This window comes from Papio anubis, chromosome 5 (genome assembly GCF_008728515.1).
Source record: "Papio anubis isolate 15944 chromosome 5, Panubis1.0, whole genome shotgun sequence".
NCBI lineage: Eukaryota > Metazoa > Chordata > Mammalia > Primates > Cercopithecidae > Papio > Papio anubis.
Window position 1 is genome coordinate 7,731,203 of NC_044980.1, and position 72,089 is coordinate 7,803,291.

A 72,089-nucleotide genomic window follows, 5' to 3' on the forward strand; every position below is an offset into this window, starting at 1 on the left:
ATTTCATTGATTCTCTTGGAAGAGCAAGGTGTAAGGATGGAAAGATGAATTCTACTCAGACTGGCTGCCCCCAAAGGGACAAAGAAACAGACTTTAGGCCAGGGTCTTTTTCTATCTTTTCTACTCTCAAGCAGAGGAAGTTCTGTGCTGAAAGAAAGCCACAGCCACTTAGAACACAAGACCCACTAGCCAAGGATTTCCTATAATATAAATGAATAAATGCTCCTTGTTTTCACTCAGTGCAGGTGTGTTAGCAATCCATGCATATGAAATACACTTACAAATGTATTAGGTCCTTTATACTAAAGAAATTTATGACTCTGCCTAAATTATGTGACCTTGCAAATGTTCCCACGCATTCTGGCTCTTGGCTTTTCTAAAATCCTTTGCCTTTGCTGTCATCCACACAATGTAACAGTGGGTTATCGTCTATTATTTTATAATTGGTTTTCATTGCCCTATAATTGATTTCTGTCTGAATCTTACCACTAAAATTATGTTGGAAATCACCCCAGCAACTTAAAGGAAAAAAAGAAAATCACCATCTTCAATTAGGTAACGCTTATAAACAAACATTACCGACCTTGCCAACATCCTACTGTGGTTGCCCTGGAAAGGGGAAGAAGAGGTGGCTGGAAAAGGAATAAGACCAGGATGAATGGCCTTGGTTTTCCTTATTCTAATTCTTGTCCAGGGAATTCTTGGATTGAGACAGACAGAGAGAGACAGACAGAGAGAGACAGACAGAGAGAGAGAGAGAGAGAGATTGTATGTTGATATTTTATATATTATATATGTGTATATGTGCATATATATATTTATTTGCTGTCTTTGTTGTCATTAGAAATGGTGCTTGCATTGTTATAAATGAGAAAGACAAACTAAAGTCTTCCCTTTAATTGATTAAGGTTAAATAACTTTAATAATAACTTCAGACAGAGAGATAAACTACCAATAATTTAGAGAATTAAAAGGTAGCTGATGATCAAGACAGTATTAAAATCTCCTTCCATTTGACTAAAATTTAGATAGGTCTTCCTAACACTAGGTCCCTGACTTCCCTCTCTTTTTAGAGCATTTATTAAAAAAAAAAAACCACACACTTCTAATTATAAACTCTTACTTTGTTCCTTAGAAATTTAATTTAATTTTTTATATGAAAGTTGCCAGAATCAAAATGGAATCACTAATGTTAAATAAAACTCTGACAAATAGAGCCAGGGAAACCATGAAGAGAAAGTTTTGTTTGCATGCCTGATAATGAAAAAGACTATAAAAAAGAAAGCCTTGCACAAAGGCCATCGCAACCTTGCACAAAAAAATACTTCTGCAAGGACATCTGCCCAGCAACTGCCTGTCCAACCTTGCACTGTAGTCACCCTTTTATGCATCATTGTAGCCAAGGATAATTATGTAGTTCTTCTCATTTTTTCTTTAAAAACCTTTGCCTTTCTTTACCTCCCGGAATAGGATACATACAAATATATTTATACAGCCCAGGTATTCTCATTGTAATGCTCTATTTCCAAACAAACATCTTTTTCTTTCAGGGAGGCTCTGTGTTTGTAATTTAGATTGATGCTTAAAAAGCCCCTTGAGAGTTTCAAAATCTAGAAATGTCTTTCTCAAGGACCTGGGAGCCCTCCCTCTCACATGCAATCATCCAGGGAGATAAGGCCCCCCTCTCTCAGTCTTTGTGAAGGGTGGGAGCCTAAATTCAATGGGGCCCCTTACTCCAAGTTGTAAAGTTATCTCAGGTCATGAAGATGTAAGAAAGTTTACCTTTCATTTAGGTTTGGCCAACTGGCAAACACAGATGGCCTATGATCTTCCCTGATTCCAGCTGTTAACAATGCTAATGCCTCTTGCTTCAGCAGAGTTGAGTTCAGGCTATGATCTACTCCCCTATCGCAACAGCCTTGGATAAAGTGTTACTTACCTGTTTTTGTCTGGTGTAATTTTTGTACTAATAGTAGTAAAAAAATATTTCAAACTTTTAGAAAATATTTAAAATATAGGCCTGTAATCCCAGCACTTTGGGAGGCAGGCAGATCACAAAGTCAGTAGATCGAGACCATCCTGGCTAACATGGTGAAACCCCATCTCCACTAAAAAAAAAAAAAAAAAAAAAAAAAAATTTGCCGGGTGTGGTGGCGGGCGCCTGTAGTCCCAGCTACTAGGAGGCTGAGGTAGGAGAATGGTGTGAACCCAGGAGGCGGAGCTTGCAGTGAGCCAAGATCACGCCACTGCACTCCAGCCTGGGTGACAGAGCGAGACTCTGTCTCTAAAAATAAAAAAATAAAAAAAAAATGAAAAAATAATAAATAAATGAATAAATAATAAAATAAAATAAAATACAGGAAAGTAAAAGAATATTAGAGCCAACACTATGAAACCACCACAAATATTGAACAGATGTTGACATGTTGGTAAGGATCTTTGGAACCCTTTCCCACTCTCCTCCCCAGAAGCAGCAACCATCATGGACCTGGTGTGCGGTTGCTGATGCCACTGGGAAAGGGGAGAGACAGAGACTCAACCAACAGACCATGGCAATGGTGACCGGCTGAGAGCAATGTCTATGTCCCACTGGGTCAGAAGAGCAGGACTTACTGCCCTGGCAGAGGAGTGAGCTCTGGATGGTGATTCTGCACACTGGAACCCCCGCTTTTATCCGTCATTCCCCCAAGGACTTTTTGGAGAGAAGGAGTGGGGAGCTGACCTTTCTGGGGCAGCTCCACTTAGAAACCAACTCCTAGGTTTGGGGACCTCAGAATTATTCTGGGGTTTAAGCAAGACCTAGCATTAGTTCGCAGCACAGGCCAGGTGTCTTGAGAACGTAGTTCCTGTGGAGGTGGAGTTGGCTTTCTGTCGATTTGCATTTGGTCAACTCAGTTAATTAGAGATCAAAGCCAGAAAGAATGTTCCTGGGCTGAGGTCAAGTGTGGGATATTCTGTTTCTTCTAAACAGCCCTAAATATGTGCCCACATCCACGAATTTCAGTTTAGTATGCATCTTTTTCTCTGCCTGAAGGCAATTCAAAACTACAGAGTCTGCACTTTGCCCAGAGGTAGAATCCTAGGGAAGGGCATGTGCAATTCTGTATTTATCAGACAGGGATGGGAGCCTGGGAGAACCAGACATAGCGCAGGTCCCCTGCTCTTCTTCAGCTGTATTTCCTGCCCCTAGGACTCAACTGACACCAATTTTAGTTGAGGAGTGGGGGAGTCGGGTTTTCCCAACATTGAATACTGTGCTCACGATGACTATCTTAGATTTTTGGTTCTAGGGAGAAAGCTCCTCTCTCAGTAAAGCTGCGTTTTTCTCCTTTGCTAATTTATTTTCAATGCATTAACATTTTCCTATCAAGTCCTGTAAAGTTCAGCCACCATAAGCACTTGATGTGAATCCCAAGACACAACAGAAAACAATTTAATAAAATCCTTCCACGTCATCATTCCTCTGTTTCTGGAATAAGAGTGAAACGTAAAGAACTTGAACAACCTCTACTTATCCTGCCTCAGCTGATCCCATAGTTAGCACCTCTCACTTGTCTTGCTGAAATCCAGGTGCCATTTTCTGGACCAGTTAGAGATTTTGGGGTACAAGTGACATAGGCTCGCTGGTTAATTCCAGTGAAGAGGAGACTTGTTGAACTGAGTAAGGGTAGCTGAACAATCAGTCCTCAAAAGTATGAGGCCCACAGACACTAGAGGCCCTGGGAAGTGAGACCCAATGGACAAGCCCTTCCGGGTGCAAAGTTTCAAATATTTCTGCTTTCCTGAAGAAGTGTGCACACTGTACACCATTGGGATATTTGACAGAGCTGGACTTGGTAGCAGATGGAGATCCTAAAGACAGCCTCTTTCCCTGCAATTGTAGCACAACTTAAAATAACGTTTGAATTGTGAACCTCTTCCCCGGGTTCCAAGATATTTTAAGAAGATGTAGATTTAGAGTGATCAAACCTAACAAGAGACAGTTATCCACACTGTAGCTTTCAGGTCTTCTATTTATTAAGGAACCATTTCTGTAGGCTAGAGGATTAAGAGTGAGAACAGTCAATCATTGCTTCTGTATTTGCTACTTTGAAATCTTCTATAAGATTTCTGAAAAAAAGAAATCTGTGTAGTCATCAGTCTGTATTTTGTTGGTAATTATTTATAAACATTGCACAACAGCTTCGTGAAATTGCAATGTTTTCTTTCATATGTGTGATGTGTTTGATCTTAGCAAAACACTAGTGGCAACTGGAAAATCCAGGATGTTTGCCTTTAAGATTATATTAAGGGCAAAAATCACTTCTTATCCTCTACGGCTTCTATTTAATTTCAACCATTACCATGTTTAATTGCAAAGAGAATTTGAAGATAAATCACATCATGTAAATCATGTAAAGCTTTAGAGAGTCTAGCTATATTGGCTTTAAATTATTGCATAGATTTTTTTTAACCTCACAATAGTGTTGACAGGTAGATCACAATGAATCAGTCTTCCTACTGTATGTTCTCATTATTTAATATTAACACCTGCCCCAGGGGCTCGTAAAGTAATCATAAAGTTTTCCTAATGGATATTACATATAAAAGAGACTTTAACACACATTTCTCTCTTCATTTTATCCAAGTGCATTACATCTTTCCTGATATGGTTTGGGTCTATATCCCTACCAAATCTCTTACTGAATTGTAATCCCCACATGTTGAAGGAAGGGCCCAGTGGGAGGTGTTTGAGTCATGGGAGCAGACTTCCCCCTTGCTGTTTTCCTGATGAAGTTCTCATGAGATCTAGTTGATTAAAAGTGTGTAGCACTTCCCACTTTACCCTCTTTTCTGCTCTGCCATGGTAAGACGTGCTTGCTTCCCCTTTGTCTTCTGCTATGACTGTAAGTTTCCCAAAGCCTTCCAGCCATGCTTTCTCTACAGCCTGCAGAACTGTGAGTGAATTAAATGTCTTTTCTTCATTACCCAGTCACAGGTAGTTCTTCATAGCAGTGTGAAAACAGACTAATACACTTCATTTCTTCCTTCCTTTGTTCCTTACACCAAATCTGGAAAACTTCAAATAAAAACTTAGATACTATCTTCTTCTACTCCTTCCATAGAAAAGAGAATTATCAGGACCAAAAAAAATTAAAGTGACTTTCTTATAGTATAATGAAATTTAAGAATGTGACATTTAGTCTCTTATGGACCAATAATAGAAGAAAATTCATCCTGAGAACTCTGTGAGAAAAATGTGGATCGAGGAATAGTTTCGTATCTATAATTAAAGGTATACTGTTTTAAGAAAACAAACAGTGTTTAATATTGACCAGAGAATATCAAATTGGTGGTATCATTAGTCTCCTAAGCAAGAAGTCAACTTCTTGCTTAGGAGACAGGAAATCCTAGCAATTTTATAGACAGCTATTTAATACAGAGTCCCTGCACCAGAGTTGGGGAAGCTGTCAAGCCACCACACTTACCAAATGGGGTGATACGACTGCCCTCGTAATTCCATTACAAAGCACAGTCTGCCATAAGCACATGAATTTGTGTGGTTAAGTTTTAGCTGGTTTGCTGTGATACTGGATGACTGTGGCCCACTGTGGCGATGATGTTGGCTGGGTCATTTAAATTCTCCCTTTTTTGATTCCTGATAAGGGAATTACAGCAATCTGTCACTTGTTGCCAACAGAGAAGATGCAGATAGTGGTCTGACTCCCTGCCAAGTCTGACTTCTAGAGAGCAGGCTGCCTCTCTGAGTTGGTTGCTGTCAATAATGAGTTGGTGTCCTTTGCAGGTTGCTCCAGAATTTTGGTCTGATTTCTGTTTTTATATGGTCTGACTGTTGCCTGTATATTCAGACTCTCAGCGTGAAGACTATAGAGGCTCCACAAGGCACAGAAATGGGATCTGACATGAGTTACAACCACAGTTTTCATCACTGCCCCTGGTGGGCATCGTGGTTGCTCCAAGCAAAGCCATGGAACTTTCCACACTAAGAATTTAAGATCTCAAAACTTCTCTTGACAGGTTGGAAAACATTTTTCTATACAAGTATTTCTCATAAAAGGTACCACTGTTAATCTTGGTTCTGTCTATGGAAATGGAAAAATAAAAACGCTGCATTTACTGAGAGATTAAAAAGATAATAGACAAAAGTTTTCCTTTCCCTTTGAAACTTTGATGAATTTTGCTATAATCTTCAAAGTCAAAGCAACAATAAAATCTACACTTGGCAATGAAGATCAGACTTACTTCATTTCTAGCATAAGAAATAAAGCTGATGTATAGGTTCAGATGTACATAACCCTCACCTCCTGAATGTCTTAATCTCATTACACATAGAATTAAGTGATTTTTTTCCCTGACTACAAAAATAACAAGACATTGATTAGTTGTCCAGTTGTCATATCAGTGTGCTTTGTCGTTATAAATATAGTGAGGCTCACAAGTGTGGTGCTTTGACAAGATGTTTGACTCTGAATCCTTGTTCGCGCTCATTACTGGCTTGCTTCTGCCCGAGTTTCAGTGATTTGGATCTTAAGAGAACGCATCGTGGGCAGTGGTTGAAGCTTTGCTAGGCTGTGCATGAGATCAGACGGGCCCCAGAGTTGACCTTCCTGAGCTGATATCCTGCCTTTAGGAATGTGAGCACAGAGAACGTCTCTGAGACATATGTTCCAGATTCCTATTAAACACGGGATATAAGTTTGTGCATAATGCTCACAATCCTGACTCACCTCCTTGGTAATTTGGAAACTGTGCCACTGCCTTTTCTGGGACAGAGTGTTTATAACTGTAATATCCATATAGGTTGATATGGACACTTTGTGTTTTCTGATCCAAAGGAATGATCACGGTGCTTTGTGAGGTGGCTAAATGAGATTTATTGGTATTTTCCTTTGGGCGACTGCCCAAAGTCACATTTTGCTCTGAGATATAATGTTGGAAATTCATTTATCTGTGATTTGCACACTCAACTGGCAGTCTCTTTACAAGGACTTTCTCTTGGTCAGAGGATCGATCTATGGAATAACTCTAGCAATAAAGCTGGTCTGAGAAAGGAGGTGGAGAGACACAAAGCAACAGGATGAGAAACATCGTGGAGGAGAAACGCGGTTCTTCTATGTAGAGTGAGAACTAGTGTATAGACGTAGGGGACAAGATAAACAAATGCAGTGAGGGCGGAGCTATTCAGCATGAGGAAATACGCTGATAAAAACGCTTTATGAACAAAAAATCTTCAAGGCAAATTTGCAAGCCTCCGTATTCCATTTCTTTGACTCATTCAGAAAATATCTCAAGTAGCAACCACCGTGTATGAGGACCAGGTAGGCGTACACCGAATGTGCAAGCCTTCACAGTGAGAGAGGAGAAACTTGGGTCCAAATACCTTCTCTAAAGGCAAAGTAATAAATTCTGGAGAATGGGTGCGATGCTCGTTTTAGAATTCACAAGGACAAAAATTCAAGAGAATGCCCAGGAGAGATATTTGAAACAGGTCTTGAAGATAAAACAGATTTTAGTAGACAGAAGGGAGGGAACAGTCGGTATTCCAAAGAAAAGGAATGGAATGAGCGAACGCAAAGGCAGGTGCAAATGTGTTGAGTTTGTTAAACTTCAGGTAATATGTAGGATGAGCATGAAGGTAATTCCCACTTATCAAATATTTGAAGTGGCTTCAATATTAGAACATTTCACACATGGTATTACAGGTTCTGGTGAGCTTTCAGACCTACACTAAAGCAGTGCTACTTTTTTTTCTCTCAACCCTCACAACTTGACTCTGATTTTTTATACTTCTTTTGTTGAGATAAAAATTTAATACATTGAAATGCACACATCTTTAAATCGAGTGGTTGTTTATCTTACTGAGTGGTCAAAATTCTTTCAATATTCTGGATACAAGTTGTTCATCTGGTATGTGCTTTGCAAATGTTTTTCGTCTAAACTCTGGCTTGTTTTTTTAGTGTTAAAATAATTTTTCAAAGATCAGAAGTGCTAAATTTTGATGAGCTTCAATTTATCTGAAATATATATATATATCTGGTGCTTTTTATAGCTTTTATAAGAAAACTTTGCCTACTGCCATGTTGCAAAGACATTCTTCTATGCTTTCTTTAAAAAGGTTTCAATTTTTAGTTCTTATACTTAGCCATCTGATCTACCTTGAATTGATTTGTATGTATGGTGTGAGTTAGAAGTTGAGGCAACTATTATCCATATAGATAGCCATGTTTCTTGCACTATTTGTTAAAAAATCTTTTCTTCATTACATATCTTGGAAATCTCTGTTAAAAGCTAATTGTCATAGTAATGTGAGTCTATTTTTGGACATTCTATTCTGTTTCTTTGACTTTTCTATACTTTTCTTGACTCTTGCTTTAAATGTTTTATTCATCACAGTTACTCAAGACTATATTCCCCTCAACAATTAATGCCTAAAATGTCTTTTGGGTCACTCTATTTATTTCTGATTGCCCCTCAGGTTCTCAACTTCTCAAAATGGACATAGATGATAAACATGCTGATAAAAATGATTTATGAACAAGATCCAAATCATCCCAATGTGAAGCTGAAGTTTAACTTCTGCATATTATGAAATTTACTATTTTTTGTTACCTATTATTTTGAATGGTATGTGACCATGTATTTCTTTTTCATTTCCTTTCTCTAAGATTAAGGAGTTCTTTGACCACATATTTCTTACAGATTTCTCACAAAATTAATTGAGTTAAGTACATACACCTCAAGAAAATATGCCTGGTGGCCGCAGTTGGTATGTGGGAGTCAGAGACAAAATTGTCTTCGGGATGAATGAGAGAAGGAGAGCATCCTTACAGACAATAGAAGGTGCCTGCCTGAGATTTGCGCTGACCTGTGGTGAAAACAACTCCAGATGTTAGGAATGACTTTTGGTCTTAAAAACCTGAAATGATTTTGCCTTATTATAATATTTCAAACGTGAAATCCTGTAGTCTCCCAATATCCTAACACTCATGTGACACTCCAAAGTGACTCTAAAAAATTACCACCTCCATGGTCCATCTGGACTTCAGGACTGGCCAAAGATGCAATGCGATCCCTGCCCTTCTGCTGGCTGAAGCAGGTGCCCTGAAACTGCAGGGTCTGCCCAGCATGTCCAGGTCACCCTGCCACTGCTGATTCCTTGTAACAGCTTTTGACTGAGAGGTTTGGCTGGGGCTTATATTCAGAAGTGAAGTTACTTATTTGTTTTGCTTACTTTTTACACAAATTACACATAATTGTAAGACAATGGAAAGTATGAAATTTATCAGAGATCTCAGAATAATGACATAGCATTTGGAAACAATGCGTCAATAAGCCTCCTGGGGTGTTGGGGTGAGACTAGAAAGAGAATGTTCAGTGTGGCCTGTGTATTGCCTTAGGCAGGTGTGTCCTGTCAGTTGCCACCTAGTTGGAATTTGAGGAAAAGTGACTTTCTGTGTATTAAAGATGTTGAGGCAAAACATCTGAACACTCCATGAGGTGAGAGGGTGACGACATAAGATGTGGGTGCCTAGGAAGAGGGTTTTGGAAGAATGTGATCAATACAGATATCAACACCAACCTCTGTGCTGGTTGATTTTCCATGTCAACTTGGAGGGTGCTTTTAGATGACAGTGACATTTAAATTGGTAAACTTTGGGTAAAGCAAATTGCCTTTCGTAATGTGGGTGGACGTCATTCAATCAGCTGATGTCCTGAATATAACAAAAAAAAAGACTGTCCTTCCTGGATTTTATCTGCACCATTGGTTCTGCTGGGTCTTCAGCCTGCAGACCACCCTGCAGGTTTTGGACTTCCCAGACTCCATAATCACATAAGCCAATACCTTATAATACATCTTTTTATCTTTCCCTCTATCTCTATCTCTCTGTGTATACACGTATCTATTGTCTATCTTTATTTCTGTCATGTTGGTTTTACTTCTTGGAGAATGCTGACTAATACAACCTCCTAGATCCTTCTTTAAGCAAGCACTTGCTGCTCAGCTACAAGGAGTGTGGATGGCAGAGTGTGGGAGCCAGTTCCTTCAGGCTATGCCTCAGCTGTGGAGATAAGCCTCGCCCCATGTCTACTTTTCTGGGGCAATCCCAGTGATTGAAGAAGGTAGTTACATGGAGGTCCACCATTTAGGCCTGAAGGTACTACTGGTTTCAGAGTTCCTGGCTGGGTTGGCTAAGGCTTTGTCAATCTTCTACAGATCAACTTCTCCCCCTGCCCCATCCTGCTACTGCCCCATTCTTTCACAAGTGGGACTCCTAATTCCCATTTGTGCCCCAAACTCCAACTCAGCATCTGATTCTGAGAAACCGAATTGCAATGGGAAGATAAATTTGCTAGGTAAGATTTTAAAATGGAATTTTTGATGAAAACTTTTTACTCCATCTGTCCTAGAACAACTTTGCTATCAGTTACCTCTCAATAATGCTTTGATCAAATGACCCATTCTTTTGGAGGGTTGTTCTCGCTCTCTCTGAAGCAGACAGGTGAACAGTATGTGCAGACATCAGAGCTAGTGGATGAGGGACCGGGTGGCATCTGTGTTATCAGCTTTGACTCATTGTTCAGCACCGTGCCAGACAGTCTCCCTCTGTGGTTCTTCCGTGAACTATTTTAGAGATGTGCACTACACTTGGAGTCTTTGCAATTCTTTCCCAATTTTATCTTAAAATGTATGTTTGCTAAGATTGTAGAAATTTTCTGAAGACGAATGACAAACAAGACTCCTGTTTTTCTGTCAATGATTCACTCTAGTATGCCAAAATGTCTCTTAGATGGTGACTGCCAGATAGTTACCTTCTCTATAATATTGCCTTTGTGTCAGTCTAGAAGTATTCCAAAGAGAAGGGAGAGAAAAGGCCATGAGTAATGTCAGCTTCGTCTTTCTTATGAGGGTTGACCCAAAGTTCCACTCTCCGTGTGAGACAAGTATTCTCTATGTTCTGATAACTCTGCCATTATCTGTCCATCAGACCCACAGCACTTCCAGTACTTGAGTTCAATAGACACTTGATGAGCCCCTCTCTGTGGGAAACGTCTCTTTCCCCACAGGGGTGCAGTCCAGTGATAAGATAAGCCTTGGTGGAAAATGGAATCAGAAACTTAACAAAGGGCTCTCATTAGAGCACAATGAGAATCAGAAATACATGCTGTGAAGACCTGAAAGAGGGAAATTTCAGGCCAACCAACCGGAGAATTAGATCTAAACAAGAGGATTTGTTTTTCCTCTTGGATTTGTTTTTATTTTGAGTTGTTTTATTTTTAATTCTCAAACCATTGACTAGAGAACACTGGAAGACTGCAGTTTTGGCATTTTGGTGATGGGTTCTAAACTTAAATTTAGATTAATTTTGGAAGACACCTTTTGAGGGGTGATGTGGAAGGAAGATAAAAAATGAATCCTTTGCCTTTGGCCATTCGAAGGGCATGGGACTCATTAGAGATATCTCTGGAGGATGACAGTGTAAACTCAAACGTGTGACTTTGCGGGTCTCAATAATGAATGTTCAGTGGTTGTGGAAAGGACAAGTGTCAGTGTCAATCCAGGCAGAAATGAAATATAGATAGATAAAGTGAGGGGCTGGTTTTCCTGGTCTGAATTCACTGCTCAAGTAATCTATCTTCTGAAAAAAAAAAAAACAACAGAGATTAAATCTTTAAAGACTTTTAGGTAGCAAGGAAAATAAAAAATTAATCCCATTCTGATGGTCTAGAAAGTTGGAGAGGAGAAAGTATTTCTCAGTCTATAAACTTATTTTCCCAATTCTCATATTTCCTTTAATACTGAGTACTAGAAATCATGATTTATGTGTATTTGCACTTACTTTTTAGCATTGTATGGCATAACAGTTGATATCTTTTACATTTTCACATGTAACTGATTATCTGCAAAATATTTTATGTTTTAGAAAAGTATACTTAATTATGCTGCAATGCACAGTTAGTCCAAGCTGTTCTTGTTTGTAAATATTAATTACTCATATTGTGTTTTAGGTTTGCTACTACAGTCCAGAATATGGAAGGTGGGTTTTTTGTAATTCAGGAATAGTGAATGCTGCTAGTAGGTGAGTGTGGGAGATGTCGCTTCCCTTCACAAGAATCTTGCTCATCTAAAGTGAGGCTGCATTAAGAATTGTGTCTGGGCCAGGAGGGGTGGCTCACGTCTGTAATCCCAGCACTTTGGGAGGCTGAGGTGGGCGGATCACGAGGTCAGGAGATGGAGACCATCCTGGCTAACACGGTGAAACCCCGCCTCTACTAAAAATACAAAAAAAAAAAAAAAAAAAAAAAAGCTAGGCACGGTGGTGGGTGCCTGTAGTCCCAGCTACTCGGCAGGCTGAGGCAGAAGAATGGCGTGAAGACAGGAGGCAGAGCTTGCAATGAGCCGAGATCGTGCCACTGCACTCTAGCTTGGGTGACAGAGCACGACTCCGTCTCAAAAAACAAAAAAATGAAGTGTGTCTGAAGTTTCACACAGGAGGCTGGCTGAAGACAAGGTGGAAAGCCATAGTGTAGTCTATATTCATAGAAATTTAGCATTTCTCATATTGGGTTACAATCATTAGTTTCTAATTCCTCCATGTACATTCCATGTTCTGGAAACACTAACTTGTATTTCTGGTATGCTTTCGTGAGTGTGACTAGAACTGCAGGCTGTGGCTTCCAGCCTGTGTCCTTCATTGAACTAAGAAGGTATAAATAAGTGATATGATGCTGTGCTGATAAATAAGGATGAAAAGACAACATTGTCGGTGTCACCAATGCTACGAACATTCCAGAATCAAGTTCCATCTTTAAATACTTGCTATTATCCTTATGAAAGTTAGTGAGAACCATGCAGAGCCATATCAGAGCAGATTATGGTTCTGTTTGGATTTTTAAAAAATAACTTATCAAAAGATTGAATTCTATTTTCATCATATTCAAATTAGTGACTTTTTCATATTTCTATATAACCAATGACATATATAAAGGAAATAAAAGTAATAAGAAGAGTATAACAGTGGTTATCAAGAACAGAGATATGGGGGTGCGGCAGGGGGATGGAGCTCAATGGGTACCAAGTTGCTGTAATGCAGGCTAAGTCTTGATTTCTAATGTACACCATGGGGACTATGGTTAATAATCCGTATTGTGTACTGGGAATTTGCTAAGGTAGTAAGACCTTAGATGTTTATTCCTTACTAACAGAAATAAGGTAGCTATGGAGGCAATGGATGTGCTCATTTGACTATTGATCATTTTACTATGCATTATGTTGGTGCAAAAGTAATTGCGGTTTTTGCCATTAAAAGTAATGCAAAACAACAATTACTTCTGCACCAACCTAACGTATCAAAGCATCATATTTTACATCTTAATTATATACAAACTATAAAAGCAATTATAGAAATTATTATGTTACCATATATTATGGACTGAATTATGCCTCCCATTCATATATTGAAGACCTAACCCCCAATACTATAGAATGTGACTGTAGTTAGAGATAGAGTCTTTAAGAGGCAAATAGGTAAATGACATTATTAGGATGGGCCCTAATCCAATATGACTGGTGTCCTTATAAGGAAAAGAGATTAGGAGGACACAGACACACAGAGAAAACCATACGAACACGCAGGAAACAGTAGGCACCTACAAGTCAAGCAGAGAGGCTTCAGGAGAACCAAACCCTTGATCTCCGACCTAGTCGCCAGAGCTATGAGAAAGTACACGTCTGCTGTTTATAGCCCTTAGTCTGTAATACTTTGTGATGACAGCTCTTACAAACTAATGCAATAGATCTGTCTCTTGGAAACCAGTAACACAGCTCCCAAGGTGAAGCAAAGAACAGAATATGTAGTCTCAACAACCACCATTCCTTCTTGACAGTTTGCTAGGAAAATGAACAGGATTGGCAATGATTTCACAACCTGCCTATTGAATTGTGTCACACAAGATATTTTAGTGTGTTTAATTTATTTGTTCATATTTTAATGAATATATCTTTCAAACACATTTAGAACTAACTAAAATTTAAAAGCATCACTACTATTTTTCTTTAATTCTTGTATTACGTCTTCCTAATCTGATCTCCTCTTTATTATCTAGGTTGCAAGTTTACATTTTTGTCAAACCCTTGGATTTCAGAAACGCTTTAAGCAGGAATACACTGTAGAAACCACAGTCTCAACTAGTTGTACGTTTGCAAACATATAGCTTATAAAGTAAGCTGACATTCAAAGTAACAGAGATCATGAGGGTTAGCAAGTTTATTTTGTCTTCAATTCTTTTCTAATATTGAGCATTAAAATTGGCCACAGGAAGGAAACTTTTGAATAAGAAAGGAATAAGTTGGAAAGAGGCAAAAGTAAAATAAGGAAAAGGCACTTTGGTACATGTATTTTAAAACAAAGGCAATTTTGGGCAATAATTTTCAGAATGACTTTCTTTATTCCTTCATTCTTTTTAGAATTCCTATAATTTTGTCATTGAGATATTTTTACATATTTGAAATATTCTGTAAACATTTTTTCATTGTCTCCATAAAAACTGGTTTTTAACTGTGTAAAAGCTTTTGCATAAAAAAAATAGAGGCAAGATGGATTTTTAAAAAACATAAGCTACAAACATTAAATATATGGCTCACTGATTGTTAATTTGTAATTTGTGGATCCTATGTTGATTTTTACCTATGAGATTAGGAAAGTAGTAGGCAGCTCATACGCTATTGATTACTTTCCTCAAGTAGTTTTTATTTTTCAATTACTTCTGAGTTGTACACTTTTTTCTGACCTTCAGAGTAATTTATAATCAATACCTAGTTAGCAGTAAAAAAAAAAAAATCCCTGGATATTTAGTGTATAATAACTTCAGTGTTTAAAGTCAATTAACCATTATAACATGACCCAGGGCTAAATGAAGTGTTAGAAAAAAGGATGTTAGTCCAGTTTGTTAGGCCTGTTAACATGAGTAGTTTTCCCATTAAAATGGTTCTGTGAGCTTCTAAATTATGAAGCCTGCCACAGGCTGTTTCTTTTTCTGATAGCTGCCTTTTTTGACAAATAACAATTCTCTAGTTTTATCTTGGTATTATAAAGGGCTACTATTACCACAGATAAACTGTATTGGACAAACCAGTTAAAACTTAAAAATTTATGGGTCATTTCTAAAATGAAATCGATCGTATTTATATTTTTCTAGATTTCCATTGAGTAAAATAATATTCTATGTACATTTAATTGTAAAACATGATTTAGGGTATTATTAAAATTCTACATTTTTATTTAAAAAATGTCTTCTTGAATTTTGAGTAGAAATTTTATATTTATTTATATTCATTCATTCAGTAATTTGTTTTGAATGCCTACTACATAACAGGTTGTCTTTCGGCTTCTAACATTATCATTTAATTATATAAAATTCCATTAAAAACTATTTAAATTGAACCAAAATAAGTATTTGATCATCCATCTAAACATTAGACTTCCCGGATTATTACAATGAGTCCCTAATGAATCAGCTGATGTACCTCAGTTTTACCTCTGTCGCAGACATGTAATAGCTCCAATATTGATCACAGATTAATAAGGTGGATTACAGGACAAGGACCTGATTTAGTAAGGATATGGCAAAGTGGCTTAATCCATGCAAGCATGTGAAACGATTTTTTTTCCCAGAAAACCATCAGCACTGAGGGAACAAAAGAGACTTACTAGTTCCAAATTTACGTCGAGTATTTTAGGATCAGAAAATAGACCTGAAAAAAATAAATTTTAAAATATGTATTTTCTATTTTAAAAATGCATTTCTTTGATGATTAGTGACCTCAAACATTTTTTTCATATACCTGTTGGCTATTTGCATATTTTATTTGAAGAAATGTCTATTCAAGTCTTTACCCTATTTTTTAATTACTTGTTTCTTTTTTGTTGTTGAATTGCAGGAGTTTCTTATATATTTTGAATATTAATCTTTTATCAATTGCATGGTTTGCAATTCTCCCTTCCATGGATTGCCTGTGCACTCAGCTGATTTTTTTCCTTTGCTATGGCAGAAACTTTTTGGTTTGATGTAGTCCCACTTGTCCATTTTTGCTTTTGCTACCTGTGCTTTTTGTGTAACATCCATGAAATCATTGCCAATACCAATTTCAGAAAGCTGTTCACCCATGTTTCCTTCTAGACTGTTAGTTTCAGATCTTATAATTAAAACCACAAAGATATTACCTCGCACTTGTCAAAATGGCTATCACAGTAAAAGAGAGAGACACTAAAAGTTCACAAGTACGTGAAGAAATTGGAAGTCTTGTACACTGTTGGTGAAAATGCAAAATGATGCAGCCAGTATATAAAAAAGTACAGGGAGGGAATCTTTAAAAAATTAAAAATAGAATTATCACATAATGCAGTAATCCCACTTCTGAGTATTTATCCAAAAGAATAAAAGTCAGGATCTTGAAGAGATATCAGCACTCCTATGTTTATTGGAACATTATTCACAATAGTTGACCAGTGAGAACAATGTAAATGTCTATCAATAGACGAATGAATAAAGAAAATGTGGTGTGTATATATATATATAGCTACAAATATATAGTTACATATACATAAATACACTGTATATATACAGTATAAAATATACTACATATGTGTGTGATACACACACACAATGAAATATTATTCAGCCTTAAAAAAGAGAAATTCTGTAATGTGTCCTAATATGGATGCACCTTGTGTACTTTATGCTAAGTAAAAAATGCCAGTCACAGAAAGACAACTACTGCTTGATTCAACTTACATGAGGTAACTGAAGTAACCAAATTAGAATTAAAAAGTGGAATAAAGGTCACCAGTGCCTAGAGGTAGGGAGAAAAGGGGAGTTACTAATGAAAGGGCATAAAGTTTCAGTTAAACAAGACGAATAAGTTCTAGTTCTCTGCTGTATGATGTCATACCTATAGTCAATAGTACTGTATTATACCCTGAAAATATGAATATTTTTATTCTAAAAATTGAGATGATACCTCTTCCCATTCCCATATTCTCTGCCCAGTTTTTTCTAATCTGATTATGTACCCTTCTCTTTGTAAATAATACATATTTTAAAAATTATTTTTTTCAGGTCTATTTTCTGATCCTAAAATACTCTGCGTAAATTTGGAACTAGTAAGTCTCTTTTGTTCCCTCAGTGCTGATGGTTTTCTGGGAAAAAAAATCTTTTTTTAGAAATACCATTTGACCCAGCAATCCCATTACTGGGCATATACCCAAAGGATTGTAAATCATTCTATGATAAAGATGCATGCACACATATATTTGTTGCGGCACTGTTCACAATAGCAAAGATTTGGAATCAACCCAAATGTCCATCAATGATAGACTGGATTAAGAAAATGTGGCACATATACACCATGGAATACTATGCAGCTATAAAAAAGGATGAGTTCATATCCTTTGTAGGGACATGGATGAAGCTGGAAACCATCATTCTCAGCAAACTATCGCAAGGACAGAAAACCAAACACCGCATGTTCTCACTCATAGGTGGGAATTGAACAATGAGAACACTTGGACATAGGGTGGGGAACATCATACACCGGGGCCTGTTGTGGGGTGGGGGTAGGGGGAGGGATAGCATTAGGAGATATACCTAATATAAACGAGGAGTTAATGGATGCAGCAAACCAACATGGCACATGTATACATATGTAACAAACCTGCACGTTGTGCACATGTACCCTAGAACTGAAAGTATAATTAAAAAAAAAAAAAGAAAAGAAAATTCTACCATGTGCTAAAGAACTTCTGGTTGAAAAAAACACATTGTATTATATTGTATTGTACATTTTATTTCTAAACTTTTAGTTTTGAGGGGTACATATGCAGGTTGGTTCTATAGATAAACTGCGTGTCATGGGGGTTTGTTGGACATATTATTTCATCACCTGAGTAATAAACATAGTATCCAATAGGTAGTTTTTCAATCCTCACCCTCCTCCTACCCTCCACCCTCAATTAGGTCTGGTATCCATTGTTCCCTTCTTTGTGTCCATATGTACTCAATATTTAGCTCCCATTTACAAGTGAGCATATGCAGTCTTTGGTTTTCTGTTCCTGCATTAGTTTGCTTAGGATAATGGCCTCCAGCTCATTCAAGTTGCTGCAAAATACATTATCTCATTTGTTTTACAGTTATGCAGTGTTCCTTGGTGTATATATACCACATTTTCTTTATCTAGTTTACCACTGATAGGCATTTACATTGATTCCATGTTCTTTGCTATTGTGAATATTGCCGCTCGGCCACTGTGGAAAGCAGTTTGGTGATTTCTCAAGGAACTTAGAGCTACCATTTGGCCCAGCAGTCTTGTTATTGGGTATATACCAAAGGAATATAAATCATTATAGTATTTTAAAATACCAATTAGAATTTGTGATTATAAGACTTTGGTCATTCTTTTGGAAAAGAAGTTACAGATTAACACCATTCAAATATAATTTATTGTGTCCAAACTCCTGTGTAGCTAGGTTATACTATATTACAGGCTTAAGGAGAGTTTTTAATCTCAGCCATAGTAGAGAATGTGCTTTCTTGTTGCAGCTATAAACTGGACCCAAGCACAATGTTTAAAGGCCAGTGTATGTTTTTGTAACAACTTCACAAATATAAATTCTGCACGCTAATGTGTCGTACTGGCTTCAAGGGAAACAGTAGCATTCAATAACTGGGATACGTTCTTTATAAAAATTGCTCTTCATTGTGAACACTTCTATTAATTTGGCCTCATGTTCATTACATCCAGGGTATTTTTCTCAGACATTGGCTGCCTGGATGAATTTTGTTAGGCAAATGCAGAATCAAAATAGGCTAAACAATACTGAAGGGATTTATGCTACAGGAGATGTTTCTGTACGTAGTTACCCAGACTTCAGTCATGGCTCATGTGGGCTCTAGTAATAAAAGTAAGAGTTTTACAAGTGAGCATCTGCTACATACCTCCTGGGTGGGAGTAACACTGTCACAAGGAGTCACATTCGTGACCCTCACTGGCTGGATCTCATGGCATCCTTTGATATTACTGTAGTCTAGGTTGAGGAAATATTTGAGAATATATTTTGTCTGAATATTAAAACTATTTTGAAAATGGAGCTTTTTGTATTAAAGAATCATCCAATATTTTGTTGCATTAGATAGAAAATCATCATCAATAAAATATTCACTAAACTGGCACTTGAATTCCTACTTGAAACCTGGCACATGTTATTATCTAATCTACTATCCCGAGTAATTTCAATCGTAACATAAATACTAACAAATAACGATCGACCAGCAACTACCCCTAATCAGCACCCATAACTGTACAAGGCAGCCACATCCAGAGAATCTTCACGCAATAACCCTGCCCCCTCACCTTCAAAAGTCATCCAACTCTCTATGCTATTAAAATCAATCATGATCCCCACTCCATCGTGCTCAATTACTCACCGAACCAGCATCAACTCCATTAATAGTCCTAATAATAAAGCTCCTCAGATGTTAATACTTGACCCTCGTGTTTCAGGATGCTCCTCAGTAGCCATCGGCATAGTATAGCCAAAAACAACTACCATACCCCTCAAATAAATCACAAAGACTATCCCACAAAAGCTCCACCAAAATTCAACACAATACCACAACCCACAGCACCACTAATAATAAGCCCTATACCTCGGTAAATAGGGGAAGGTTTCGAAGAGAAACCTACAAACCCTACACCAAAGAGACACTTAATAAAAATATAGTATATGCCATTATTCCCACATGGACTATAACTGTGACTAATGACGTGAAAAGTCATTGTTGTATTTCAACTATAAGAATGCTAATGGTCAATATCCACAAAACATACCCGCTAATAAAAAGTATTAATTACTCATTCATTGATCTTTCCACACCATCTAACATTTCTATATGATAAAACTTCAGCTCACTTAGTGCCTGACTAACCCTCCAGATCATTACCGAACTGTTTCTGGCCATGCACTACACATCAGACACCTCTCTTCTCTGCCTTCTCTTCAGTCACTCATATTAGCCGAGATGTAAAACTACGGCTGAATGGTTCGCTATTTTCATGCTAATGGAGCTTCAATATTTTTCATCTGCCTCTTCTTACACACTGGCCGAGGTTAATACTATAGATCATTAACATTTCTAGAAACCTGAAATATCGGCATTATCCTCCTCCTCACAACTATGGCAACAGCATTCGTAGGCTACGTGCTCCCATGAGGCCACGTGCTCCCATGAGGCCAGACATTCTGATGCTACAGTAATTACAAATCTACTATCAGCCATTCCATATATTCAAACTGACCTTGTGCAATGAATATGAGGTGGATTCTCAGTTGACAAAGCCACACTTACACGATTCTTTGCTTTCCATTTCATCTTACCCTTCATCATTACAGCCCTAGCAGTGTTCAACGTTTATTCCTACATGAAACAGGATCTCATAACCCTTCAGGGGTTTCGTCAGACCCTCACAAAATTACAAAATTATCTTCCACCCCTACCATACAACCAAATATATTTTAGGTTTAATTTTTCTCCTCCTCCTTCTAATAACTCTAGTACTATTTTGGCCCGACCTCCTGGGTGACCCAGATAACAACACTTTGGCCAACCCCCTCAACACCCAACCCCACATTAAGCAAGAGTGATACTTTTTGTTTGCACAGGCAATCTTATGATCCATCCCTAACAAACTAGGAGGCGTACTGCCCCTTGAATTCTCCATTCTCATTCTAACAGTTATTCCTGTATTTCACAGGTCTAAACAACAAAGCATAATCCGACTGTTGAGTCAATGCCTATTCTGAATCTTAGTGGCCGAACTATTTACACTCACATGAATTGAAGGGCAGCCTTTTATTGGCATCAGGCAGATGGCATCTTTTATGTACTTCTCTACCATTCTCACCCTTATACCACTCACCAGCCTAATTGAAAATAAGCTACTTAAATGAAGATGCCCTTGTAGTATAATTTAATACTCTGGTCTTGTAAACCAGAAATGGAGAATCCCCTCCCCAGGACAACTCAAGGAAAAAGCATCCCACTTCACCATCAACACCCAAAGCTGAAATTCTAGTTAAACTATTCCCTGAATTCCTTCTCAGCACATACTTTGACTATCATGTCACTACTAATCAATTAGCACTATTACATTCGTGCATTTATGTACTTTGTGCATTACTGCTAGTCCCCATGAATAATATACGGTACTATAATTGCCAGATCGTACATAGTACATTCATACATAACAATACATTATAAATCTAGCCCACATACATATAAGCACGTATTAGGAATTTCTTAATCAACTGCCATAAATCGAGTATTATTGACTGTACAACCAAATCTAATTCACATGGATATTGACCCGTACTATAAACCCTTAGTATTACATAGTACATACATTCGTTCATCAGATATAGCACATTTTAGTCAAGACGTCCCTCATCAACATAGATATCTCCTGTCAGTTTTTGGTCTCTTCATCTACTAAACTCCGAGAAGTCATCATCCTGCTAGGGAGTACTATCCTGCTCACTCCAGGCCCATGACACTTGGGGGTGACTGTACTGAAACTATACCTGGCATCTGGTTCTTACTTCAGGGCCATAAAACTAAGATTGCCCACACGTTCCCCTTAAAAAAGACATCTCAATGGACTAATGACTACCACCCTATTAACCAGTCATGGGAGCACTGTCATGCATTTGGTATTTCTAACTTTGGGGGATGCTATCACAGCATGGTGATGGCCTGGTCCCTGACGAACCTGCCGTGGACGAACTCAGATTTGATTCCTGCCAAATCAATTGTAGAAACTGAGCTTGTATTGAATACTTCAGGTTGGCGTAATAACCATAAAGGTGTTAAATAATTCATGCTTGAAAGACATAACAGTTAATCAATAGACGCTCACGCATGCACGCACGCTCAATTTCTAGAACTATTTCCAATTAATTCTGCAAATTCCCCTTCCCCCAATCTGTGACTTTACCATCAACCTAGGTAAACATACCTTTGCCAAACCCCAAAAATAAGAGACTAAAAAGTAACCCAGTCAGAGCTCAGAAATTATATTTTAACCATGAATACCCCAACAGCTCCCCCTCAATTGATGTAATTTTCTAACAAATTTTAAGACCCTCCTACCAAATAAATCCTCCATTAGGTGTGATAAATATAACTAAATATCTACCCTAATACTAATATAATACCTTGAGCATATTCCTTGAAAGCACTGCCCCAATATATCACACCCTAAATAAACCGTATTCTAATTATAAGAAATTCTCTCAGCCAAACCTCTGCCAATTCGACTTTAAAGACCCTGAATTCCCAGAACTGTTAACAACCATACTTATTTCTTTCTTTCTTATATTTTAATTTTCCATTTAAGAATTCTATGCAGTTCTTTGGGAGGCCAAGGCAGGCGGATCACGAGGTCAGGAGATCTAGACCATCCTGGCTAACACAGTGAAACCCCTTCTCTACTAAAAATACAAAAAAATTAGCCGGATGAGGTGACAGGTGCCTGTAGTCCCAGCTACTCGGGAGGCTGAGGCAGGAGAACGGCTGAACCTGGGAGGCGGAGCTTGCAGTGAGCCGAGATCAGGCCACTGCTGTACAGCCTGGGCGACAGAGTGAGACTCCAACAGAAAAAAAAAATAAAAAAAAGAATTACATGCAGTTAATGTAGCTTATTCATTCAAAGCAAGACATTGAAAATGTATAGATGGGTCTACCCAACCCTATAAACAAATAGGTTTGGTCCTGGCCTTTTTATTAATTACTTCTTAGTAGGATTACACATGCAAGCATCCCCACCCCAGTGAAAATGTCCTCTAGATCACCCAGATCAAAAGGAGCAGGTATCAAGTACGCACAAATGCAACTCAAAACACTTTGTTCAACCACACCCCCATGGCAAACAGCAGTGATAAATCTTTAGTAATAAACGAAAGTTTGACTAAGCCATACTAATATTTAGGATTGGTTAATTTCGTGCCAGCCACCGCAGCCATATGGTTAACACAAGCTAATAGAACTCAGGGTAAAGAGTATTTAAGGTCTGCCCTCAATAAAGCTAAGTTCCATCTAAGTTGTAAAAAACTCCGGTTGAAATAAAATATACTACGAAAGTGGCTTTAATATCCTGAAGACACAATAGCTAAGACCCAAACTGGGATTAGATACCCCAGACTGAGATTCTTTGTGCAGATGCAACGAATTAAGTGAGATAAGCTGAAGTTTTAACTTTAAATTAAAATCTGAAGTTAGCTAAATTTTTCCAAGTTGACTTTTTAGTGTTGAACTATCACTAGCCCTATAATAATCAGAACGAGTTACTCACAAAGAATTGTCATAAATTACGTACAAGAAAAATAACCATAATTTTGATTAAAAACAGATATTTAAACCTTTATAAACAAAGCATATATTTTGTGGTACAGAAGCATATATTCTGTGTTACAGAAAGTCATAATATCTATTCAATATCTTGCTAATAGCTGAACTTAAAAAGGATAATTTAAAAAAAATTTTTCCCTATGAAATTCCAACAGTGTCTCTGCAGATATAAAGTCTACTTTGGCTTCTTTTACATTATAAAAATATTACTTGGCATTTTCTATTTTTCCAGAATTCAGATATTTTGCAACAATTTTGACAAAATGCTTTCCCAGCTGAGAAGAAAAGAAAGCAGGCATAGAAAAAAAAAATTACTGAGATTTTTATCCTGATGGATAGAACTGAAGAAAAATATTGAGCTGTATGTTTTTCAGATTTTCAAAGTTTTTCAAAGGTGATAAGGTGATAGTACCTCTGCAAGCACGGGCCATGAACATTTCACCAGCCGTTGTTCAAAAGGTGAATGTAATGTACAATCATACAGAAAATGATCTCTTTTACTCTTCATCTGAGATCCATAAGGGAGATTGTATTAAAATAATTGAATGTATCTCATATTGAAAAAGCGGCTGGTAAGAACCACTTCTGTAATGGCAAAGTAATGACCTTCCAATATCTACTCCTTCACATAAGCAATAAGAAAACTGGCAAAGATGATTACAATGGATATGTTCAAATTAATAAAATCAGGAATTAAAGAGGAAACATTACTACAGACTTTCAAATCTTTTTAAAGATTATAAGGCAATATTTTGAATAGTTGTATGCCAACAAACTTGATAATATAGATGAAATGAACAAATTCTTAGGAAGACACTATGTTACATAGATAATTGCGCCCAAAGATATGTCCATGTTCTAGTATCACCTTATATGGTAAAGTTTATGCAGATATAATTAAGAACTGTAAAATGAGGAGATCATCTGTAATTATCCCAATAAGTACTAAATGCCATGGAAAACATCTTTATGAAAGGCGGAAAGGGGTCGCACACACATAGATTACCAAAGCAGGAGATGTGAAGACAGAAGCAGTGACTGGAGTGATGTGGCCATAAGCCAATGGATACCAACAGCCACCAATAATTTGGCAAACACTCTGGTAACGCCACAGAAAGTTATACATACAGTTACAATATAACAGATCAATTCCACTCTGAGTTCTATGTATGAGATAATTGAAAACAGCCCATACAAAATCTTGTACACAGATTTTCATAGCATCATTCACAATAGTCTAAAAATGGAAACAACCCAAATTATAAACTGATAAATGGATAAGCAAAATATGGTACATATATGCGATAAAACGCTATTCACCCATAAAAAGCTGGGATTAGATACCCCAGACTGAGATTCTATATGTAGAATCTCTATATATGCTACTACATGGATAAACCTTTAAAACATTCTGCTAAATAAAAGAAATTAGACACAATAGGTCACAGTTTGTATGATTTCAGTTATATAGAATGTCTAGAAAGGGCAATTCTATCGAGAAAAAAGCACGTTAGTGTTGAGCAGTGGGGGGAGGAGGGGCAAAGGAAGTCTGCTAATGGGTAAGCGGTTTCTTTAAGTGGTAACGAAAATATTCTGAAATTAATGGTGATGGGTGCAAAATCTTGTGAATATATAAACCAGTGATTTCTGGTTTTCACTTCAAAACATAAAGAGAAAATCTAAAAAGAAGACATCTGATTGGATGGTGATTTCACAGTTGCAAATAGAATCTGTCCTTTTTAGCTCTTAGAGAAGAATAAAATTATTCCACAACAAACTCAAGGCAGGACTTCTTTCTCTTTCTGAGAATCTAGAGTTCAGGTAATTATTCAGAGTTCAAGTATTACCCAGAGAACTGTTGTGAAGTGGGTTTGTCCTGTTCCCAAAACTTATAGTTGCAGCGCAAAGAGCAGACAAGCTGGGCTGCTCTGGACAGGCCTCTCGGGATACAGAGATGATGCACCTGGCCGCCAACGCTTGTTAAAGTCCTACTGTAACAAGCAAAACAAACAAACAAAAGCACATAGTGTGCCTACTCACAAACTTTACTTTAAAAATTCCCAAAGGAACATAAAACTCGATTCTACTCTCCAAATCATCTCCTGGAGTACCGAATTGCAGGAGCAGGCGAGGAACGTGGGGGAGGAGCATTATTTTACCTGGAATTTGGGAGTCAGCCCCCAGCGGCCTGCGACACAGGGGAGGAAGGCCCTCTCCAAGTTCTTCTTCCTCGTATTTCTTCTGACGCTGCATGATCCAGAAGACAGAGCGAAACACCTGAGGCCGACAGCCCACCAATTGGTAGCCGCTGTGCCCAGGCAAGGAGAGGAGGGTTCGCGTTTTTTCTCCCTCCACCTGTGCGAGACTCCAGATGGGGAGGAGCCTTATCCAGCTTTACATCAGATACCAATCCTGGATAGTGCATAAGACGTTCCCTTGCCAAATGGAGCCACAGCCCGGGGCCTGCAGTCCAGGCGCGCATCTCAGGCAGGGCCCTGTGTCCTGCGCGGACCTGTCCTGCGGCGGCTCCCCTGGGTTGAGCTAAGCGTCCTCCTCCCCTGGCACCTCTGCTGAGCCCTGGGACTGCAGCTCGGCTACACCCGCGGCGGCTCCCCGGAGAGGTCTCGGAGCCCCAGGGCCAGGGCCAGAGGAAGCCACCACCACCCCCAAATCCTGGCCCACGGAGCTCCCCCTGAAGCCACAGGTGCGACGCGTGGAGGGCGGGGCAGGACCAGAGCCCAGGGCACCCGGGTCGGTCCCTGAGGACAGCAAGGAGGGAGGCCAAGCGCGGGGCAGCCTGGGACGCGGCCCTTGCCGCACCTGAGGGGTTGGGCCCGCCCCTTCCTGGAGGCCTGCACTCGCCCTGGCCCTGGTCCCCTCCAAGGGCAGCCTGGACGCCGCCCTCCGTGACCTGAGCCCGGGCGCAGGAATCCGGGGTCCCCTGCGCGGCAACCCCCTGGAGGTTTTATTCCGGGGGTTCGGGGGTCCTGCAAGTGGTGGTGGAGGAAAGTGGAGATGTCGGGCCTGGTCTGTGGTAGCATTGTCAGATGTGGAGGGAGAGCCAGCAAGAAAGAGGGGCTTTGACAGATCCCAGCCCAGGTCCTGTGGGTCTCCAGAAGGGGCACGGAGTCCTTGCGTGGCAATGGCCTTGTGCACAGCTGTGGGGCGCCGTTTCAAAGGCCCTGGGGAATGAGACTCACAAGGAACCCAAGAGGCCATAAGAACGCAGTAATGAGGCCCTCCAAAACAAGGAGGAGGAGAAAGAGTTACTGTTCTCCCTACAAAGGGGAATTATGTATAGTTACATGACTTATATGTAAATATACATATGCAATTGTGTAGATACACATGCACACGTCATAGTGGGTCCTTCTTACCATTCAATTCGCCCCTCTAAACTGTCCATTCATGGTTGTCCACTGTAAAAAGACTAAGTCCTATTCTTTAGAGGAAGATGCAAGTAGATCCCAGATAACTAACACAGAATCTGCCTTTTTTTTTTTGGTGAGTTGTTCACAGTAGGTAGGAAAACTTCTTAATGCATTTCTTCTGATTAGTAACAATACCTCTATCTCTAGAACGTTCAGTAACTCACAGAACTCCCTGGCATTTAATGTCTTTAGTTATTAAGGTGAGACAAGGCAAAGGTTTAATTACTGAGGTATCTCATACCAGTATCTCCTTCAGACATCATTATGTGGGTGCACAGCTCTCCAGGAAGATTTAGAACATAATCACATCATTTTTATTTAAAATATATTTCCGGTTAATCAATACCTAAATGTTTACCATAGATAATCCATTAAGTGACTCGGGTATTTTCTAGATATGTTTCTGTGACAGATAGCTATTTTATTTTCTTTCTTTTTTTTTTTCCTAACTTTTAGGTACAGGGGTACATGTGAAGATTTGTTACATAGGTAAACACATATCACTGGGGTTTGTTGTACAGCTTATTTCATTACCCAGTATTAATCCCAATACCCAGTAATTATATTTTCTGCTCCTCTCTCTTCTCCCAACCCCCCCCATCAAATAGGCTCCAGTGATTTTTATTCCCTTCCTCGTGTTCGTACGCTGTCATCATTTAGCTCTGACTTTTAAGTGAGAACATGTGGCTTTTAGTTTTCTGTTGCTGCACTAATTTTCTAAGGGTAATGGCCTCCAGCTTCATCCATCTTTCCACAAAAGACATGATCTTGTTCATTTTTGTGGCTGCATAGTATTGCATGGCATATATGTACCACATTTTCTTTATCCAATCTGTCATTGAGGGGCATTTAAGTTGATTTTGCAAATCAAAACCACAATGAGATACAATCTTACACTAGTCATACTTTTAAAAAGTCAAAAAATAACAGATGCTGGTGAGGTTGCAGAGGAAAGGGAACACTTATACGCTGTTGGTGGGAGTGTAAATTAGTTCAACAACTGCGGAAAGCAGTACGGTGATTCCTCAAAGAGCTAATAGCAGAACTACCATTTGATCCAGCAATTCCATTACTGTGTATATACCCACAGGAATATAAATCATTCCACCATAAAGACACATGCATGTGATTGTTTATTGTGGCACTATTTGCAATAGACAGCTATTTTCTTAGCTGTTTTTCTTCCAGAGGAAAATGATTGCTCAAACTTAATGTTTATTTCATGAATGTGTAAAGGAGAAAGGAACCCCAGTAATTAAATCCCAGATGACTCCTATGACTGGAGGCAGGAAATGTTTACTCCACCGCCTTATCAGTGTCCCAGGTAGTTGCAAATAGCTACATGTAACACTCCTCTATGACACAGCCTTTCTTATCTCACTGTGTCATATTTTATTTTTTATTTAGATTCAGGGAGTATATGTGCATGTTTGTTACATAGGCATATTGCATAATGGTGGGGATTATTGGGCTTCTAGAGCACTCATCACCCATATGTTGAACGTTGTACCCATACCCAGTAAGTAATTTTTCAATCCTCATCCTCCCCCAACCTTTCCTTTTTTTTTTTTTTTTGGAGTTCCCAATGTCTAGTATTTCCATCTTTACATCCATGTGTATCCACTGTTTAGCTCCCACTTATAAATGAGGACATGCCATATTTGATTTTCTGCTTCTGAATTAGTCCACTTAGGATCATGGCCTCCAGTTAAAAATATACGATTTCACTCTTTTTTATGGATGAATAGTATATATGGCACAGTGTATATATACCACGTTTTCTTTTTTTTTCTTTGGAGATGGAGTCTCGCTCTGTCGCCCAGGCTGGAGTGCAGTGGCGCAGCCTCCGCTCACTGCAAGCTCCGCCTCCCAGGTTCACACCATTCTCCTCCCTCAGCCTCCCGAGTAGCTGGGACTACGGGTGCCCACCACCACACCCGGCTAATTTTTTTGTATTTTTGGTAGAGATGGGGTTTTACCATATTAGCCAGGATGGTCTCGATCTCCTGACCTTGTGATCCACCCGCCTCGGCCTCCCAAAGTGCTGGGATTATAGGCATGAGCCACCGCACCTGGCCTCCACATTTTCTTTATTCAATTGACCATTAATGGACATATAGGTTGAGTCCATGACTTTGCTATTGTGAATAGTGCTGCAATAAACATAAAAATGCATATTCCTTTTTATATCATATTTTCACTTGTTTAGATACCCAGTAGTGGAAATGTTGGATCCAATGGTAGTTCTATTTTTAATTATTTGAGATATCTCCATATTGCTTTCCATAGAGGTTGGACTAATTTACATTCCTACCAATAGGGTATAAGTGTTTTCTCTGCATTTATTGCCAACATCTGTTGTTTTTTGACTTTTTAGTAATAGCCATTCTGTCTGATGTAAGATAATATTTCAGTGTTGTTTTAATTTGTATTTCTTTGATGATTATTGATATTGAGCATTTTTTCACATTTATTGACCACTTGCATTTCTTCTTTTGTGTTTCTGTTCATGTCCTTTGACCAGTTTTTAATGGTGTTGTTTGTTTTCTTCTTGTTGAGTCATTTGAATTATTTGTAGATTCTGGATTTTAGTCCTTTGTCGGGGGCACAACTTGCAAATATTTTCTCCCACTCTGTAGGTTGCCTGTTTATTCTGTTTATTACTTATTTTGCTGTGCAGAAGATTTTATGTTTAATCAAATCTCACTTGTCTATTTTTGTTTTTGTAGCATTTGCTTTAGAGGTCTTTTATTATAAATTATGTGTTTAGGCTGATGTTCAGAACAATTTTTCCTAGGTTTTGTTACAGGATTTTTATAGTTTCAGGTCTTATGTTACGGTTGTTAATTCATCTAGAGTTCATTTCTGTAGATTGTGAAAGATAGGAATTCAGTCCAGAGGCATCACATTGCCTGACTTCAAATTATACTATAAGGCGATGGTAACTGAAACAACATGGTACTTGTACAAAGATAGATACATCAATGGAACAGAATAGAGAACCCCCAAATAAAGCCACATAACCACAATCAACTGATTTTCTGGAAAGCAAACAAAAATAGACAATGGGGAAAGGACACCCTGTTCAATGAAGGGTGCTGGGGATATTGGCTGGCTATATCCAGAAGGCTGACACTTCTTTAATTGAAGAAAACCTGTATTCTACATAGCCATGCCTCACAGTATAGAGTGAGCTGCCAGCTAGTACTGTGAAATTGTTGGAGTAAGAATTTCTTTTAACCTTATACATGTTCATAAGTAGCTCACATTTTATTTTTGGGATTTAACATTAAGTGTTGCTTTTTAAATGTTTTATTTGGCATTTGAAATTTAATTTCCAAATACAGAAATAAGGAAATTCACCTATACACAATGTATAACCACGGACTAGGTTAGTGCAGTGTCTGAATGGGTGGTATCTGTGGAGATCTTTATGGCTTAATCCAGCTCAGGCACTTCCCAGCTGTGTAACCTTCAGAGAAATCCTTTAACCTTTCAGGAATGGTTAACTGTATGTGTTGACTAGGCCAGGTGGCACAGTTGTTTGGTCAAATACCATTCTAGATGTTACTCTGAAGTTATTTTCGGATGTGATTCCTAGACTTTGAGAAAGCAGATTACCCTTTGCAATATGGATGGGCCTCATCCAATCAGTTGAAGGCCTTAAGAACAAAGGTTGCTGGAAGAAGAAATTATACCTCAAGACTGTAACATAGAAACTCTGCCTAATTTTCCAGACTGTTGGTCTGCAGATATTAGTCTCAAGACTGGAACATCAACTCTTTTCTGAATTTTCAGGCTGGGAGCGTGCCCTATAAATTTCAGACATACCAGCCCCCATAAACATATAAGCCAATTACTTTAATTCTCTCTCTCCCTCTGGAGAGAGTGTGTGTGTGTGTGTGTGTGTGTGTGTGCGCGCGCGCGCGCATAATTACTTGGAATAATGCCTAGGATATAGTTAACACTAAAAATAAATTAGGATGTAAGCATATCTTTTGGGAGGCCACTATTCAACGCACTACACTCTGAAATTCAATTCGTTGTTTTTGTGTGTGTGCATATGAGTCGAGTTCTCAGTAAAAATATTTTGATTTTTGTCAACTGAAGAGCATGTTTCTAACTTTAGTTTTATCTACATATATTTTTTGTTGTTATTCATATTGTCTTAATTTCCCAGATTTAAAAATAATCTGTCTTCTTGGGTAGAGTAAAAATACATGAATACCTATAGGTTTGATACTCATTAATTTGTTAATACAAGGGCAACATTTTCTCATTTAGAAACCCATCCCCTTGACTCCTATTCTCTTCTTATAATAAATATATTTCTGACACTGGCAATTCTTCAATTCTCTTCCAAAGCTATTTGATTTTGTGGCTGAGTAAAGCATACAAAAGAGTTACAATAATATGTTTATAAATTAGGGAATAAATTGGAAAGACAATATTATGAGTATCAACTGTTGTGTTCAAGGACACCAGGATGGGGCTCTATTTTTTCCTGTTAATGAGGATATCCTTTGGGGATCCCAGAAGATACCAATGTTAGCAAACCTTCTTCTAAATGAAGTGCAGGAGTGGTGTCTGGAAGTTCTTCTTCAGTGAAGACTGAAACCCCGAGTCAAAAGCCTCCATGCTGCAGTGAGCTTGGAGGTTCCCAGGTATCCTCAAACCTTCCCCTGCTCCAACAGTTTCACTGCTAAATGCATCATGTATCCCTTGGGGCCTCCAAGGCCAGACAGAGCTGCCCTGCAATGTGGCATCTGCTTCTCCTCTCTGTGGCCACCTGATTTGAGACGACATTCTGTAATGCTTGACAATAAATTCACATGTAATCTGGGAAGAGGGAATCTCACTCACCCACTTTGCTTGTTTTAGTGTTATAGTCTCCTCAAGTTAAATACAAGCAGCCTGCATATACTTTTATAAAAACACATCATACAAAAACACTAGCAGAACAAGCTCCAATGGTTTAATTTTAGTACATTGATGATGTATTAGTCCGTTTTTACACTGCTATGAAGAAACACCAGAGACTGGTAATTTACAAAGGAAAGATGTTTTATTGACTCACAGTTCCTCATTGCAGGGGAGGCCTCAGGAAACTTACAATTATGGTGAAAGGCAAGGGAGAAGCAGGCACCTTTTTCAAAGGGTGGTAGGATGGAGTGAGTGCAGAGCGAAGGGGGAAGGCCCTTATAAAGCCATCAGATTTTGGGCTGGGTGCTGTGGCTCACACCTATAAACCCAGGACTTTGGGAGGTCACAGTGGGTGGATCACTTGAGGTCAGGAGTTCGAGACCAGACTGACCAACATGGTGACACCACGTCTCTAGTAAAAATACAAAATTAGCCAAGCATGGTGGTGCGTGCCTGTAATCCCAGCTACTCGGGAGGCTGAGGCAGGAGAATCGCTTGAACCTGGGAAGCAGACGTTGCAGTGAGCCAATATCGTGCCATTGCACTCCAACCTGGGCAACAAGAACAAAACTCTATCTCAAAACAAAAACAAAAACAAAACAAAACACACAAAAAAACCATCAGATCTTGAAAGAACTCACTCACTATCACAAGAACAGCATGGGAAAAACTGCCCCATGATTCAGTTATCTCCACCTGTTCTCTCCCTTGACATGTGGAGATTATGGGGATTACAATTCAAGATGGCATTTTGGGTGAGGATACAACAAAACCATATCAGATGAATATAATATTTTGGCAAAAATAAAGAGTATCTTCTATAGCTGTGAAAATAATAGCAGTTATTATTGCAGAAATGGTGCACCATATGAAAGTTTTGAAAATTAAAGTGTATTCAAACAGTATCTTTCAAAAAGTGTGGACAATGCCATGCCAACCAAGAACTTTATTAGAGCATGACTTTTTTGGGTAGATTCCTCATAGATATTAATAATATTTGGCAAAATGTTTCAAATGTTTTCTATTAAATTCCATTGGCTGTTTTCAGGTTAAGTGTGAGCACAAATATAAATTTTCTCACAGAATCTGTAAAGTACATATATGTGCTTTGGTCAAAAATAGGCTGAGGTGGATATCCAAGTCTTCAGGACTCAGCGAGTTTGGCGCACAGGTGCATGCCTCCACTTGTTATATAACCTGTTTGTGTAAGTTCATACTTGGCTCTGAGCCATTACTGTCTGCAGAAGGTATAATTGCCCTGCTAATACTGTATGGGGGCTCTTGGTGCTCAGCTTGATTCAACATGGCTGGACATGGCTCTTGTGCAGGTGCTCTTGCATCCAGAGAAAGAGAGAAAACCAAATCTGCCCGTCTTTGCAGACAGACAGAGGGGAGCCAGGACACAGCTCAACTCACTTGTGCCCAGTGAGAGTAAGAGTTAAGCTGCTGACCCTGAAGGTAAGGGAGAGCTGGCTGCGCAGCTGTGTGTGGGAGCTGGACTAAGCAGCTGATACCCGGCAGTGTGATAAAGCTGTTGATGAGAGCTGCTGCTGAATAAAATCATCGTTCACCTGCCTAAGGCCCCCCGAGTGTTCTTTCTGCTCACCCACCCACTTGGACCTCAACATGACATTTGGCATAGTCGTGAAACTGACAGAACCCAAAACACATTTTTTAAAAAATCAAATATAACATTTTTTGTTGACATTTTCAAAAGTTGAATGTAATCAATGAGACAAATTCAAAATCTCTGTTAACATGTTTAAAATTTGATTTTAAATAGTGATGAAACTGAAACGTGAAATTTCTGCTGTAGGATCAAAACAGTAAAGAATACTTTGGAATGTAGACTACCTGTCTAAAATATTGGGCACTGAACATCTATTATTTGTAGGAGGATTCTGTTAAATATTATGTTAAATTATGAAGCATACAAATCTCAACTCTTAGGGATAATTTGCATTCATGTGATCTCTTATGGATAGCTGATATGAATATAATTCGGCATAAATATATTTAAAGTGTATTTGAAATACACTGGCAATTTTCTGGATTTTCTATAGAAAGTTGAAAATTTATATACTCTATGATCCACCAATATATTCATAGAGGTGTAGCTCTATGGAGGAGTTAAGAATTCTAGGAGTTAAGAATATTCAAGTGTCTGTTCATAAGAGCAAACTTGAGACAATTCAGATATCAACAGGACAATGGATTCACACTATAGAATATTAAATAGTCCCGAAAAGAAATTTGCTACTGCTGTAAGCAACAGTGTGAATTAAATGTTATACCAATATTGAGGAAAGAAAACACAAATATAGAAAGACTACATATAATAGTCTTGTAATAAAATTAATGATAATAAACTAAATGATATTCTTTGAGGCATATACCAGGTGACCAAACAATACACAGATTTAGTTTATTTTAATTTTAGATTGGGGGGGTTGGCGTGTTGGTGTGTTCTCACACTGCTATAAAGAAATACCTGGGAATGGGTACCTTAAAAGGAAGATAAGTTTAATTGGCTCAGTGTTCTCCAGGCTGTACAGAAAGCATGGCAGCATCTGGTCAGCTACTGGAGAGGCCTCCAGTAACTTTCAATCATAGTTGAAGGCAAAGGGGAAGCAGGCACATCTTACACGGTTGGAGCAGGAGGATGAAGGGGGGTGGGGGATACATGACACACGCTTTTAAACAACTAGATCTCAAGAGAACTCACTCACTAAACAGTACCAAGGGGGGATGGTGCTAACCCATTCATGAGAACTCTGCCCCCATCATCCAATCACCTCCCACCAGGCCCCACTTACAACACTGAGGATTACAATTCCACTTATGACTTGGGCAGGGACACACATCCAAATAATAAATTAGGGGGTATGTTTGCAGTTTTATTACAGGAGTATATTGCATGATGCTGAGAGTTAGGCTTCTGTTGATCATATCACCCAGATGGTGAACATAGTACTCAATAAGAAGGTTTTCAGCCCTCCCCCACTTCCTTCCCCTTCTTCCTCCTTTTGGAGTCCCCAGTGTCTATTGTTTCTATCTTTGTGTCCCTGTATACCTAAGGTTTAGCTCCTACTGGGACATGCAATATTTTGTTTGCAGTTTCTGTGTTCATTCACTTAGGATAATGGCCTCCAGATGTATCCATGTTGCTGAAAAGGGTAAGGGCATGATTTCATTCTTTTCAATGGCTGTGCAGTATTTCACGGTGTGTATGTGCCACATTTTCTTTATCCAATCTACCATTGATGAGCACCTAGGTTGATTCCTTCTCTTTGCTATTGCAAATAGTGCTGCAATAAACATATCAGTCCACTGGTCTTTTTGGTAGAACTAATTTTTTCTTTGAGCATACCCGCTGTAATAAGATTGCTGAGTCAAATGGTACTTCTATTTTTCCTTCTTGAGAAAGCTCCAAACTGCTTTCCACATTGGCTGAACTAATTTACATTCCTACTAACTGTGTATAAGCATTCCCTTTTCTTCACAGCCTCGCCAACATCTGTTATTTTTTAACTTTTAAACAAAAGCCATTCTGACTGGGGTGAGATGGTATCTCATTGTGGTTCTGATTTGCATTTCTCTGATGATTAATGATATTGAACATTTTTTCATATGCTTTTTGGGAACTTACAGGTCTTCTCAGAAGTGTCCGTTCCTGTTCTTTGTCCACTCTTTAATAGGGTGTTTTATTCTTGTTAATTTGTTCTAGTTCCTTATCCATTCTGGAAATTAGACCTTTGTCAGATGCATAGTTTGCAAATATTATCTCCCATTCTGTAATCTGTCTGTTTATTCTGATGATAATTTCTTTATATACAGAGTGTTTGAAGTTTACTCCTGGAATAAGTAAAATGCTTCTAGTGCCCAAATAATGGCCTTTTCTTCCCCAGTGCAACTTTGGTTTAAACCGCATATATGAACTCAGACTCTTGTCATTTAAGAGCCAATAATGGTAGACCTTCTGTATGGTTTTCAATAGGTTCTCATGTAATCAGGTGCCAGTGCCCTATAGCAGTGACTTTGATTATCTACCCATTAAGGCTCTCAGTCGTGGCAGATTAGCAGCTGTGGAAGAGAAAGTGTCCTTTTGTAAAGGAATAGCCATGTAAACGTGGTAAGGAAAAGATAACAGTCCTGCAAACAATAGCTACTGAAGAAACCTGCAAAATATCTAAAAGAAATATTAGCAGGAAATGTTGACAGATTTTTATTGAAAAAATATTAAGCTATATAAAAGCTGCCGGCACCCTGAATATATGGGAGATATATGGTCTTCCCATTCGGGCAGATGCAAGAGCAAAAAGAGAACAATCCTTCCATAATTAAAATATAAAAACAAAATATTAAATTATAACTATAATACAATTTTTGCAAGCAATTTAAAAGAAATACTTTTATAGATCTTGCTAATTTAACTATAAACTTATCTGCAGAAAATTCTCAAGAATAATTGAAGACATGTGAAACGCAGTACAAAAAATTGTCTTACCAAGTAGCAAGGCATATTATAAACCCAGAATAATTAGAATACCATGGCATTGATATTCTAAATAGGCAAGTCAGTCATGAAACACAATAGATGTATTAATATAGATATATAATTTCATATATATGCAGTTTATCATAAAGATGGTATTTCCAGTCAATGATGAATAAAAGAGAAAAATAAATTATAGAAACATCAAAATGGTAAAGATAAAACAAGGCAAATCTTTAAACGTATTATAAGAAAATAAAAGAAATTCATTTAGAACATTGAGTTAGAAAAGACCCTTGTAAACAAATTACAAATGAAAGTTTTTCTCTTTATGGTAAAAATCATAAAGGAAACAAAAGTTAATCTGATATCAAGAAAACATGATTGAATATGCCAAAGTCACTATAAAATTAAAATTTGTGTTAAAACTTTAAAAGTATTTGATACTTGTATAAAATAAAGGATTGATATTCACAGTTTATTTTAAAACCTACAAATACTTATAACCACAAAAATCCAATAGACCCAGGGGCCAAGTGTGGAGATAGGGAATTCAGAGGACAGGAAATCCAAACACTTCCAATACAGAGTCCAACCCACTCCCTGAGAGTTGGATGTTTGGAAACTACAACGCAGGGATATCACTTTTTTGCCCACAACATTTGCAAAATTGAACGATATAAAAATTTACCATCGAATTTTGTTCACAATATAGGGAAACAGGCACTGTCATTTCTTGCGTGACAGATTGGTTCAGTCTTCAAAGGACAACTTAGCAGTATTTGCTGACATGATCAAAGCGCTTCTCTTTTGGTCCATCATCTCCACTTCTCAGTGACAAATCTTAAGACACATTCACATGGAAAAAAACCCAAGATAGTCACATACTTCCTGTTGTATCTTTGTACTTAGAATTACAATATGGGAGAAAAGTACCTTGACATTCATCTTCAAGGGAATGGTGACACTACCCGACACCCCCGTTGTGACGTACGGTGCTGCATACTCCCCAGTGACCAGCCCTTCTAAATTCCAGACCGCTCAAAGGTAACCATGCTACAGTGTGGTGTATGTCTTTCCAGAATTTTAAGTACAGCATTTCCAGAGTTTTAGTTGGAAATTATACATACATATGCATATATCTATGTTTACTTATATGAAATTTTGTATATATAATATGTACATATGTATATGCATATTTATATATGGAAATGTATATAATACATAATTTTGCTTATATATGTTTTTCTGAACATAAAATTTTACTAGATACGTTGTTTTTTACTTTGTAGTTTTTCACGTTTAATAGGTTTTAGAGAGATCTGTGTAATAACTCACAGAGCTTTTCCTAATTTTTATTAAGCTTGGTTTAAAAAACGTGAATTGATTATAAGGTATAGGAGAATGATCTATGCATGTGTATGCACATGTGTGTGTCTGTGCATGCATGCATGTGTGCCCGTGTGTATATGAATCTATGTGTGTAACTGTGTACATGTCCACGTGCATGTGTGTGCATGAGTGTACGTGTGCTTATGTATATGTTGATTATTTTTAAATTATTAAACCAAACTTGAATGCCTCGGGTAAACTCAAATTGTCCATGTGCATTTTTATTTTTTGTTTGTCTGTTTTAACTTGCTGAGTTTGTTACTATTTGGTTTAAAATATTTTAATTCACATTCAAGAAAGAGATACTGGCCTGTGGCTTTCTTTTTAGCACTTTCCTTCCTGGTATTAGCAGTAATATTTCAAAAATCATTTTTTAAAAGTATTTTCTATATGGTATGACAGAGGCTTTGCTATGTTTACCTACTATCTGATATGCTTATTTGATCATGCTGCTCATTTGAAAAATAACATTAGTATACTTTTTCATTACATTTTATTAATGATAACAATGGTCCTAGAACCTTTATTTTGTGGAGATGTTATTTATTCATCTTCAACCCTAAGCACAAATTCTTTATTCTTGTGAATTCATTCATTCTGTGTGGCTTTAATAAGCTCTGTGTTAACGGGGTCTTATTGTTGAAACATGCACTGCTTTCAATGGTGAGGGGTAAAGGTGGAAAATAATTAGTATCTATTTTAGGTCTCAAGGTCTTTCAGTGACAGTAGGAAAAATGGGGAGCAAAACCAGAGTAATGAGGAGAGAACTTTGTCCAGAAGGGATGCTGACTTAATTAATTTACCCAAGCTCATCGGAAGAGTGGAAAATGGACTCAAGGGGCTTCTATTCCCACGCATGTATTTTAATTGCTAAGTATTGTATCGGACATTTTGCTTTTTCCCTGTTAAGAACTAATCTCATTATTTTAATAAAGATGCTCTATAAACCTGAAGTAAAAAAAGAAACAGAATCATATAGTTAGCTTAATCCATCCATTCTTTTATTTAACTAAATGATAAACATTGGCAATAAAGGCATACTACATGACATAAAATGAGAAGAAAAACTCGTAAATAGACATTGTTCCAACAACCAAAATATCACTGTTTTCCAGGCTCATAGTGATTTCTAATTAAGCGCGTTTTTCATTAGTATGTTTGTAACTTTTTAAAGTAACAATATTTTCAATGTCATCATAGAGTATCATAACCAGAATATGGGCACTCATACAGCCAAATCCAGAAGAATTTCATAATCACGAGGGTCTTCCACGTTGCCGTTTTACTGACACACTCACTTCCTTCTTGCCACCAGCTCCTTCTTAACCCTGCCCATCATTAATCTGTTCTCCACTTCAATAATTTGGTTCCTTTAAGAATGTTATAGGCCGGGCGCGGTGGCTCAAGCCTGTAATCCCAGCACTTTGGGAGGCCGAGACGGGCGGATCATGAGGTCAGGAGATCGAGACCATCCTGGCTAACACGGTGAAACCCCGTCTCTACTAAAAATACAAAAAACTAGCCGGGCGCGGTGGCGGGCGCCTGTAGTCCCACCTGCTCGGGAGGCTGAGGCAGGAGAACGGCGTAAACCCGGGAGGCAGAGCTTGCAGTGAGCTGAGATCCGGCCACTGCACTCCAGCCTGGGCGACAGAGCGAGACTCCGTCTCAAAAAAAAAAAAAAAAAAAAAAGAATGTTATAGAACTGGAATCATACACTATGCAATCTTTTGGAAACAGCTTTTTTTTTTGCGCATGGCATAATTCTTTAGAGATTCATCCAGGTAGTGGTCTGCATCAGTAGTAAATTACTTTTTATCACTGAGCAGTATCCTCGTCTACGGTTGTGCGATATTTTGTTTAATATTTACCCATCAAAGGACAGTCGGGGAAGAGGAATAACTACGCCACTTCTATCTTTACAGATAGAAGTGTTTTCTTGCCCTTCCAAATGCCTTTTTTTCTTACGAAAAAGTAAGATTTTTCTGCTTTACTGTATTCCTAGTACTGCCTACTCTACTCTATCCATTTTATCAATTGCATGCACTCCGTTCCATTGTTTCCCTTGTTTATTTGCCACGGAAAGGTAAGTGCTGTCCAGGATGGTCTGCCAGAGCTATTTCTGCCTTGTTCTCCCCCATCCATCTTTGAAACTTAATTTTTGCTATTCTGTATCCCTGTAACAATGCATAAATATTTCTCTAATTTATCACTGTAATTAGTTTCAACCATCATACACAGTGACTCTTAAATCTGTGACGGTTTTGGACAAGAATATTAGCACTCCTGCTTTCCCCACTGCCTTTCCTCTCAAGCCACATAAAAAATTTGCTCACATCTGCCTTGATCAAGATTTCTAAGACTTAAATGTGGCTTGTAACCATAATCAAGTCTTCGCTTTTATTTCCTATAGATTAATTCTAGCATTTGAAAACAAAATTGCTTCTACATACTATGATGATGAAATGAATAATGTTTACTGAATACCATTCTCTTCAGCTGTGATATCAAAAACCTCATTTTGATAGAATTTCCATGATTTGGTTTATATTCCTTGATGAAAATTAAGTCAAGTTTTGGTTTGTAAAATCTCAGGATGTTGGTCCTCTTGTACTGTGTGTGGTGGGGAAGGGTGTTTTCCTGCCCTTTCAAATGCCTTTTTTCTTATGAAAAAGTAACATTTTTCTTCTTTACTGTATCCCTAGTGCTGCCCACTCTACTGTACCCATTTTATCAATTGCACACACTCTGTTACGTTTTTTCCCTTGGAGATTTCCTTCATGAACTCACTAATGTCTTGTTCTAATTTGGGTCAGTTGTTTTCTCGTCCAATCCAGAGTTGTCAATTTGAAGTTTTCTTTCTGATTGGGCATCTAGATTGTTACATTCTTCTAGAAGATTAACAAAATAGCCTATTTTTAAGTGTTTTCAGTCAGAAGACAGAGATTCAGACCCCAAGACTGAAAGTTACTTGCCCTGAATGTATTCCATTGAAGACAATGCTTCAAGTACCTTATGAAGATTAGTTAATTCCATCTTTCAGCCAAGTCTTTGGAGTATGCACCGTTGTTATCACTATTTTACAAATGAGGATTGTGAGGACCTGAGGTTTAAGTCTATGCCCCAGGCCATGTCATCATTAAATTTTAGAGCTGCATTTAAATGAGTTAGGCAGTTTAACTTCAAATATTACTCTCTTATTGACTATACTATAGCAAGTTCTAAATATTTTTGAGTCTCATTTCATTTGTAGAAAGCTATGATGATTATAATTATTGATATTAATGTAGGGTGAAAAGCCACATGTCAGGAGTGACCAGGGAGCAGATCCCGAACGTACAAGAAACAGCTGAAAGGTATGTGTTAAACCATATGCGAGGCCCAAGACAGCTGCATTGAAATTGCCAGGCACAGGCACGCTGGAATGGAAGCTTCTTGAAGGAAGGCAAGGAGGATGCTTTTCATGCTTGAGTCATCAGCACCGTGAGCACTTGGCTTGATGCTGTGCACACAGTAGGTGCTCAGCGTGCATTAGTCATAGGAGTGAGTGAACAGCAGGGTCTGTTCCATACACTTCTGTAGCCCATCTTCCTCGCTCTATTCTTCTACTCTAAGCACAGCACTAGTCATATCATCGTGGTGTATTTAAGTAGGTATTTGATCTCTGTGGCAGGAAAATGATAGTTTCATTATAACCTAACAGTAGAAGTTCCTATATTAGAATGTGTAACTAGAGTAAAAACAGTGAAAATAAACATTCCTGGTAAGGCACATGGATACGGCGGAACGAGTATAGACTTTGCTGTCAAAGAGTTGCTTGGTTAATACAATTACTCAAGTGCCTTCTATGTGCCAGGCTTTGCTCTAGATTCTAAAAACAAGACGGAAGATAGCAAGCAAGGCACATTCAGCCTTGCCTATCTTTTCTCTCTGATGATTGTTTGCTTGCTTTTTAAATTTTGGCCCTGTTAATAGCTGTGTACTTCCATATGAGGAATATTATTCTAAGCCTCAATTTTTGTGTAAAATAGAGATATAAAAATACTTATCTCAAAGGATTTTTGTGAGCACTACAGAACTTATATATAGATCTATGGGAGAGAGAGAGAGCACTTGATGTGTAATAGATGTGATTTCTCTTCTTTCTCTTCTCTTTTTTTTTTCCTTCACAGCTCATGGACAGCTCATACTGATCTCTTTTGCCATCTGAGCCCTAGCTTTCTTTGAAGACCACTCTCTATTTAATAAATGGTGCTGGGATAACTGGCTAGCCATAGTCAGAAGAATAAAATTGGACCCCTACCTTTAACCATATACACAAATAAGTTCAAGAAGGATTAATGACATAATGTAGGGCCTCGAATTATAAAAATCCCAGAGAATAACTCTTCTCGATATTTGCCCTGGCAAATAATTTTTGGCTAAATCCCCAAAAGCAATTGCAACAAGAACAAAAAATGGCCAGTGGGACCTAATTAAACTAAAAGTCTTCTGCACAGGAAAAGAAACTATAAATAAACAAACAACTTACAGAACGGGAGAAAATATTTGCAAACTAGGCAGCTGACAAAGCTATTCAGAATCTATAAGGAACTGAAATCAGCAAGAATAAAACAAATAACCCAATTTAAAAATGGGCAAAGGACACATGCAAACACTTCATAAAAGAAGACATAGTTGGCCGGGCGCGGTGGCTCACGCCTGGAATCCCAGCACTTTGGGAGGCCAAGGCAGGCAGATCACTTGAGGTCAGGAGTTCGAAAAGAAGACATACAAGTGGCCCCAAAATAGGAAAAAAAATGTTCATTATTAATCACAGAGAAACACAAATCAAACCCGTAATGAAATACCGTCTCACACCAGTCAGAATGGATATTACTAAAAAGTCAAAAACCAAAGATGCTTGTGAGGCTGCAGAGAAAAAGGAATGCTTATATGCTGTTGAAGGGAATGTAAATTAGTTCGGCCAATGTGGAAAGCAGTTTGGAGATTTTTCAAAGAACTTAAAATAGAGCTACCATTTGACCCAGCAATCCCATTACTGGGTATCCACTCAAAGGAACATAAACCATTGTAACAAATTGACACATGCACTCATCTGTTCACTGTGGCACTATTCACAATAGCAAAGACATGGAATCAATCTAGGTGCCCATCAACTTGGGACTGAATAAAGAAAATGTGGTACATCTACACCACAAAATACTATGCAGCCATAAAAGAGAATGAAACAATGTCCTCTGCAGCAACATAAATGGACCTGGAGGCCAAAATTCTAAAGGAACTAACACAGAAACAGAAAACCAAATACTGCAGTGTTCTCACTTCTAAGCGAGGCATACATGGACATAAAAATGGATACAATAGACATCAGGGACTACTGGAGGAGGGAGGGGGGATACTATGATAGGGGGTGTTCTAGGCTCATTACTTAGGGGCAGTATATCCATGTAAAAAATCTGCACTAGTACCTCCATATCTAAAATCCAAGTTGAAATAAAAAAAATAAAGATCACTCAATGTACAGCATCAATTCTTGGACCACGATGTGGCCATCTGTGTTCCTAAAGACCTATAAATGACTTCTAAGCTTTCTGATCATCTTCATTGCTAGTGATCTCCTAGCCCTGCAGGGGAGTACCCGGTGTCACATTCAAGGCTCAATGCCCACTGGGTTCACCCAAGAGTGATTTATGTGTTAGTTTCTCCCTACTTCCTTGTGGCATTCTGGATAGCTTCTTCAGATGGTAATTATTTCCCGCTCCAGCCAAGGCCCCATTAAAGACAGAACGCTGGAGATGAAAAACTCCGGATCACACTGGCAGACTCTACTTCAGACATAAACTCTGGAACTTGACAGCTACGATGGGTCTCTTCATGTTGCTTCCACAGACTTAATGATGTCTTTAACATCTCCTACCTGAAGGCATCACCCATCATGCCACTGAGATGCACGGCCATATTTCAGTTAATTTAGCTAATTTGCTAGTTTGTAAAGAAACACAGTTCATACAATAAGTTGTGCATCTCTTATTTTTTGGCAGGTCAGTTTTGAAATGATAACTGTTGTGATTGATGTGCTCTAAATAACAAGAGAAAAACAGTTCATGTTGAAACACCCATATGCTGAGGTGATAAGCATATGTTCCAGTTTGGAGCCAAGAGAAAAGCAAAAAAACACAGTTTAAGCAAATCTTAGTTCTTGACAAACACAGGGTATTTCAGTGAAGAAATATGCATGTAGCTCAGGGAATTAAGAAATTGTCTAGCTCAGGGTGGAAATGACACCTTTATAATCAGAGTTTCTTGACTACAGTGAGTTCATTCCTTCTGTGATCAGGGTTGAGTCTTGGACTTTCCCATCAGTAGACTGATGCTGCTTATCCACGTAGGCGAGCACTACAAGGACAGAATGGGCTTCCTCACTACATCACACTAGAGCCACCATCTGGAGGTGGTCACATGGGAGAATTTGCTTCAGTAAGTGGAGTATAATGGAACAGGGCTGTTGATTGCCATCTGTCCGTTTATAGGAAGTGTGGGCTCAAAAGTAGAAGAGGAGGTTGGCCGCCATGCTGCTTGACTTATTTTATATCCATCATTCGTTAACCGTGGCCACATTATGGGCAATTTATTTTGTTTATTAGCACATCTGTTATTATTATTATTTATTCCTAATCATAGGTACACAATACTTATTGTTTCATGAAGATAAGCTTGGCTTTGCCCTGCAATTTATAGCAATTACGTTTTTGTCAGGCTCATCCAATGACTGAGTCAGTCTCTGTGTCTTTAAGGTCTTCAGGCGATTCCTGTGCTCAGCAGAGTTGGGAATCATTGGAGAATGGGGAGGAGCCGCATGGTCACCGCCCCCAATGTCATCTGTTGCCCAGAAGATGAGACCTCCAGAGGCTGCCACTTTGCAGAGGGGCATGGGGACATCCTCTTTCTGTCATGCTCTGCTTCAGCTGCAGCTGGCCTCTGCTTCAGGTGTGGCCTTGGCACCTGCTGGTCATTTTGGAGTCACAGTTCATCCACATGCAGCCACCTTCCTGCCATACTGGCTTTCCTCCCCTCTGAGGCTGCCTCTGTCCGTCCCACTGTGAGGGCCAGGCACACTCTGCCTCTCTCTTCAAAGGCTTACACCCTCTGAGACCTCAGGGATTTTATGAAGCCTCCTTGTCTTGTCTGCAGCTGCCAGGGGACCCGTGTCAGAGACTTGCCTTCCTGGACCTCTTGCAGGCTGCATTCTCTACTCCTAGTCCTGGATTTTAAATAACCACTTCCTGGTCCTGGATCTTAAGCCTCCAGAACATCTTCCCTGGGGGCTTAGGCATAACAGACATAGCCCCCCAAGCAAGCATAGATCTAGCTGGCATCTTCCCAAACTTCTTTGCTTCCAACCTGTAATTCTGTTTAGGTTGGAGAAGTCTGATTCTGTTGTCCTGGATCCCCTCTCAGGTCTCCCACACCCCTGAGTAGATGCTAACTGGAGCTGGTCCCCAACCTGAGCCTGCCTGCAGTGTATGTCGGTTCCCACCTCTCACCTGCATTCAGGAGGTCACAGGGGAGAAGTAACAGGCATAGGCGTTATTCTCTTAAACGTGGCTTCCTCTATGCAAATGAGACCAGCTGCCTGCAGTGCCTGCCACCACGGGGCTCACTCTGCCAAGCGTGGTTTGTGAACTGTCGCTGAAATCAGTCCAGTGCATCTTGGGTTTTTAAGTGGTCCTGGATGTGGGGATGTGTAGCAGGTGGGAGGAACGACAGAGACAAGACCAGAGGGCAGTGGCTTCTGCCAAGGACTGCATCTGTCTGGTTCTTTCCTGGGTGCATGGCGCTTGGACCGCCTGCTTTGAAGACACTGCCATCATAACTACAGCATGGATGAAGCCAACCTCATTCACGTATCCACTGTGTCGCATCTTCATGAATAACCGTCTAAGCCGGGAAAGCAAAGGAGTTATTTTACAGAGAGACTGCCGCCTAAAAGGTCTTTGATACTCCATTAAGTTTGCAGTCCTTCAAGTGAATAGTGGCCTATTAGCAGACTTTGCAGACAGGGTTCATTTCCGACATGGCACTGGACACCTGCTATCTCAGAGTCCAGGTACGAGTGTGCAGGTGTGTGAGTGCCTGTACCCCTGGGGGAGATTGTATGTGCGCAGGAACAGATGCTGGACACAGGGGATCCCCCTTATGGTTGGGACAAGCCTGGGAACCTTATTTTAAAGCAGCACAAACCATCTACTTCCTTAGAGCAGGGAACTTTCTTTAAGCTGCCATGACTTGACCAAACTGCCTCAGGTGCTGCCTTGGGACCTGCTGGGCTCCCAAGACCCAGGACCAGGAAGCAGTCATGTAAAATCCAGGACTAGGAGTAGAGAAAGTCGCCCACAGGAGGTCCAGGAAGGCAAAAATCTCTCTCCACATCTTCTAACCCCACAGTTATGGCTTGCATTTAAAAATCGCAGTGGGGGGGCCAGGTGTGGTGGCTCACACCTGTAATCCCAGAACTTTGGGAGGCCAAGGCAGGCAGATCATGAGGTCAGGAGATCAAGACCATCCTGCCCAACATGGTGAAAACCTGTCTCTACTAAAAATACAAAAAATTAGCTGGGTGCAGTGGCACGTGCCTGTAATTCCAGCTACTGGGGAGGCCAAGGCAGGAGAATCACTTGAACCAGGGAGTGGAAGGTTGCAGTGAGCCAAGATCGCACCTGGTTACAGAGCGAGACTCTGTCTAAGTAAAAAATAATAATAAAAGAAACGTCACAGTGAGGGCTGGGCACAGTGGCTCATGCCCTGCATTTTGGGAGACTGAGGCAGGAGAATCACTTGACCCTGGGATGCAGAGCTTTCAGTGAGCTGAAATTATACCCCTGCACTCCAGCCTGGGTGACAGAGTGAGACTTTGTCTTAAAAAAAGAAAAAAAAAAAAATCACAGTGGGGAATGCCAATCATATTCTACCTAATAATGTAACTAAACTTTTTAACTATATCAGGCATGCGATTTCACCCCCATAACATTCCACAGACATATTTTCTTGCATAACATTCAGCATGGAGTCTGACTCCTCATCTTTGGTGACAGGTAGAAATTTAATGTTTACTCTCAGCCACAAATAGAACTGGATAAACTGATCCTCTGCAGCGGCCCCAGGCAGTGTCCTTGAGGACAGTCTCTCTGAAGACCCTCTGCTCCCTGCCCCGCCCCCGGCGTGCTTTGTCTTTCTTCTGTCTTTACATAGCTGCCTTCACTTGTCTCCTGCCTTTGCTGTAAATCTGCTTTGTGCAGCACAGCTAAATTATTTATTGTGTCTTCTGAGTAAAGTTTGCATAAACCAAATTTGCTAGAATGACCTTCCGGTCTACCACCTGGCCCTCCAGATCACGCCACCCCCGTTTAAAGGCCTGGACAAGCTTCCTAGAGAACTCTAACACAATTCTCCAGGTATGCTCCCTGAAAAAAATGAGTGAAAAAAAAATACCTCTATGGAAATTGGTATTTAAAGAGAATTAAATGCACAGTTGTGTTTCTCATCCCATCCCCAGAAATAAAACTGACTCTGGTGATCTGTCACGTTTGTTTAGTGGGCAGAAGAACTGTTCCCATAGTGGCAAAGTCCTCAGAGGATCATGAGGGCATAAGTGCTTCCTGGTCTCTAAATGAGCTACTGCTGAAAAGAATCTGTGCATTTGAAAATAATAAGAGCTGATGGTTCACCAGCAGCCTTGGAGTTTTTATCATTATCCCAGTAAAACCAATCTTTGTGAAACCGAGCCTCAAAGATTGCTTTTCAACTATTAAAAAAGCTGTCACCTCTTAGACTGCGGCAAGAGCAAAGCTTGTAGAAAAACATTTTTGTTTGTAAAAAAGACTGGAAATTCTGCATGTATAAAATGAATTTCAACTTTTCATGTTGTATTTCAAATACATTCCCACCTTGCTTCATGCTACCTAAAGTGTAAAAGAGACTTTGTGTATGTATTTCTGTATTTCTTATATTTAATATAGGTGAGGGTTCTAAAAAGGAAACTCTAATAAAGACAGTTTTGTGGAGTTTTTATATGCCAGTTTAGGACAGACAAATCTATATACCGAAACGGCTTTCCTTTAGGGCTGTGTCTTAATTTCAGCTATTTCATAGGATGTTTTTAAGGCAGCAAAATATATTGATATTTTTATTTGATTGTAGGATTATTGTCTCCAAGTTACATTCGTAAATTACCTTGGTTTCAGAATGGTTCCCTTGTCATGTATTAAAATGGTAATATTAATAGTCTCAACAGAACAATAGTCCTAATAGAAACTGGTAATTGAGAAGTAGAAATGAACTGCAATGCAATTCATCTGGGGTTGAAGTTTGTATAGGTGATTATAATAGCAGGTCCATGGAGGAAGCTGGCAACCATCATTCTGAGCAAACTATCCCAAGAACAGAAAACTAAACATCGCATGTTCTCATTCACAGGTGGGAACTGAACAATGAGAACACTTGGACCCAGGGTGGGGAACATCACACACACCCCTGTTGTGGGGTGGGGGGATGGGGGAGGGATAGCATTAGCAGATATACCTAATGTAAATGACGAGTTAATGGGTGCAGCACACCAACATGGCACATGTATACATATGTAACAAACCTGCATGTTGTGCACACGTACCCTAGAACGTAAGTACAATTAAAAAAAGAAGAAAGACAAAAAAATAATAGCAGGTCCTGTGAAAGAAGTAAAAGCATCAGGGAAAAATTATTACATCCCATTGGCAGTAATAAATCAATGAAATTAATTCATTTAATAAAATATATTTGGGTTTCAACTCTGCCTTAGATCCTGTGCTCACTGCTGGGGGTTAAACTTTGGGGGCCACAATCTGCGTTAGCAAGGAACACTTAGTACGGTACAGAGTTACTCTAACTCAGCATCATTGGTATTTTGGGATAGAAAAATATTTGTTATGATGGAGCTGCCTGTGCACTGAGGAGTGATTAGCTGCATCCCTGGCCTCTGCCCACTGCATACCCCCAGAATCTCCTCTCTGGTTGTTACAATCAGTCATGTCTCCAAAGTTTTCCAAATGTCCGCTGAAAAACAAAATCACAATTGAGAAGTCCTGACCTAACAGGACAGGGAGACTGTTGGAGTCAATGAGGTAAGGTGAGTGCTGAGATGCTCAGGGCATCTGAGGAAAGCTGTGAACAGAGAAATTCTGTGTCACGGCCAGGAGAAGCCGAGAGGCTGAAATGTCTTGTTTCAACATTAGTTCATTCAGTTGAAATAGGCTAAAAATTTTTAACTTAATCTAGTAGAAAATGAGATACCTCTAATGCAACCTTCCCAGTGAATAAACAACATTTTCATTATCAACCAATTACTATGTTTTGGAATTTGCAACTTGTTTATGATTTTATGATGGGGAAGTTGTCCTTAAAATACTGTCCTATATTTTTCCACAAGAGTTTTATAGTTTTGCCTTTTATGTTCCTGAACTATAATCTATCTAGAAGATTTTCTAACACGTTTAAACTGAGGTAGTGATCTAATTGTATTTTTTCTATATGGTGAGCAAGTTTTTCCAACCTGGTGGTTTAGATTCATAGTCTAGGTTCTAAACAGCTGTGCTTTGCAATCTAGACTCTCTCTGTTCTTTCATATTGGTCCATTTATCTGTATCTTTAAGAGTGCCTGCCTGTGGCCATGTAATATTATCATCTATATGGTAGAATCCTCCTGTTCTTTGTCAGAATTGGTTTACAAATCTCAAGAGTTTTGTAGTGTCATATAAATTTTGCAAAATTGTCCCATTGCCCCAAATCTTTTAGTTTTCTATTTGAATCACATTAAATATTTTGTTTAATTTGGGAGGGATGGTTATATTAACAATATTTAGTTTGTGTGCCATTTATTTACTATTTTATTTGACTTAATTGGCTTTTAAAATTCACTCTCTAAAGAACTAACATTCCTAAGGTAATTCCTGAATATGTGATAGTCTAACGTTTATGCAAATGGTATTTTATTGCATTTTCTAATGACATTTTCTGAATTACAATAGATTTGTGTTTATATCTTTACAGCTGCTTTGTACTCACATTTTATCACTAGTCTTTCTGTTGATTCTTCTGTTTTATATGAATATCTATATGAATATCCCCTGCAGAAAAAGACAATGTTTGCTTTTTTCTCATAATCCTTATGCTGCTTCATTATTTTTTCTTTTTGGAATGATATTGAGAAAAATGCCTAAAATGGAAATCTTTGTAGATTTAGCTACGTTATAATTGAAAAAAAAAATACTAGAAAGAAGAGACAAGTGATCAACCAGGAATTTATACTTGCTTGTATATTGTCACCAGTGACTATTATCTAAAATATCCTAGGAAGTCCTAAAATCAACATAGATAAAGTTAACATGATCCAGTAGATAAACTGTCATTGAATCTGAAAAGGCAGCTCATAGTCAAAAAATCTAAATGTCCAGTGTGTTTGAGCATCCCTTCATATGCTTATTAATAATGAAAAGATAGTATATTGAAAATTGAAATGCCACTCTGTGTTCTCCTATTGCTAAAGATTAGAAAGTTAGATACAAAATTCATTGTCAAGGTAATTTGGAAAAAGAAAATTTTGGTGGGAGCTTGGACCAATGCAGTAATTTTGAAGACAAAGTCCAGTCTTTAATAAATTGGACTATATGTTTAACTTCAAACCCAGCGATTCCATTCCTAAGGAGTGCATCCAAAAGAGTCTCAGTGAGCAGTTAATCAGAGATAGTGGAATATGAAAAGGTGCTAAAAATAATATCTGATTTACAGTAGGCATAAGCCATGACTGCCCCCACTGAGACCTGAATATCTTGTCACCATCACATGGAAATCTTATGCAAGTTCAAAATGACATCTAAAGAATACTCATTTCATTATTGTTTGAAATAACGAAAAATCAAAGAGCCTAGATCTATCAATAAAATAATGAGATATCACAGAATAATCCAAAATAGTACATACTGTCTACATATTAACATAGATTTCCCTCAAAAACAAATTTGAAATGAAAAAATAATATTTAATATATGGATTTATATATGCATATGAAATATATGATTTAAAAATTTTTTTTAAAAGTTTGCCCACTATTTTTTCTTAAATAGACACAGGGTCTCAGTCTGCTCCAGCTGCCATAACAAAATATCATGGACTGGCTGGCTTAAACAACAGAAATTTGTTTCTCACAGTTCTGAAACTTGAAAGTTTAAGGTCATTGTGGGCTCTGGAACGAACTTTCTTCTTGGCTTTTGGACAGTGATATTCTCACTGTGCCCTTACGTGGCCATGCCTTGGTACGTATGCATAGAGAGCGAGATCTCTGTATCTTTCTTTTCTTATAAAGCCACCAATCCTATTGAATTAGGACCCTGAGTTTATGACCTTACTTAACCTTAATTGTCTCCTAAAAGCCCTGCCTACAAATAAGGACACATTGGGAGTCAGGGCTTTAATAAATGAATTGTAGGGGAGCACAGGTCAGTCCACAGCACAGAGATTTATGTTCATTTATTATTAGTTTAGTTTAAAAGCAGTTTTATGTAAACATTTATGTATTTATATAAACACTAGTTGTTTACATATATGCTTTTAGCAGTTGGGAGCCAGGTTAGGATTAATTGCATCCATGTGGAAAGTATTATAAAATAAAGATTCAGACAAAAAGGAAAAATATAAGATTGTTCATGCGCTGATGGATGAAAACATATTTCATCATGAAAAATATAATTGATGGTAAAAACTAAATTCTATACCAGTGTGGACAAGCAGATTATACTATGTAAATTTAAATATCTCAGTATGAAAAATGAATTGTGTATGAATATAGGTAGAGGGAACCCAAATAAGAGCAAGGATAAAATGAAGCTATTATAATTAATTAGCAAGATTGAATCTAATGAGAACCTAAAATTTCACTCAACAAAAATAAGATCGTATTTTAGATGTTAAGCAATAGAAGTAATATCTTGTGACAGCTAAGACAAATGCAAGATGGTGGCCCATTTAGATGGGGCAAATCCAGTATTTGTGAATTTTGTAGCAGTTAATTACTAGATAAAATATTGGTAGATAAATGAAGCACCCCAGTTTAGATGTGGTGTGTTTGATGCCATTTATGAGTGAAATAACATTTTCACTTATAAGATCACCAGAGGCACATGCTTTTTTTTCAAACTAGGACAACTCTGGTCACATTTCAAATGATCTCTATATTGTCAAATCCAATGGTTACTTCCCTGTCCTCATCTTATCTTTTTTGTTTTGTTTTGTTTTGTTTTGAGACTGAGTCTTGCTCTGTCGCCCAGGCTGGAGTGCAGTGGCCAGATCTCAGCTCACTGCAAGCTCCACCTCCCGGGTTCACGCCATTCCCCTGCCTCAGCCTCCCGAGTAGCTGAGACTACAGGTGCCTGCCACCATGCCCGGCTAATGTTTAGTATTTTTAGTAGAGACGGAATTTTACCGCGTTAGCCAGGATGGTCTCGATCTCCTGACCTCGTGATCTGCCCGCCTCGGCTTCCCAAAGTGCTGGGATTACAGGCGTGAGCCACCGCGCCCGGCTAGATCTTTTTCTTGAAATAAATTTCCTCTCTTGGGATAAATTTTCACCACATGACACTCTCCTGTTTTCTTTTTATCTCCTTCACTCTTTCTTTAATCTCACTTACTGGCGCTTGTTTTTCCCCCCTAAATCTGCCTGGGACATCTGTTATTCGTTTTTTTCCCCCCTCTTCTCCATTGGCATACTTTCTCCAGGTGAGGTATTCAGTGCCACGGTTTAAATCCATTACATGCTGACGACTCACAAATCTGTATCTGTAGTCCTCACTTTCTCCGGAGCTCTGGCCGTCTACAAATAACTTCATACCTGATATCTCCCCCTTGGATGTCAGATAAGTGTATCGCATCCAATATATCCCATATGTAACTTGAAGTCATCTCTCAACTTATTCCTGTGATTTCTTCATTTTAAGAAATAGCACTAGAATCTACTCAGTTGTTCAAACCCCAAACTTGCCACATCTAACCTCTCAGCATGCCCATGGGTTAGGCCCTGAATTACTCATGTCTCTGCCTCCTCATTACTCTCTGTGTATCTGTGGTCTCTTACCCAGACCTCTGCCTGGGAATGGCCCCTGCTGTCATTCTTGTCTCCCCGTAGTGTCTTCCCCACACGGTAGCCAGAATAACCTTTGGTAAATGTGAATCAGACTACATTATTCTGCAGTTGAAAAGCATCCATTGGCTTTTCTGATCTTACTGGAATTAACCACGATCTCCTTACCACGGCGATTATGAATCTATATTAGTTGATCACTGTCTGGTGTTCTCCCCTTGTCTGCTTTGCTCTCTGCTGACACCATCATGTTTCAGGCACAAGGGCATTCTTCATGCATTTGAATGCACTGCTGTGTGGCACTTACGGCTTCAGTTCCTTCTGCCTGAAATTCTTTTCCCTTGGAGCTACACACAGCTGATTCTTTCCTGCTGATTCAGTGCTCAGGCCAAATGTTGCTTTGAAGAGAGAGAGATCTTTCTAAATAATCCGATCTCAGGTAGACCTTCATTGCCCCATTTTCCAAATCTAGGTTGCTCTCATGTGACCTATGTTGTTTTCCTTTTTTTTTCCCCAATAATTATCTTGGTTATTTTTTCAAGTTGTAATCTTTTATCCACTAGTTACATTTCATGGAGGCAAAGTCTCCATCTCTTTTGTTTACTAAATACATTTCTATTGCCTAGAATGGGTCCTGGTACATAGAGAAATGGAAGAGCTGGTATTTTTGAATGCTTTATTATGAATCAGAGATGGCTCAAAGACTGCTATGTTAAATCACTTACTGTTCCAAACTAGTCTGCACAGTAGATACAATCGTTTTTCTGTTCTAAAGAGGAAGGATCTGAAAGCAGACAGGTCAACTGGCTTGCCTAGGTTGTATTGCTTACAACAGGCAAAGGTAGAATTTAAACCCAGCACATCATCTCTGTCCAGAACCCACAATAAAAAATAAATAAATAAATAAAAATTTTTTTAAAAACATGGTTACTGTAATTCAGCACAATTACTTATGTTGAAAGAAGGATCAAACAGAAAACATTGGTTTGTGTTGTCATATATTGTGCCATTTTTTATTCTAAGGCTCAATGAAGATTACCTAGTATTTTCAATGTTGGAATTTCAATGTAGGTCAAATGTTAGAAATATTGGAGATGGAAACAGTAAAAATTACATAAACAAAGCAACTCAAACCACAAAACTCGTTGATGAAGTGCTGTGAACACTAATTTCCTCCTGAATAACTGGAAACATTGGGAGCAATGCTTGATAGCCACCACCTCTGAACTTCTCAGCTATAATATGAGGGGCCTGAGATCACTTGCTGCATCCTCTTCCTCTAGAAACATTGTGTTGAAAGTAGATTTTCCTTACAGGTAATTATTCTGTCTCTTATGGAGATAAATCTTCCATGCTCGTCTTCAGAGTTTCAGTGGGTCACTGTGCCCGGGCTAGGTGGTGAACCTAGCTGTAGCTTATTCTTATTTCCACAGTAGTCCAGTGTCCACAGTGTGAAACTTGTTTACTCTAATCATTGCCCCGTGTAACCCACCTGCCATTACTGTTAATAGTCATTAACGAAAAATATCAAAGAAGGATCCATGAATATAAACCTGTATCTTGCAGTTCATGATTTATGCCTTTTATATTAAAATACATACTATGTGGATCACCTGTTCAAATTCTACTTTCTTTCATGACTATGTTTGAATATTTGCATAAGGGCAAGAATATCAGACAAAACAGCATCTCTGCTAACTACCAAACTGTGCTAAGCTCCTGTAGAAGAGTTCGTTAGTAGTCAGTTTATAGTATATTACATCATGGTAAGACACCTTTACAGAACCTAGATGTAAAGGCATAAGGCTTCACCTTTAGCTACTGAGGTAAAATTTTTCATTGTAAAATTTCTAGGAATAATGAAGTATGAAAGCTAAATGTAAAATGTTTTTATATGATTATACAGAAAAGGGATTCTTTTGTTGTTTGTGTTTTTTCTTTTTAAAAAGTTCAACTTTTATTTTAGTTACGGGGTACATGTGAAGGTTTGTTACATACGAATATTACTGAGGTTTTTGGCATGGAAAAAGGATTCTAATGGGAATAAATCTGTCTCTACAGATGCATTTGCTTTTACTGAGTCTTGCCTTATTTCAGAGTATGTATTAATCCTTATAACAGAGTCTATGGTTCCTTCGCTATGGTGGACTATTTATGAAGGATGTCTCTAAATTTAGATAAAGCTGATGAGAAAAAAATATCATCTATAACAGTTGAACTAGGGAAGGGACATAATCTGATGTCAATAATATTATATGTAAATATATATGACATATATTACACATAAAATATACATAAAACTTATGTTTTATATATAAAATATATATAAAATATTATGTGTGTGTGTGTGTGTGGCCCAGGGGTGCAGAGAAATTCTAGAGGCAAGAGATAGCTACAATATGGCTTTTTCCTAACCTGAGCCCCATCTGTGTCACAGATATGCTCTTTGAGATGATTAAATACCAGTAGTGATCACTAATACGTTAGGTTCATAAATAATCAAACTGAAGCTTCATATTTCACCTTTTCCTGTTCTGAATGGGGACAAATGGGTAAAATTAAAGAAAGTGGACAAGAAGGCTGCTTCTCTCTGCATTATTTGAGACTCCACAGGTCCATGATTAATTGAAAAATGACCTGAAACATTAGGGTGTTGCCCATTGGAAAATCCACACACACATGCACACCACACACTCACTCATAAACATAGTACAGTATATGATAATGACCCTGATTTAGACTATTGAACAAACTTAAAGAAGAGGACAGAGGTAAAGTAACCTAAATAAAGAGGATATGACCTCAGTAGGGCTCCCTGGGGTCCAGCACCCTGGTCATTCCCTCAGGCTATATAAAAGTGCACTGCCGTTCTAGAGTGAAAATCAACTTCTACCCCAAAAAATGGGAAAAGAGTCATGAAATTAGCTTAAATCAAGAGAACTAATAGGAGTACTGCCCATATTTCAGTATCATGACCAAGATGGAATGCCGAATACACACACGTAGGACAGGGGGAAAAGTAGGTATCATAGGTGAAAGGAGACAACAGAACCAACTATACAGAACTATACAATGTCCTCATAGTATAGATTTTACTATTATGTAGCAGCAATATTTATAAAGTTTCAAGTGTGTTAATTAAAAGCACTTTTCATAGGCAAATCAGAAATATCTCAGGAAAGTTACTCTAGAAGCACTTGGAGGAAAAAAATGACTTAATTAAATTATTCTACTTAGGGATGAAAAATAAATATTTTGGAGATTGAGAAAAGAAAATTTTGAGTAATAAATTCATTTAGAAATGGCATTAAAATATTTCATGTAATATCTAAAAGCCAGACAAATAAAATTACAATTAATACTACATTTTTATAATATTTAAAAAGCTAGAGAAATTATACCTATGGAATATTCTATAAAGACTGTAGATCATTTCAACAATTGATTAAATTAAATAAAGAAAAATTATTTCTATGTGTTTGGATTATAGATTTTTAGACTTTTATTTATTCTTTTTAATTTCTAAGAATAAAAATGTAGAAATAATTTGGTCAGGGGAGTAGGTAACTTTTTCATTATTAAAAAACTAGTGTTAAGTAAGAACCTTAGTAGGCCAGTATAAAAGGTTAATGAACGTACAGAATTTCTCACTTATAGTAGAAAAAAATAACTGGTGGAATGGCTAATGATGATTTCGCAGAAACTGAAAATCACAAGTATCTAAGTTATAGGGATAAGTGACCTTAAATATAATCTTTTCTCTCTTCATGCAGATATTAATAATATGGTTCTATGCAGAATATGATGGAGAAGCCAAGTGTTTATCAAATTTGTCACTAGCCAGGTCAATTTGCCCGATTGGTCTGGGGTGGGCATTGGATCTTTATCTTGTTACAAACTTTCTATTGAGTTCTTATGTCTTATTTGCCAGGGTTGTCCCAATGCCTTGAAGGATTTGAAAATAATATACAGGGTCCTAGTTTTCCCAAATGACTATATTACGTAGCCAAACACTCCTACTCTCAGGTTCACCTGTTGCCTGGGCAATCACGGAAGTGACACTATTTCCAGGAGCCCACAATAAATACCATTTTTCATGGATCACTTACATATTAGCCTGCATTCGTTATTTTATTAATAGGGCTACATTTGTAATTCTGTTGAAATATGAAACTTGTTTTAAAATGTTGGTGCCTCAAGAAGAGAACTCAAAACCAAATTGAGGGGCCTACAATAGAATTGGCCTCCAATAAGAGCCAGCATCTGGCTGCAAAGCCACCAGTGTCTGCCCAGTCCTCCCGTGGGCAAAAGTGGAGGATCACTCCACAATCATCCCCAACACTGCTGCTCTCCTCTATACATTTAGAATTAACTAGTTTCAGTTTTGTTCGAGGTATTTATGTTTCAGTCTTTTGGAAACACACACACACACACAGACACACACACATACACATCATTAAAAAAAAAAAAAGAGTGCTTTGTTTCCCTTCTGAATTGCACATGAAAAGTGATTATGGAGATGGAGAGTTGAGGACTTGTAGGGTTGTTTTCTATTTTCTACCAATTTGAAAGAGCCTTTACACAGCTGCCTATTTTTAAATATTGTTGGAAGTACTCAATATAAACACACACAAGTTATTTCGAGTAACCGTATTTCCTGTTCCACTATCTCATTTCTAGCTCCCTCCAAGAATCACGTACCCAGGCTCCAGGCCGAGGTTGGGACCTCCTTTTGGCCTTTGCTTCAGCTACTATGGTACCCTGTGTACCGTAATACATGAACATGTCCTGGCCACTCTTAGAAATTTCAGTCAAACATTAAAAATGGAAGTTTATTCTCCCCCACCAACCTTTATTTTTGTTCCAGCCTCAATAATCTCCCTGTTTTATGGATTTCTAGAACATTTATAGTCATCCCAAAGTAACCTACCCTCCGGGTTATATACTATTTTTTAGGTTCTACTGTTTCTAGTGAGTCATCTATGCCTTGTGTGCCTGAGGAGCTGAAACATAGCTGGGAAGAGGGCAGAGCCAGAGTGTCTGTGCCTCTTGGGTACCTACATCCCTGAACACAGATGTGGAGACCCTCTGTGAACTAGCCTGTCTTCACTGCACAATATCATTGCCAGAGAATTTTGAGCAAAAATCTTCCATCTAGTAGGAAAGCCTAAAAAGGCTCTCATCAGAATTTATGAAATAAAATAACATCAGAACCTAAATAAAGCCACCAAATAGGTACATTCGTTTTAAGTAACATGTCATTGATTCCAGTCTTGGTTCACAAATCTGTAGCTCAAAATAACTACCCAAGTGTTTCTAATAAAGCATCCTGATTTAAGAATTTTTAAATTACAATTAAAGACAGGTGTATCATTTCTCTGTTAAAATCTAGTATTCGGCAAGAATGCTTTTTTATATTTTGGCATTTATAGATCCTTGGCATGGTTTATGAAAAATGTAAGAGAGAGGAGGTGTCAGAAAATACAAACAATTCCCCTTGGACAGGAAAGCAAAAGGAAACCCTGGGGTAATATGGCTTAAGCATCACCATAATGTTAGCTGTCTGCTGTCTACAGTAAGAAGATGCTAAAATTCACAAAGTTTATAAATGAGGTTCTCTTCTCTTATTAATCTAATTTTTTTTCCCTCAGGGAAATTTAATCTCAAAGATTTCAATGGAAAACATATTTCAGAATAACAAAGGACACCTTTTATCTATCTCAGAAAAGCCAAACCACAACTTTCTGCAAGGGCAAAAATACTTGTGTTAGTGCACATTTAAACTGAGAAGTTGTAAAAGTTAACTTTTTAAAAAATAAGCTATTTTTAATTTTTTAATGCTATTTCTGCAATTAATTCTTAAGAAAATACACGTTAAGCCATGTGAACAGTGAAACTTAGAGCTTTCTAAAACCTGGAAAGTTTTTATTTCTGTGTGTGTGTTTTTTAAATCATACATATTTGAGAGTCTAGGAACTGAGATAATATATTTAATCAACAGCAACAATTTGCCAGGTACCTACCATGTGCCAAGTAGTGTGTTGGATGTGGGGACACGTTAGTGAACAAGACTTTTCCATCTTCCTATGAAATGATGAAACCCTAGTCACCATAAAGCCCAATCATGTTACAATGGGGGAAGCCCAGGGCACCGAGGAATGCAAGCAGGGCAGGCCTGCCTGGTCAGGAGGTCAGAGAAGGAATTCCTAATAAAGGGATATTTAAGCTGAGACCAGACCATGGCTGAACGATGTGGGAAGGGGAAGACTGTGCTGGGCAGAGGATGTGGCAAAGGCCTGCAGGTGAGACACATCATTGGTGCCCTTGGGTGAAATGACAACCATCAGTAAGTGCAGAACCTGGAGGAAGAGTGCTGAGAATAAGGAAGTGGGGCCAAATCTGGAGGCCTTGAAAGCCTGGAGGTTTGTTCATCTATGATCAGTGTGGAGGGGCGTATTCAAGAGTTTAAAAAACATACTCATGTTTATAAAAGCCACTCCAACTATAGACTGGAGGCATAGCACAAGAGGCAGGAGACAAGTCAGAGATCTGAATCCACAGTCCAGGAAAAAGATGATCACAGGCTCTACCAGGAACTGAATGATACAAATAAATATAGGCAGGAGATATTCCAGAAGCAAAGCTAAATATATTTGGTGACTGTTCAAATGTTGGTGGTGAAGGAGGAGAAAACCAGTGCACCTCACATAGCTGTGCAGGTTGTACACTGAGCAACCCAGGAGTGCCATGGCCATCACATCCACATGGAAGTCTCGTGAAGAACTTGTGCAATGTGGCAGAACCTGGAAGCTCATTGATGAAAGAATGTGCCCAGATCTCTATGTTGAGCAAATGGCAATGATTGATTTTATTTACTATAAGTTAGAAGGAAATTGGGGTTTACTATAGGGGAAGAGTGTGAGTAGCGGTGATGAAAGGAAATGATGAGGTGAGTACCAAACAGTTTGAGTTTGAACGGAGATGAGAAGAGAGAAATTGACACGTATTTGTCTGGATATTGGCCTGACAATGCATGTTTGTGAAACCTCAGTGTTCAGGTGATAATTAAAGCAAGACAGTTGCCTGAGATTCGACAATAATAGTGTTTGGGGACTGAAGAAACTTTGAAATTTCAAAACCTTTGGAATGTCCCAATTATCAATGATGGAGAAGCAAAAGATGAAGAGGTGGAGGAGGCACCCAAGAGACCAGGAAGGGAGCCACAGGGTCCAGGAAGAGAGTGAAGAAGAGGCAAAGTAGCTGGTGATGAAAAAGTGACAGTGTCCACAGGGCCTGTAACACATGGGTGGCTGTGATTAGAGTGATATCCCATTGGGAGGAGGGGCAGAATCCAGATCATAATGATTTGAGGATGGAAGTGAAAATGCAGAAATAGAGGCAGGGACTGCAGACAGCTCTTTTATTCAGTTTAGTTGCGGACATGAGGGCAAGAACAGTAGCAGAGGGAAAGTTAAAAGGAGTATTGAAAATACAAAGAAGGAGAATATTTTTTAGAAGGTTAAGCAAGCAAAGTTGAAGCAATTAGCTTCCCGTAGAAGTAGGTACATGCCATTTATTGTAATACGAGAGTGTGCTATCCCAAATACTTATACATTTTTGTTTCACTTGAGCTGGCTCAAATCAAAAAGACATAAACTGATACAGAAAGATGTTCACAGGAGAAATTTTCAAGAACCATCTTGAAAATGTATATGGCCTCTAATACAATTACTATTTTATCACTTTCTGGAGCAGTTCTCTTTCTCTTTTCAATTTACCTGTTCGGTGGCTCACAAAATTATAATGCTAGTGGTACAGGAAACTCTAATAGTGACAGATACGGAGAAGGAAAAGAGCATCAATCTCATACTAAAGAAATTACAGAAATTGTGAAGCTGATTTAGAAGCAGTAGATGGATTCCTGGAAAAAGGACCCTCTTATGTCTGCATCCTAGTAATCAGCAGACCAAGAGGGAATTATTAATGTGTATATAACATCCAAGTAAATGAATTGTTTGAAAATCGCTTGAATTACACAGAAAATTTAGGATTAATAAAAAGCCCGTGACTTTGAGAGTTTTCTTTTGAATACATTTTCAGGATATTCTTTGAAGATGAATTAAACCTTTTGTTTGGCTAAATACATAATTATATCAAGGTCAGCAAATGCAATGCACTCTTAAGGTAATTAGGCATTTATCATATTTATACTCAAACTAAAATGCTTGTATTTATTAGGTTTTCATTATTTTCAATAATATTTTTAAGGTATTTTAGGATCAACTTACCAATTGTCTTAAATTTATTGTTATTACTGATTTTAATGTTTTTCTTCCTTAATTACTGCGATAAACGAATTGGGTCTCCTCAAAATTTATGTGTTGAAGCCCTAACTTCCAATGTAATGTTGCACGGAGATGGGGCCTGTGGGCAGTAATTAAGTTTAGATGAGGTCATGAGGATACGACCTTCATGATGGAATTAGTGTCCTTGTAAGAAGAGACACTGGAGAGCTTGGTCTTTTTCTCTGCCATGTAATGATACAGCGAGAAGACAGCTATGTGTAAGCAGGAAAGAGAACCCTTACCAGAAACCAACCAGGCTAGCACCCTGATCTAGAGCTTCCAACCTTCAGAACTAGGAGAAAATAAATTTCTGTCGTCACCCAGTCTATGGTACTATGTTAAGTCAGCCTGAGCAGAATAATGCAATTACTATGTGGATTCTAAATGAGGCTATGGAGATATGCTATGGATATTCATCCTAGGTCAGGGCTTGTCAGTTTCAGCACTTTGCACATACTGGTTCAGATAACTCTTTGCTGTGAGTGGCTGACCTCTGCATTGTAGCATATTTCACCATTCCTGGCTTCTACCCAGTAGATGCCACTAGCATCTCCTGTCCCTGTTGAAAGTCACTGTTTTAGGTAGTGTTTAAAGCAAAAAAAAAATTTATTTAGCATAAGCACCATTATTCTCTTTACACCTCTATTCTCAAGTCCACAAGCCTTTGTTAGAACCAACAGCAAACACATGTTATTTTAGCTCAAAATATAATATGTGAGCACTCTCCAGTGGAGGGAGACTCTGGAATTTTGATTAAATTCTCAAGTGAGTCAAAGATGGATATTACAAAAAAAAAAAAAAAAAAGCAAAAACAAAATCAAAACAAGTGGAAACTGAGCTAAATACGAATTTGAGCTTAGCCACTAAATTTATCTTTAATATCCTATTTGCTTATGCTTTTTCCTGCTACTTTTTCTATATGCAAAAGTCATTGGAAGAGGATGTTTTGAATTGCTGTAAGGAATAACTAAAGCACGTCAGATGTTCTTATTTTTGAGGAAAAGATATCTTGGTGTATTTATTTCTCCATCCCATCAGCTAACAATGACTGAGTAGCCAGCCCATGCCCAGTGCTGTGCTAAAGACAACGAAGCAGGTATTTCAATCAAACGTGATGCTGGATTTCCCAGTTCAGGAATAGCAAATAGGAAGTACGTGTGTGTCCACAGCAACATCACTAATAACACAGTCTTCTGCCAATACCGGAAGGGCTGCTGCTTCATCCCAGTCAAACCCACAGATGCCCTTCATCCCAGTCAGATTCATCAGGAATATGAAACCTATCTGCCTAGTCAGTGACTGCATTTTCCTCAAACCTGGTTTCCCTGCTGTCCCTCCATATCTTTTAACGCAGAAACTTACTGATAACATTCTGCGCCCCAAAGTGTTCCATTCATCTGAGGATGAGGACCCAAATCTTTAAGCTAACCAGAGGGCCCCTGGGAAAATTCTAGACTCTTTTTTTCTCTCTCTCTCTCCCTGTCCTATACTCAGCTCTACAGTCAGTGGCCTTCTGTCAGTCCTTGAACCGAACTTTCTTTCTTACCACTCAAGTGATTTTCAACTGCTACTATTTTTTCTCTGTGGAATAGACTTTGCTTAATTAATTCCACACATTGTTTACAACGAGCACAAATGTCACTTTCTTAGGAGATGCTTTCTGACTTTCTCTCTCTCTCTTACTTTCTCTCTCTCCCTGCTTTCTCTCCACTTTCTGCTCTTACCTTCATGAGGGCAGAGGAAGTGTCTATGTCTTCTTTCCTGTATAAGCTACAGTGACTGGCACATAACATATGCTCAGTAAACAATTCATTCTCAGTTTATTTCTATTTTTAAAGGCAAGACTCTGTCTTCTAGCTGAACAGAAAATTCAGCTTAGGGCTAAGCAAGTACTAATTTCCCTGAGTCCGGATGACCACCTATATATAATTCTATTCTGTGAAACCAAGGCTTGGTTCCTTCTAGTTGTAAGTTTATGAGGACTTACAGCAGATGTCAACATTTAAGGCAGATAAGAAATTTGAATCACATAAACACTGCTAATAACACAAGTAGCTTGAATGGATCTTAAATGTGTTATGCTGAGAGTGGGGTAGAGGCCAACATCAGTGGTTTACATATTGTGAGTTTATATTTATGCGTCATCCTTGAAGTGAGAAAATTATAAAGATGGATAGCAGAACAGAGGTTGCCAGGGGATGAGGCTGGAGGGAGTCTCTTCATTATAAGTCTGTATCTTAATTATGTTGAGGAGTACTCAAACATACCAAATGCCAAAATCTCAGAGAGCTAGGCACCTTCCCCCAACCCCCACAAAATGAGGATATACACAAGCTGGTAAAATTTAAATAAGATCTGAACTGATGTAGATAGTATTATACCAACATTGATTTTATGGCTTTGACATTGTTCTGTGGCTGAGATTATCATTGCGGGGAGCTGGATGAGTGATACCCAGGAACTGTGTACATTATCTTTGCAAACTGTATGGGTCTTAAACTATTACAAAATGAAATGTTATTAAAATGTTTCAGAACATTGTAATATCAATGAAATCTAATAACATGTAGTTATTGATTTCAGTATTATAATAGTGGAGGCTTTTGCTTATCTTATGTGAGAAAAGGGTAAACATGAGTTATAAATAAAATCAAACAATTTTGGTGATTAGAAATTAAGATTTGGGTGCCAACAAGTATTAAAAGGAAGAGATAGTAGAAATATTCTATTTATCTTTTCCAGAAATTATCCAGGGAAAGATTGTTTTCAAGGCAATGTAGTTGAGGGAGCTTTACAAATGGCTTCATGAAAAAAAAAATAGATGTAATACTTTAGAATATAGTGATTTTAAATAACCAGTGACTGACCCTGTTGAAATACTGTGTAAGAAATATTTATGTTAGAATTGGAGAAACTTTATCTAATTCATTATCCATCACATGTCCTAAAGCAGTAATTTCAAATAACTAAATACTATTAGATTACATTTTGTTTTATTTTTAAGCAATATTATTCCTCTTAAAGATTTTGCAATATTTCATTCTCTCTCAAATGAATGCCTTCATTATTTTCAACGATGCTGCTGTATTAAATCAGCCCAGGGAATCTGAGGTCTTCTTTGTGGTGCACTTTCAATGTCTGTGTATGGGGGCATCCACCTGATGGCCCATTAGTTGGGCAGCATCCAGCCTGTCTATGCTTGACAATTTAGTCACCTGGAGCACCACCAGTCCACAATGGCATGCTCCCATATAACAAGGAGACTGCAGAGTTCTACACTTCCTTATGTGTGTTTACTGATTCTTCTTGAGAATCAGTTTCTTTAGCTGATGTAAAAGACCCTTACAGAACACCACAGTTTGTGAGTGAGGGAAGAATAAAATCTGTGATAGTTAATTTTGGCCGTCAACTTGACTGGATTAAGGCATACCTAGAGAATTGGCAAAGCATGATTTTAGGGTGTTTCTGTGAAGCTGTTTCCAGGGGAGATTGCTGTGTGAGTCTGAGTGTGTAAGTGTAAACCTGTCCTCAGTGTGGGTGGACACCATCCAATCTGCTGCGGTCCCAGATAAAACTAAAACAGAGGAGAGAGAAATTAACCTCTCTCTTCTGGAGGTGCGAAACATTCTTCTCTCCTTGGATATCAAAACTCCAGGCTCTCCAGACTTTGGCTTTTGGACTCCAGGACTTATACCAGGAGTCCCCTGGGTTCTTAGCCTTCAGACTTGGATTGATCCACGCTACTGGTATTCCAGGTCTCAACTTACAGATGGTCTTTCATGGGACTTCTCAGCCTCTATACACATAGGAACCAATTCCTCTAAAAAAATCCCCATATATATTTATCCTATTGGTTGTGTTTCTCTGGACAATCTTGACTAATACTTTGGTACTAGTAGTGGTCGTAGAGGAAGAAAATTTTAAGAATGAGTTTTCTTTATTGGTTTTGGGGTTTCAATTCTCTAATCTCATGAGGCCTAAGAATACCTAAGACTATGTGTCTAATAGTACAGACAGCACTGATAATCTGTGGAATGAACTGTTTATAGAGATACACAAATAAATGGATTTGATACTCCTAATTTACCACTTACAGTAGGCAGGGTACTTGGTGACTGTGATGGTTAATATTAGGTGTCACCTTGATTGGATTGAGGGATGCATAGATGGCTGATGAAGCACTGTTTCTGGGTGTGTCTGTAAGGATGCTGCCAGAGAAGATTGACATTCAAGTTAGTGGTCTGGAAGAAGAAGACCCCCCTTCAATGGGGGTGGGCACCATCCAATTGGCTGCCAGCCCAGCTAGAACGAAGCAGGCAGAAGAAGAGTATAGGCAGCTTGCTGAAAATCCTTTCTCTCTCTCTTCCCATGCCAGATGCTTGCTTCCTCTTCTCTTGCCCTTGGATATCAGACTGCAGGTTCCTCGGGTTTTGAACTCTGACACTTGCACTCCCAGAGGCTCTTGGGCCTTCAGCCTCTGACTGAGGCCCTCACTGTAGGCTTCCCTAGTTTTGAGGCTTTTGAAATTAGTCAAGTTACCAGCTTCTCTCCTTCTCCAGCTTGCAGGTGCCTTATTATGGGACCTCACCTTATAATCATGTAAGCCAATTCTCCCTAATAAACTCCTTTTTATATATCCATATATCCTATTGATTATGTTCCTCTGGAGAATCCCAATACAGTGACTCCATATATGCCATAGTCTGCTTGTTGGTCCCTTCCTAATATCATGTTAATATGTGATCCCCAGTCTTGGAAGTGAGGCCTAATGGAGGTGTTTAGGTCATGAGGGGAGATCCCTTAAGAATAGATTGATGCCCCCCCCCCCCATTTGGGGGAACATTCTTGCTCTATTTTTTCCCAGAAGAGTTGCTTATTAAAAAGAAACTGGTAACTCCCCTCTCTCTTGTTTCCTCTATCATCATGTGACCTCTCCACAGGCTAGCTCCGCTTCCCCTTCTGCCAGGAGTGAGTGGTAGCAACCTGAGACCCTCTCCTGAAGCAGATGCTAGCACCATGCTTCTTGTACTGGCTGCACAGCCATAAGCCAAATACATTTATTTTCTTTATAAATTACACAGCTGCAGATATTCCTTTAGGGCAAGACACATGAACTAAGACAGTATGATACTTCCAAATATTTGCAGAAAACTAATGAATATAATGATGATGGTTGGTTGCATCTAATGTTAGACAAGGTAATGAATGAAAAGGACAAGCTCGGGGATGTGATTTCCTGGCTGCAGCTCTGTATAAATAGCCTAAGAACTTCTCAGTGTTACCTGAGTCAGAATCTTCTCTCCTGTAACCACAGGGCTGAAACTGCTGAAAGTCAGATGCAATCCCCTATCATATGTTTGACTCAATTACAACAAAAGTTGAACTTTCAGTCTCACAAAGCGTATACTGTGGAAGTGAGGGCATTGTCTGGGAAGAATAGGATCCCGTATGTTGGACTGGGATGTGTGGGAGGACCCTGACAAGGCTGGGAACATTGAGCTCCTAAATTTTGAAGAGTCTTGTTTCCCAGTGAAAGTGGTCTCCCATCTGCTTCTTCACCTTGTTTGAAAAGATTAACTCCTCATTGACTGAGAAAATGGTAATGGCCAATTTTGAAACAGCTGCCAAGCAAAACAGTGCTAATTCTCCTCAGGACCCACCCTCAACACCCACTCTGCTTCTAGAGCTGTAACTAGACTCAAATCCCAGTGGGTCCTTGAAGGTGAGGTTCAAAGTGTGACCCATGAGGATGTGCACTATCCTCCACCTGAGTTTTCCCAAATACCACATGTTCTCACTTACAAGTGGGAGCTAAATGATGACAACGCACAGACACATAAAGAGGAACGACAGACATTGGAGGCTATCAAAGGGTGAAGGTAGGAGGAGGCAGAGGATCAGGAAAAATAACTGATGGGTACAAGGCTTAATACCTGGGTGATGAACTAATCTTTACAACCAACCCCCATGACACAGGTTCACCTATGTAATAAACCTGTACACGTACCCCCGAACTTCAAATAAAAATTAAAGTTTTCTAACTTACACAAATGGAAATCTGGGGAATGTGTGTGAGAAAGTATGGGATAATGGTGAAAGAAACATAAATTTGGATCAGGTCATATTTATTAATATGGAGCCACTAAGCAGAGATTCTGTATTTAATGTGGAAGCTCAGGGATTTAGGAAAGGTGCTAATTAGTTGGTTGGTTTGTTGGCTAAAACACAAATTAAAAGATGGCCTGGCCGGGCGCGGTGGCTCACGCCTGTAATCCCTACACTTTAGGAGGCTGAGGTGGATGGATCATGAGGTCAAGAAATAGAGATCTTCCTGGCCAACATGGTGAAACCCTGTCTCTACTAAAAATACAAAAAATTAGCCAAGCGTGGTGGCGGGCACCAGTAGTCTCAGCTACTTGGGAGGCTGAGGCAGGAGAATCACTTGAACACAGGAGGCAGAGGTTGCAGTTTGCCGAGATTGTGGCACTGCGCTCTAGCCTGGTGACAGAGTGAGACTCCATCTCAAAAAACAAACAAACAAACAAACAAAAAAGATGGCTCACTGTGTGCGAGTTAAAGATGTCTGATATCCCTTAGGTTATGTAGACGAAGAGATTCAAAAGCCTAGGGATATTGGAATGTTAGAGTAAATTCATTGCTTTAAACATACTCACCCCAAATGGGAGGGTGCAGAAGACATGCCTTCCACCAGTAATACTTTGAGAAATATATTTGTAAGGGAGCCCCAGCCTCCCTGAAGAGATCTGTGATTGGTTTTCTCTATAGACCAGAGCCTACAATGGAGACTGCTGTCACTCAGTTGGAAAACTTAAATGAAATGGGAATAATTGGATCTGGGGAGGCAGGGTTCAAGTAGCAGCATTCACAATTAAAGGCAAAGTGGACAAAGCAACAATCAGAATAGCCATGTGGATCCATGGCATTAACTACTTAATCATTTTGCTCCTAGAAGTGAAACAGACAGGAAGACTACTAAGTTCTTACACCATCTATCATGAATCAAAAAACAGGAAAACATGGGCCCTCAGTCCATTCCTAGACTTAAGCAAGTTTACAGATCCCTTGAATGAAGGGGTGACTGGGTCCTCTCCAGGAAGGATGCAGATATACTGCCAAAAATTTGTACTGTTCAACTTTCTCCCATACTTCCCCAAAGAGACTTACAGCCTTTTGTCAGAGTAACTGTGCATTGGGTAAAAGAAAATAATCAGACATTTTGGGGACTCCTGGACACTGACCCTAAACTGATATTGAGTCCAGGAGAACCGAAATGTTGCTGTGACCCTCCAGTTACAGTGGGAGTTTATGGTGGTCAGGAGATCCATGGAGTTTCAGCTCAGATCTGGCTCACAATAGGTCTAGTAGGTTCCCAAAACCAACCTGTGGTTATTTGCCCAGTTCCAGATGCATACTCAGAATAGACACTGGCAGCTGGCAGAGTTCCCTGTTCCCTGACCTGTGGAATGGGGACTATTATGGTGGGAAAGGCCAAAAGGAAGCCATTAGCACTGCCTCTACCTAAGAAAATAGCAAATGCAAAACAACACAGCATTTTCCTGGAAATATTGCACAGAATGGTGCCATCATTAACGACTTGAAAGACACAGGGATGATGATTCTCACAACAGTCCCACTGAACTCACCTACTGGCCTGTGCAGAAGACAGATGGATCTTAGAGAACAACAGTGGTTTATTGTAAGCTTAACCAAGTGGTGACTCCAATTATAGTTTCTGTACCAGATGTCATTTTATTGCTTGAGCAAATTAACCTGGTAATTTGTTAGCATTTTTTTAATACCTGTCCATAAGGTCCACTGGAAGCAGTTCACTTTCAGCTGGCAAGGCCAGCCATATCCCTCCACCATCCAACCTCAGAAATATATCAACTCTCTAGCTCTATGTCACAACATAGTTCAAGATTAAGGGATCTTGAGCATCTTTTGCTTCCAAAATATATCGCATTGGTCCATTGCGCAGAGTGATGACATTACATTTACTGGACCTAGTGAGTGTGAAGTAGTAACGACTCTGAACTTATTGGTAAAATATTTGCAGTGATTGATCAGGACTACCTTGGGGAAATTGGACTACTACTCCACAATGGAGATAAGGAAAAGAATGTCTTAAATACAGGAAATCCCTTAGGGCGTCTCTTAGTATTGCCATGCTCTGTGATTAAGGTCAATGGGAAATTACGACCACCCAATCCAAAGAAGAATATAAATAGCCTAGACCTTTCAGGAGTAAAGGTTGGGTCACCCTGCCAAATAGAGAACCATGGCCTTTTGAGATGTTTGTTGAAGGTAAAAGGATACGGAATGGGTAGTGGAAGAACAACATAGTTATAATGACCAGCTATGACTATGTGACCAGATACAGAAACGAGTAACTATAATTGTCCTAAGTATTTTCTCCCTATTTCATTAAAAATATGTTTTTGTGTGTGTGTGTGCATATATTAAGCAAATCTCCTTGTTTTCAGTTCTGCTTTTATTCCCTTCTTATATAACATAAGATTTATTGACTTTCTATCACTATTTAAGTAATGCTAATTTTACATTATATTATTTAAGTTATAGGATATCACCTAAGAACTTTATCTCCTCTTCTGGGGAAGCGACTAGTCAGTTTTCAGTCATAGGGAGGAAAGTTGCATCATGTTAGGTAGAACTTTTACCTTGTTATTGTCTTTGTTTGAAGATTAAGTGTGGTTAAAAGAGCTTTGTATGGGTGCCAAGTTGACAAAGGAGTGGACTTTTGATGGATAATTTTAGGTGTCAACTTGATTTCACTAAGGAATACCTAGAGAACTGGTGATGCATTGTTTTCGTGTGTCTTCAGGGTGTTTCCAGAGGAAATTGGTGTGTGAATCTGAATAGACTAAATGGGGAAGATCCACCCTCAATGTAGGCAGACATCATCTGGGGACCCGAAGAGAACTAAAACAGAAAAGCGAATTGGTATCTCTTCTCCTTTGGACATCAGAATTCTCAGCTCTCTGGCCTTTGAGCTCTAGGATTTACACCAAGAATCCTCTGGCTGCTCACGTCTTCAGGCCTGGACTGAGTGATGCTACTGGTATCTCAGGGTCTCCTGCTTGCAGACAGCCTGTCATGGGACTTCTCAGTCTCCATAATGACATGAGCCAATTCCCCTAATAAATTATCTGTCTACCTGTCTATCTATCTATCTATCTATCTATCTATCTATCTATCTATCTATCATCTATCTATCTGTCTGTCTATCCATCCATCCATCTATCCTACTAGGCTCTGTCTTTCTGGAGAGAAGATTAACTAATACATAATCCACGCATCCATTTCAAGTCTTCAAAGACTCCATGGTGGCTGGTATTTATTTTTATTTTGTAGAGCCTGGCCCATTGTGTTCTCCTACATTGTCTATGAAATTTTTTGTTTTGATACCTTAGTTTGCCAAGCTGGGGAGAAACAACAGAGTTTTTAATGATAATATGTGGGAAAGATAATTATAAATAACAGATAAGGTGATGCTTTTTTATTGCCTAATTATTAGGAACATTTCTCATCTTGATTCATTTTGCCATCTAACATTTTAAGTGTTTTTTTGGTAATTCTAACTGTAGTCTCTAGAAAATACAAAGTCAGGTCTTCAGCTGAGATTGTGAAAAACTTCCCATTTGAGGAAAGCAACGAGATGTGAAAGGCCAGAGGGAATGTCATGGGATTGTCCTAGAGGGTACAGTGACTTTCTGAATTGTGTCTGTGAGTACACAGTTGAAGTGAGTCTTGCAAAACAGGTAGATACAGTTTTCTCAGTAAACTTTCAGCTGTGTGTGTATTTGTATGTTTGTGTGTGTGTCTGTGTGCACAAGCACACTCAGACTTGTGTATGTGTTCTGGAAAATCTTCACTATTATTAGTTTGGGTATTGTATTTCTTTTCCTTACTTTCTTCTCTTCAAGCATTCTTGTTAGAAAAATATTGGAAGAACTGTCTTTTTCCTTATGCCTTAACTTTTTTTTTTTTTTTAACATCCTTTTAGTTTATCTTTACTACGCATTCAGAGAAAATTTCTCACTTCCATTTTTTCTGGCTTACTAATATTCTATCCATTTTGTAGTTAGACTATTACATTTTTTCTTTTCTTTTTTTATATCAACTCCTAAGTGCTTGAATAGACTATTACATTTCTACTCTTGTTAAAATTTTAGATTTCAAGTCTCTATAGAATTCATTTTTTTTTCTCTTTGATATGATACTCTTTTTAGATTTTCTGGGATGATGATTGCATTGATTGTAACGTCTACTCTGCTTCGTCTTAGAGGCTTGCTTCTTTTTAAAAGGATAGAGCCTTTTACTGCCTTATTCTACTCTTGGATCAATTTCTCCCACATCTCAGGGATGCTATGGACGAATGTCCACCAATTCATAGTCTAATGTGCCAATTACTTTGCATATATGCGATGTATGAAAATATAAATATTTAATTCTCTTTTTCTTTTACCATATATTACATATTTGAAAACAAATACTAGCGTCGAACTACTTTTTTGTTTTCCTCACATATTTAATATATATTTATGTTGGCTAGGTCAACTGGCCTCTTAGTAAAACTGTTCTTTCCACATCCTCTGTGTATACAAGTACTCTGTGTGCTACAGTTATGACCTGTAAACCTACATGCTATCAGTGTGAGGATGTCAAAACCATCTGTTGCTGTTCAATACTTTCCCCTCTTGTGACTTCCATTTGTGGTGCTGTCGTAGGATTTCTTCTGGGCCATTTTCAGATATTTATGTATAACCTCTACTCTTTCTTAGCAGTCTGCTTTTACTTTTCAACGAATTAATTATTTTTAACACCAAATGTACACTATT

At 38.6% G+C, this 72,089-nt stretch overlaps 1 long non-coding RNA gene across 1 annotated transcript; it reads left to right on the forward strand.

Moving 5' to 3' along the window:
- Positions 1–32,469: 32,469 nt before the first annotated feature.
- Positions 32,470–42,194, forward strand: LOC108586234. The gene is made up of 4 exons (XR_002522430.2): positions 32,470–33,272; positions 37,222–37,356; positions 40,989–41,054; positions 41,871–42,194. It is a non-coding gene; the product is annotated as an uncharacterized LOC108586234 (long non-coding RNA).
- Positions 42,195–72,089: the final 29,895 nt, after the last annotated feature.